The 72089-nt window shown below is 40.5% G+C and overlaps 1 protein-coding gene and 2 long non-coding RNA genes across 10 annotated transcripts; all 3 read right to left on the bottom strand.

The window, feature by feature from the left end:
• Positions 1 to 34094: 34094 nt before the first annotated feature.
• LOC147612842 (uncharacterized) lies at positions 34095 to 38940 on the bottom strand. 7 transcript variants are annotated; one of them, XR_015263540.1, is made up of 5 exons: positions 38572 to 38940; positions 38310 to 38486; positions 34996 to 35311; positions 34711 to 34908; positions 34095 to 34249 (listed from the first exon to the last, which is right to left on the bottom strand). It is a non-coding gene; the product is annotated as an uncharacterized LOC147612842 (long non-coding RNA). The 7 variants fall into 7 exon arrangements; XR_015263541.1 differs by lacking the exon at positions 34095 to 34249 and adding an exon at positions 34315 to 34606; XR_015263544.1 differs by lacking the exon at positions 34095 to 34249 and having other exon boundaries at positions 34309 to 34908; positions 38310 to 38444.
• An 8052-nt stretch (positions 38941 to 46992) lies between these two features.
• On the bottom strand, positions 46993 to 49047 carry LOC147612841 (uncharacterized). Its single transcript, XR_015263537.1, has 3 exons — positions 48910 to 49047; positions 48469 to 48653; positions 46993 to 48390 (listed from the first exon to the last, which is right to left on the bottom strand). It is a non-coding gene; the product is annotated as an uncharacterized LOC147612841 (long non-coding RNA).
• Positions 48851 to 50863, bottom strand: LOC147612840 (ASC1-like protein). Of its 2 annotated transcripts, none has more exons than XM_086783496.1 (6): positions 50594 to 50863; positions 50059 to 50288; positions 49809 to 49964; positions 49408 to 49593; positions 49204 to 49314; positions 48851 to 49047 (listed from the first exon to the last, which is right to left on the bottom strand). In XM_086783496.1, coding segments are annotated over exons 1-6 (834 nt in total). In that variant the 5' UTR covers positions 50744 to 50863; the 3' UTR covers positions 48851 to 49046. The 2 variants fall into 2 exon arrangements, with proteins under 2 accessions (XP_086639622.1, XP_086639621.1); XM_086783495.1 differs by having other exon boundaries at positions 49130 to 49314; positions 50594 to 50861.
• Positions 50864 to 72089: the final 21226 nt, after the last annotated feature.

The following is a 72089-nucleotide window of genomic DNA, read 5'->3' as shown; positions in this document are numbered from 1 at the left end:
CATCCACAAGAGTGTGAGTCTCCGTGCTTGGGCACTTGAGCAAGCTTGACCTCTGATTTGTACAGTTCATAGTCTCCATATAGGGAACCAAGAACATGAAGAAGCCTTTTTATACACCTACATAATAAATAATGTAAGATTCCTCCCCAGCCTCTCAAGATGTCCAACATCTTTCCCTGTAATCAAATCCCTCTTCAGAAATATAAAAGATCTTGTTTCTACCAGGCCTAGAGAGAGAAAATCTTCTAGAGAGTGGTAATTTAGTTTTTAAATATTTTTGGATAGAAAAATATCTCTTCTTATTAAAATAAGTTTCCCTAAAATAGAAGTTCAAAAAGATTTTCAGAAGGTGCATTAGAAATTAAGTATAATCTGTTCAAGAGGCATTATCCTAGGGGTCAAGATTTTTTTAAAATTTTAAATTAAGGTTCCTATGGACCAATAAGATTCATCCAAATGTAGGGAGGAGATAAATAGAAGAATAAAAGGAAAATCTCCCAAAAATGAGTAAATACTCACATAAGATGAAGAGTTGACTAAGGACAAGGTTAGTAGTTAAAAAAGAGAGATATTTAGATGAAATGATGCATTTTTGACACCTCAGTATGGGGGAATTCCCCTCATGAAGGAGGCGCCTATTTCACATGTGTGGGAGAGTTTTAAACTCCCAAATAATGAGATATTTTTATCTCTCCTCTCTCCTGTTTCAACTAGATCCAAAAAGTGGACTAAACTGACCCAAAAATGGTCAAAAATTGACCAAACTGATCTGGAAAATTCTGGAATCAGTTGGCTTGGTTAGAAGCTCACTTTTTCCTATAAATAGAAGCCTTCCCCTTTGTTGAAACTCAATAGTGTTTTGCACTGTCACCCTGCCTCTCCCAAGTGCCAAAAACTGTGAAATTTACTCATAATTCATTAGTTTTTGACCTTCCCTCTTCTAAAAGATTGGCGGCCACTCTTGCTTCAAACAAGAGTAGAACCCTCAAACCATCAAGCCAAAGGAAAGCTCTCAAATTATCCATGTAAGTTGGAGATTCTTCTCTTTTCTATTTCTTTTATGGTTTTTAATGATTTTTGTCTTCTCTAAAATGAAATGATGTTATGCCGCCTCATTGAAAAAAGGCATTCCCCTCTCTTCTTTAGTAAATCCAGCCATTCTTTATCCTAGATGATTGATTATTGGATACTCATAAAATATATCAAATATTAAAACTACTACTTGAATTAAATTAAAAATTAAAGCATATAACAATACATAAGACAAGAGAAAGAAAAACATCACCATCAACACAAGGCAACACAAGACTGGGTGCAATCTTCCCCCCCCCTTGTGCGTGGCCTTCCCCCACACAAGGGTATTTAATTAGCTTTTTAAAAAATAGGCCATAGTCCCCAAAATATACAAAATGTGCTTTTAGAGAGCACGGCACTCTTCTTTTACAAAAATAGAGTGTCTAATATTGGGACTAGGGTAAAGCCATAGGCTTTAATAAATTCCACATTATAAATGTATCTTTCCTAAATTTCAAAATGGAAAAATCATTTGCTAAGGTTGCAAGCTACTATGCTGCCAAAAATTAAATATGATGAACATAAGAAACATTCTCCTCGACATTATTTATCAATCCTCGTAATCTTCTTGACCTGAAAATATAAGCCCAATTAATAATTAAATGAATCCCACAAATATTAAATAGGCACAAACCATAACCAACTCATGACTACCAGGCGTAAGTACTTTCAGGAATCACCCTGCCAATACAAACCTAACTGAAATAATCATAGACGGTCCCAAGCATACGTCATATACTGCACGTATTAATATTTATAGTGATGTCACCCACGATATTAACCTAGCCGGCATGACGCAAGAGTAACCTAGGCGTCCCCAAATTACTCGAGGAAAAAATAATATTCTTAAAGAGAACTTAAAATATATTCTCATTACATCCCTCTTGCTTGAGTTTGCAATTGCCCTCAATTGCAGGTTTGCTGGGTTTGAAAAGAACGAAGGATCTCAGGATAAGCTCGAAAAAATTTCTCGGGCATCCATTTTGCATCTTTTTGAGGATGGTTTTTGAATGTCAAAAGATATTTGATTAACATGGATCATAATAGTCCCCCCTATGGACAGTTGAATCCCCCCTATGGGAAATCAACTGTCCTCAGTTGCACAATCAATGAGTGGATGGCTTCATGGCACAAGTGGAGGACAAGATCATCACATCAAACAATTTCTGAAAATAAAACCAAACAAGTGAACGCATGTGTAATGTATCTAAGTGTCCCATACCACAGAGGTACCTTCCACATACAAACACTCGCTGGTGAAAGATAGAAGACATAGATACGTCTGGTGTAGCCATGTAAAACCAATCTAATGTCCCATACCATAGATTAATTCCACACGACACTACCGTAAAAACAGAAGTTTGAGACGGAGTAGCTAATTCCCTCTGAAACTTTCATTCTGACATAACTTTTCTCTATCCTCAAAATTAGACTACAAGTCTTATTCCAAAAATGAATTAGGTCGAAATGGAAATTCTTATCAACTTAAGATTGAAAAATAATCACTTACATTACTGTCAATAACTTGATGAATTTTGGGGATTTGTTCTTGATCTTAATCTTGTAATTGTCTAACTAAATTCTCGAGATTTGTTTTTGATCTTAATCTTGATGAATTCTTGAGATTTGTTTTTGATCTTAATCTTAATCTTGTAATTGTCTAACTAAATTCAAAAATTATAATTTTTGAATAGGTTTATAATTCTTGAATTTGTGAATCTTACTTGTAAACAATGAAATCTAAAGGGGATCTTGATCTTAAGCTTAATCTTAAACTTGAAATCAGAACTTGAAAAAAAAAAGACATCTTGTGCCCTAGTTGATAGCAAGAACTTGATATACTAGTAATGAATCTTGGCTTAGATTAAAAATACTTGAATGGACGAAAATTGAGAGATTAATCATAATTGCAATTCTTGAATAAATCTTGTTCTTAAGGGGTTTAAATCTTGTGGTTGAATATTCTTCTTGATCAAACACTGAAAGAACTTCCAAGAATAAGGTTTATGCTTTCCATGCTTCATTGCATTCCACGACAAAGACGCACTAGCTAGCTTGATTTTATCTTAATCAAAAAAAAAATCTCCCACAAAATAGCCATCAAGTTGGATTAACCAAGGTAAAATAACATGTGCACATCTTTCTTGATTTTATCTCGTTCAAAAAACTTCTCTCCCACAAAATAGTCTCATCAAGTTGGATTATCTAGGCTAAGACAACCCATGCATCTTTCTTGCCACCATCAAAATTTTTGGAAAGAAAAATCCTTACGATTAATTTTCTTTTAATGTCTAACATCATGGGCTCTAAGAGTAGCTTTCAGTGTTATATGGATAACATCCTCAAATTCTATTTCAAGGATACCTCTTCTCCTTTTTCTAAGAGAAATAGTTTCCTCTAACTCCCTCCATTATGAAAAAAGAAAATAATATGAAAAAGAAGAAGAAAATGATATTCAAAGTGCAAAAGTAGTAAATATTACTAGTATGAGTTTATCTCCAATTTGCAAAAAGTCAAATCTTTGCTTGAGTTCATCAAGTGGGATTCAAGTAGTTTTGTCGAGTAAGAGCCAAGAGACAGTGATACCAAGAGCAGAAACACACGTCAAACGAAAACCAAGCTACTGATTTTGTTGAAGTACCCTTGACTTGACCCCAACAAAAAACTTTGAAGCTATACATATGGGAGCAATACTGCAAGCCACCCCGCCATCTGCAGATAAACCCTGCATACCTTCCTATCCGTAGACAATGGGCTTGGGACCCATTCTAAAAGGAATAGATAGCAAACCCCAAGCTACAATAAAACTTTACATGGTTTGCCCCACCGACGTCCCAGAGCCCATATACAAAGGCCACCATGACAACCAATATGCATACCTTCACCATACAATAAAGTCCCCAAACCAGTAATTGTGACCACATTCCACTTCTTCAACTTGATTATCATGCTTCTAGAGGCCTTCTCGGATTGGAACCACTACTATGAGGGAAAATATGACCTAGCCTTTGATCTCAACAAAGGCCTGACCTTGAAGCAGTTATCTTTTAAGAGCAACAAGGAGAAGATTTTAGCCTTCCATCTTGGTGTGTCTTATGTATTGTTGTGTGAGTGTGTGTGTGCTGACAAGAGCTTGAGCTCTCTCACCTCCCCCAATCTTTTCAGTAATGGCAATGTCAAAGTCGCTACCATAGGTGTTCCTGATACTCTTAAAAGAAGAACTCTCAATGGCATATATGTTATAAACATTGAGTCTTCTACTTAGAGCATCAACTACCATGTCTTTTTTACAAGGTTGGTATTAAATAATGGGTTGAAAACTCTGAATAAAGACTGCCAATTTAATGTGCCTATCTGAAATAAGAGGTTGTGACAACAAATGCTTAATACTTTGTTGGTCAATATTTATGACAAATGCAGTACCCAATGAGAGAATGCTTCTAAATTTTGAGTGCCACATGTACTACTACTATTAGTTCTTTATCATAGGTATTATACTTACTTTCGGCCAGCAGTCTAAGTATTGCACCTATGCCATAAGCTCTAGCGATAGCAACCAAGATAAAGAAAGATCTCGTAAAATTAGGAAATTAAAAATTAAGAACATGTGTGAGTGTGTGTTTCATTGCATTAAATGTTCTTCCTTACCTATCATTCCATATGTAATGTTTTGACTTTTTCAAAAGGTCAAATTACATGGTTTCTATCTTCCTAGGATTGACTTGGATGCCATCAGCAAAGACAATGTGATCTAAGTATTTAATTTCCTTTCGAAAAAGCCTACTTTTTGTGGGATTGAGATAGAGGTCATTTTCCTTAAGAAGATTGAATACTCTTGCTAAATACCAAAAAAGATCATCAAAAAAGATAATAAAAAAGATAACAAAAATGTTTTAAAATTTTAAGAAGATTCTATTCATCATTCTACTAAAGGTCAATGGAGAATTAGTAGTCCAAACGGCATCACCAAAAACTCATAGTGACCAAATTGCATAAGAAAAGTACTTTTATACACATAATCCTTGGCCATTTTTACTACATGATAACCAAAATTGAGGTCGATTTTGCTAAGATGCTAGAACCTCTCAACTCATCTAAAAGTTCACCAATTCTAGGAATCATATACCTATTCTTTATGGTGATCTTGTTGAGAGCTTTGTAGTTTATGGTGATCTTGTTGAGAGCTTTGTAGTTTATGGACATACAATAAGTGTTGTTCTTCTTTTTCATGAGAAGAGTACATGCTCTGTATGTTGAACTACTAGGTTGAATTAGTTTTCTCCCTCTATTTTCTCTAAATCTCCTTCTATGACATTAGTTCTATATAGTTCCCTACAAGGAGATTACTACTAGATATGATGTCAATCCTATGGTCTTCAAGTATAGATTAAGGAGAGGAAAGCAAGATGGTAGGTCTTCAAGAAAACAATAAGAGAATTGTTAGAGGAAGAAATCATATAAGGTATATTAAGGAGACCTGTAAGTTTATTTACCAAGACGAGGTATGTCTTTTCCCTCTTCCTCATTGCACTTTTTGCTTGTGTAGGACTAAAGAGCACATAATTCTTAGGCAATCCTTTCAACAAATCTTTTAATCATCATGTATGAAATGCAAAGAATGTATGTCATAATCAATATAAAGATTATGCTTATGATGCCACGGCATACCCAAAATCACATCCACTCCCCATATGTAAAGATGTAATAGGAAACATTCTTTCCTCACAATATTATGAAATAAACACAAGCGAATTTTATATTTCCTTAGTGTAATTGTATTTTTTATTTTGGAATGCAACCTTAACTTTGTAATGTGAAGGTGTAGATTTAAGACTCAGTGCATTGTCTAGTTGTTTTGAAATAAAATCATGTGTGTTTCTATCATCATCTAAGATCACAATTTCTTTGTCTAGTTGTCTTGAAATAAAATCGTATGTACTTTCATCATCATGTAAGATCACAAATTACTTTATTGTTCACTTTACCTTGCACTTTCAAAAGTGTGTGGAGAGTGAACTTTCCTTGTTGTTGTGATCATTAGATTTCTTACCTTCTTGGTTGGATTTCTCTCCCTCGCCATTACCATGGATAGTCGTCTTCGTCTTCAAGTAACCATAGTTCATCATAGTCATCTCCATCATAGTCGTCTTCACCTTCAAGTAACCATAGTTCATCATAGTCGTCTCCATCATCTTCATCGGATCATGTTCATTCAAGCTACTTATGGTTTGTTCTTTTGAGGACAAGCTAGAGAAATATGTCCAACTGATTGCACTTGTAGTAAACAATATGAACATTGGCTTACTCTTTGTTTGTAGTGGTAGAGATATATGACTTCTTAGGTTGGTTATTGCCTTTAGATCCTCCATTGATGATCTCCTTGATTCCTATCAGAAAACTTTGAAAAAAGAAGAGACATTCCTTTGAAACTTATATGAGTGCACATCACGTGAAGGTTCAAACTCCTTTGGAATACCATTTTCTCGTTCACAATTCAAAGCAAGGGATATGGTAGAAGAAAGTGAATGGCGGACAAAAAGTGTTCACCTCGACCTTGATCTTTGGGTTAAGACCAGCTTTAAATTTCCTCTTTTAATATTTGTTATCCACTCGTTATATGGTCTCTACTAGCTGAATAAAAGTATTCTATAATTTGTCTATATACATCTGCACAGTTTCTCTCTAAGATTATTCCACAGTGTTCTCACTCTAGCCTTATGTTATGGAGATAGGAAGATAGGAAATTCTTCTTGATACAACCCTGAAAGAACTTCCAAGAATAAGGTTTATGCTTTCCATGCTTCATTGCATTCCACCACAAAGGAGCAGTAGCTAGCTTGATTTTAGCTCGTTCAAGAAATTTCTCTCCCACAAAATAGCTATCAAGTTGGATTAGCTAGGCTAAAATAACACGTGCATCTTTCTTGATTTTATCTCGCTCAAAAAAATTCTCTCCCACAAAATAGCATCAAGTTGGATTAGCCAGGTTAAGACAACTCGTGTATCTTTCTTGCCACCATCAAAAATTTTGGAAAGCAAAATCCTTACAACTAACTTTCTTCTCTTGTCTAACATCATGGGCTCTAAGAAGGGCTTTCATTGTTATATGGATGTCATCCTCAAATTCTACTTCAAGGATACCTCTTCTCCTTTTTCTAAGAGAAATAGTTTCGTTTAACTCCCTCCCTCTTCTCCCTTTCTTCATTCAACTGAGTTTAAAGTGACTAGATTTTTTCAAGGATAGAAGGGGGTTGCGGCTTCATTATGACAACAGAAAACAATATGAAAAAGAAGAAGCAAATGATATTAAAAAGGCAAAAGCAGTAATATTACTTATTGGTTTGTCTCTAATTTGCAAAAAGTCAAATCTTTGCTTGAGTTCATAAAGTGGGATTCAAGTAGTTTTGTTGAGTGAGAGCCTAGAGACAAAGTGATACCAAGAGTGGAAACACACCTCAAACGAAAACCAATCTACTGATTTTGTTGAAGCACCCTTGACTTGACCCTAAAAAGTTTTTTGAAGCAATGCAATTTTTTACCTTTTGTGAAATTTTTAAAAATATATTTTCTCTGAAATTTGGGGCCTCCCTTTCTGCCAAATTTTAAGAAAAATTTAAATTTTTAAAGGCTTTTGTTGATGCTTTTAAGATCACAATTTCTTTGTCTTGTTGTCTTGAAATAAAATCATGTGTGCTTCCATCATCATGCAAGATCACAATTACTTCATTGTGCACTTTACCTTCCACTTTCAAAAGTGTGTGGGGAGTAAACTTTGCTTGTTGTGATCCTTAGATTGCTTACCTTCTTGGTCGTATTTCTCTCCCTTGTTATTACCATATTTGTCTTTGTCTTCAAGTAAATAGTCTTCGTCATAATCATCTCCATCGTCTTCACATCGAATCTTGTTCATTAAAGCTACTTGTGGTTTGTTATTTTGAGGACAATTTGGTGAAATATTGTTAACCACATTGGTTAACATCATTTTCAAGCATGGTTACACTTCTTGTAACTCATTATTATGTAATTGCTCTAAGAACTTCATGAAAAAGATATATGGGACTACCGAGCTTACGACTTGTGTAATGTTGATATCATAAGAATGAACCTAGGTGTACATAGAGCTAGGAAGTCTGTTTTGGGCCCCCAATTGTAAATGGGAAGCCGGCCATTGTAAAAAGTGAGCTCATGTATATAAGTGATTTATAAAATATGAAAAGAGACAATCCCATTACCACAATTTAGTTTTGCCTTATCTCTCCCTCTCCCTCTCTCACTCTGAGTTATGTGTGTGTGTGTGTGTGTGTGTGTGTGTGTGAGAGAGAGAGAGAGAGAGAGGCCTCTTCATGGATTTTAAGATCAAGATCCTTGGGATCCTCTTCTGACACACCTTTGTGTGTTGATGAACTTCGGCCAACAACAACGTGTTTCATATGATTGCATCCTAGGGTGGTGTCCTTTTATGAGAGAAACAAAAATGATCCATGATTAGGACACAGATCATATCTATATTCGAGAAAAAGTCCAAACAGTCATCAATATAAACCTCCACACCTAGAAAGTCCATCCCATGAGTGGCCAACCCTTCGCAGAGGACTTGGTAACAACAACAACGCGGTCCACTGCAGTCCTCCACTTATGCCAAACATGCCACAAAATGATTGATGAGGAAAGGGATAGCATGGAATTTTCACCCCTCCTAGAGGCGGAAGACTTTGAGAATTGGATGCATATCCTTGTTGCCTTGGACATGCTCCCAAGATGCATAGGAATCCAGTCGTTAGGGTAAATTTGAACATATTTTGGGCCTTTTGCTACTAATGAAAGTAATTAGCATGGACCAATAGGAATAGAGGATTGTGCACATTTGGTCTCCTTTGAATATAGGGAGGGAGACTAGGCAATAGGGAGGGGGACTAGGCTCTCAACACTAATAATTACACTTGTACCTTTCAAAAAGTAGGGGGGTTAGGGTAGGTGTGGTCCCACCATTCTTGTGGCTCAAAAAATCTTTAAAATTTTAAAATTAAACATATTTTGGGCCTTTTGCTAATGAAAGTAATTAGCAACTAACCAATAGGAATAGAGGATTGTGCACATTTGGTCTCCTTTGAATATAGGGAGGGAGACTAGGCAGTACGGAGGGGGACTAGGCTTTTAGCACACTAATAATTACACTTGTACTTTTCAAAAAGTAGGGGGGTTAGGGTAGGTGTGGTCCCATCATTCTCATGGCTCAAAAAATCCTTAAAATTTTAAAATTTTTGAGATTCCCCAAAACAGTCATTTTCCCTCCCAAAAACCCATCTCAAATTTCATTATGTTCAAAAATTTCATTTTCAAGTCCACTTTCCCTCTTGAACGTCCAATTTAAACTCTCGTTAACCTTCCTCCCTTCTTCTTCCATCTCTTCAATATCCATCAAGCTCGAAACCCTAATCTACATAGCATCTTCACTTTCTCTTTCTGTATCTCATTCACCCAACCATAATCTCACTACTATAGCTTCACAACTGATATACCCCCCTTTTACATAGCCTTAGTCTCTTAATACCCCCCCTCAATACCAACTACGAAAAAAATTGGAATAGGTGGTATTGGACATAAGATGCCTTTATAACATTAGGCGTACAAGGTTAGGAAAATAGGTGTGGTTACATTGAGATTTAAAACAATTTCTCAGTGGAGTTAGAGGCTGATACAAAAGTAGCCTCTGACTCTTTGTTAGGACATTTGGAACTGATATGTCCCATTTGTTTACACTTGTTACATTTCATTTTGTTGGGATATTTGATCCAACAATTATTTGCCAAATGACCCACCTTTTTGCAATGGACACATCTTACTTTGATCACTTGATGTGGCAAAGCTTGTTCGATATTCGATGAAGTTGTTGCATTTGAAGATTCAACTCCTCCCTTTGGCCTCTTTTCTTCATCAAGACAAGATTGAATGACTCCTTCAAGGGTGGGATTAGGTATGTTCTTCAGGGTGGTGACTAAAGTGGGGTACACCTTCTTGATTGCTTTTAGCAAAACAGCCACCCACTGCATCATCTTCATCCATTCTCGCATTCATTGATGCAAGTTGAGCCATAAGGCCCTTCAAGTGAGAGATGAAGGCTCCAATGTCGTCTCCTCTTTGAGTTCCGAGTAGAAAAATACAATTTTAAGTGAGATCTTGGAATTCTTACCAACGAGCTCCATAGAGCTTGTCAAGCTCATCCCATTTCTCCTTTGCAGTCTCAAAAGTTGGTCCACATGGTGAATAAGAGCCTCATCAGATGAAGCATGATGATGGCTTGTGCCCTCTTATCATCTTCAATATCTTCAATCAATAACCTTAGTGCCAGAGATGAATGGCCAAAAACCTTTGGACATCATCTTGTACTTGACAAGGACTTGCCAAGTGTGGAAGCCCTCTCCTGAGAACTTCTCTTAATTTGGGTGTTGTCCTTTGACATTGGGTATTGAAGGAGATTACTAGAGAGTAATGGGCTGATTTATGAAGAAGAAAAAACCAAAAAATTGTGATGTTTTGGCTTAAGTAGAAAGAGAAAGGCTTATGAGAGTGCAACAACCCTTAATGAAGTTAAGGATGTTGCATAAAAAAAAGGAGATTAAGATGATGAAGTTTATGGTTTAGCACTTAGGGTTTGTGCCCAACCACTAATTCTGATGGAGATTAGCTTCATTAGTGTCAAAGAATACTTTGTTTTGGTGATTAAGATCACCATTAGTGTTTAGCAACACTATTAGTGCTTAAGAGCACATTTCTAGCATCTAATGACACTTGCATTGGTGATTAGATTCACCACATGAGTGTTTAAGAACACTCTTTCTAGCATCTAATGACACTTGCATTGGTGATTAGATTCACCACATGAGTGTTTAAGAACACTCTTAGTGTTTAGAAACACTTTGGAATGGCTCCCCTTTGCTAGATTAGTAGCCTCATTAGTGTTAATCAATACTATTAGTGCTTATAAGCACACTTTGAGAAGCTTTGTGCACTTGAAGATGTTGATGAAGCTTGATGACAATGAGGCTTATGAATACCCCATGGTGTATGCCCACAACATGAGAGAATCTGGAGCAAAACACTTCAAGAAGCACTTAAGAGATTTGAAGCTAAGAGGAGAGGATTAGTGCAAAAAGGACACTTGATTTTGAAGCTTTAATGGAAGCTTCAATGGCTATCAAGTGAGCAGCCTGGTTTTTTGACTGTAGCGCACGCGTGGAGCAGCCATTGGGGCTGAGATTTGAGCTGTAGATACTTGAGGCTATAGGCTTCAAAAACCCTAAGCCCACATAGCCTATAATCGCCTACAGACGGCAAATGGCTGTATGACAGCACAGCTGTGCAGAAAAACAGTGCCGATTTGCTCAGTGTGCAATGCCGTAGCTGAGAGAGGAGTAATCCGTCAATTGATTAAACAAAACTGAGTGCCCAGACCTCCTCTACACTTTCTTAGATGAGAGCTTGCCGAGTTCTTGCCTCCACGAGATGCTAGAGCTCCTCCACTGGCAGGAGGTTCAGCTCCACAAAAAAAAGGGAATAAAATTGACCTAATCTTGCCAAGCTTTGATACCATGTTAGATTTTCGTGGTGCTCATGCTAGATCAAATATGTGGAGGAGAGAGACTCACAAAATACAAGAAAAGATCTTGCTTATTAAGTTGCTCAAAATACAACTAAGCTTCATGCTCATAAAATGCCTTCTAGCTCCACCTTTAAATAGGTGAGCTAGTGGACCATAAGTCCATTCACACACACACCCTTCTCCCCTTTTACATAACCTCAGTCTCTTAATAGGAGAGTGGGTTTAAACCTTCACACGAAAACATAATTTCCCTTCAAAAAAAGGGAAGGGTTTTGAGAAATTTAGTTATATGCCCTTCCAATCTCTTCATAAAAAAAGCTAGTTAAACAAAAACCCTTCAAAAGAAAAAGTAGGGGTGCCCTTCAAATTCTAGGCCTACCTATAGGCTTAGCCATGCGCTTTGCCCAGCTGCCACCTTAAAAAACACTACAACATGTGTACACGGCACGAGACATCCATCTTCACCAACAAACTCAATTCCCATGCAATTGTAAGTATCATAGGGAAGGAAGGAGGCATGTGATATTACGATAGCTACATATTTCATGTTTAATGATCTTATTTTTGGGTTGCAGATATTTTTCCTTCCAAATTGACAGAGAAGCAACCATTACAAAGCCTTACTTGAACATTTCAAGCACTCCATGCAAACATTGGTGAGGCACTGTTTCTTGTAAAACCTGTGCAGACCTTATTGAGGAAAAGATCTTCTTTTATCGGCACTCCTATGTGGTGCTAATGCATGATGTGGTGGGTTTGGTAAGCTAGAGATCATCACATCTCCTCCCCTCACTTCTATTGAATGGCCAACCCCTGATGCATGGACGTCCGGTTATGATCATGAAATAAAATATTCTTTGTGACATACAAGGATCTTTGAAGTTTGCAAAGTCATCTTGATCTGTGGGTTTCAGCTAGGTATGCCCAATGCATCTTTTTGGTAAGATGTTCAATCAATTTACTTTCTCTCCAAACACCTACCATGTTTGTGTGTAAGAAAGTACTAGGTGATGACATGGTTGCCTTGCTTGGAGAGAAGTGGAACATTGTAGGAGGGCAGCATAATGATGATACACTCAAGTGCAATACAGTAGAGTCCAGTGTTGCATTTCGGTATCTTAAAGCTCGTGCTACCTTATACATCCACTTTTATTACGAACGGTGGATGAAGAAAAACAGTAGTTGGGTTCCATTGCAAGTGGATGAACAAGTTGTCTTGCCTCTTGACATATGCATTAGGTTACCCAATGGTGTGGTAGAAATTGTAAGTGCAAGCAAGCATTGGAGCCTCCTAAATATTAGGGAGCACCTTAATATCGTGGTGGAAAGTGAGGATATAAGTAGGGCACAGTTCAAAAGATGAAGAATAGAAAGATTCGAATGAGAATGGAGTCGAAGACGTTGGTAGATGTTGATTGGGAATTTGATGGTATAAGCATGACTTAATAAGAAAGCTTTGGAGTTTGTTTATGAAGTCCGTTTAGAATTATAATATTTTCCTTTGACTCTTGGGCTCCACTCAAACTAATTTTGTAAATTTACTTATGTAATTCATTAATGAAATTTTTTGTCTTGTGATTGCTATGCCTTTAGAGTTTTTTATAAAGTCCTTTTAGAGTTCTAATATTTTTCTTTTAGAGATGTACTCGAGTCATAAAATGACATTTGAAGGAAATTGTGGCACAATATCTCAAAACCATAGCCAGCCCATTACAAAACATGTTCCTACCTTGATAAATTTAAGGTCTAAATATCAAATGTGTTTAGAGTACAAAATATGATAAAATGAAAAGAGCATTTCTCAATCTTTACAAAAAAGATGACAAAATTAGAAGAAAATTTACAAATATTTACAATGATAAATAGGGAGAAATGAAGCTTTCTATTTTTTCTCCTCTAGTTTTGTCTCCATCCCCTCTGGATTTGTCTCCATGTCCTTTTCCTTTGTCTCCATGTCCTTCTTTTCCTTTGTCTCCATGCCGTTCTTTTCCTTTGACTGCTTCTGGTTATTCTTTCCAGCAAACTTGAGTTCCTTCTTAGCTTTCTTGCCAACACCCTTCTGGCACCTACTTAAGGACCCTCATGTGGCTTCTTAACACAAACCACTTTTCTTTGAGGTACTTCTTGGTTTAGTACCTCTTTTAGGAGTGCCTTGTTGTTGAGGAGCACCCGTGGTTTCTTTATGTAGAGTTCCTTGCTTAAACATAAAATGCTTTAGTGATTGTGCATGCATTTTCTTCTTCTTCTTAGATGGAGAGGCTTGACTTGGGATGGAGAGTTTGGATCTTTAGGAGTAACTGAATTATTTAAAATAATATAGATTTCTCTTGCATGAACACTCCACATCCAAAGCTCAGCTCAGGAGTTCCAAGAGTCTGCCAAATTAAGAAAATTTCTCAGATTTAAGAACGTGGAACTATAGAATATAAGTTGAAAATTGGGTAAAGATTTAAAGAAAAATAGTGGGTTTAGTTTGACATAACCTACACTGCTATCAATCTCGGTATGCTTAGACAAAAGAAATTTCCACACATTGGCAATAACATGCCATCCACATGAGGTAGAATACTTCTGTAAAGCAATTGGTTGATTTAGAAACTTATACTATGTCTCCTTTTTCAAATTTGGATATTCGTCTTCAATAGCTCTCTTACATGCCCTATTAAAAATTAAATTATATCTAGTTATATACAAAAAAGCAAGGATAAATAAAGTATGAAAATTAGTAAGAAGAAGAACAATATTCAAATTATTAAGAGAACTACTTACAATTTAATCTGCCCATGCATGGCAATCAGGCTATTTATAAAAATAACACTTCTTCTCAGAATATTGATAACACAAGCACTCTAGTTTCCACTGGAAAAAAGTAAAAGAAATATTTAAGAAAGTGAATATCCTTAAAAGAAACACATATGTCATATAGTAAACACATAAGAAGCATTTGTTGTTAAAGACGAACCTCTCTACATATGACAAAACAACAAAACAATTGTTGCTATTTTTCATTGGGCTTGAAATAGGATGCAAGCTCAGAGGTCTTCTTCTTCATATCTATCAGTGCTGGCAAAAATAAGGGATCACAAATGTATATCTCATTGGCTTGATTTGGAAGCAATTCCTTCATAAGTGCCTTGCAAGAGTTTATAAACAAAAGGAAAAATAAACAAAATAGAGAATATTCATACATTAAACACATGAGAACATTGTATTCATACCTTAAACACATGAGAACAACATTGTCATTGATCTTCCTATCCTTCTCTACTACAAGCATGTAAATGTCCCCGAGGTACTCTTCCTCCATTGTGCCAACATTGCGAATAAGTTGCCCTGTTATTTGGGAAAGCCTCTCAGAATTGGCTTTCTCCAACTGCACTAGGGTCTCTAAGCTATCATGCACATGTGAGATATTCTCCTTTTCCTTCTCCTCCTCCTCCTCAAAACTCTTGTTGACTGGCTTCAATTTCCTAAACCAACTTTCTTTTCTTTTTGGGAGGACTAGGGGAAGTGACTTCTTCTACTTTTACATTCTCTGCTTTTTATTTCCTTTTCAATGTTGGGGGAATTGTGAGGATCTCAAAGGCTTTCCTATCCCTCCTTGGCAAGGGATGAAGAAATTTGTCAAACGTGTTCCTCACCCTGCTTACAAGTGTCATGTCTCTGTCCCCATCAAAGTGACTCTTCTTGCATGGGCAACACATATGAAGCTATCATTCATAAAGTCTATAAGGAAGTCTTCACAAGCTTCTTATATACATGCCACTGCACTGCTTTGCCATCTATAGTGTCTCTGCCCTTTGATACTGTCACTTACCTTTCTTACAATTCTTAGAAATGGTGCCCTAGGGATGAGAAGATGCATAGACTCTTGTTCTTGCCTTATCGCCTCAAACAATCTCCTTTGTTTTTGAAGGAAAGTTCTAGCCTTGGATATATTAGTTCTTCCCTTTACTGGTTGTTTCTTCTCTAATGGTTTCTTAGATGTTGTTTCCCCTGAGCTTGAGTTTGAGGTTCTGGATCTTGCTATTTTGGAAGGGAGGGATCAGGGGGTACACCATCCTCACGGTCTACTTCATATACGAGCCATGCCATGAAAAACCAATTTAAGACGATGATCTATATCGCACCATCACTACAGAATGAGTGACCGAGTGAGGAGGAAAAACCAACTACTTATCGTCCACGAAGTGATAGTGCAAAACCAATTTAAGACGATGGTCTATATCATGCTGGTAGCAGCAACAAGGGGCTCATTGTTATGCTCAGTGTCTATCGCCCACCGAGCGATAGAGGAAAAACCATCTATCGTCATCCACAGAGCGATAAGCTAAATTCAACAATGCGGAAAGATGGTGCTCGCACCGTCAATGGAACCCAACAAAAAAATGAATATTTTCTCCTTTTTATAGAGTGTGATATCATCATGAGACAAAGATGATGTAAGCCCTACATGTGGCAATTCGATGTATAGTTTGATGATGTCAGCCCTATACATGGAGTTTAGATGTAAACTTTGATGATGTAAGCCCTACACATGGCCATTTGGTGTACACTTTGATGAGACGTTAACCCTACACGTGGCGATTTGGCGTACACTTTGATGACATAAGCCCTACACGTTGGTCATACACTGATGACATAAGCCCTACATGTTGGTCATACACTGATGACATCATCCCTAAAAATGTCTATATATGCTCATGCCCTATTGAAATTTCATATTTTTTCCATTCACTGTGCGACTCTTTAGGTCCCCCTTCCCTCGCACCATGGAAGTCAATTCACCGCACGATCCCCCTTCCCTCGTGCCATGGGAAGTCAATTCAACACAGGATAACTGTTTTCGGTTCCTTTCGGTCCCCCTTCTCTCGTGGGAAGTCAATTCACTCTTTCAGTCCCCCTTCCCTCAATTCAACACACGATAACCATTTTTGGTTCCTTTCGGTCCCCCTTCCCTCGTGCTGTGTAGTCAATTCACCGCACGATAACCTATTTAAGTTGCCTTTCGGTCCCCCTTCCCTCGTACCGTGGAAGTCAATTCAAGCATGTAGTAGCAAAACAAGGGGCTCATTGTTATGATCCTCTAGAAGATTTAGATACATTTGAAGAGATAAGAGACGAGCCTAGTGCCAATTAAAATCTATTCGATTTGTTAAGGAGAGTTGGGCACGATGAATGTCTTCCAGATATTGAGACAATATTCAATGCGCCCTTTAGTTTGAAACATATTATTAAGGACTTGGCAAACTCTATTTTAGAGGAAGAGTGGGAGGCATATAGTACATTGGTAAGTACAGAAATTATAAATGAGGAATCATCACATTCCAGCTTTGCCCTCTCCTCATCTGAAAAGAAAAGCATGTCAAGAAGGTGGGATACCTATTGAGAAGATAAGAGGATAAAGACTTATATTGACAGCTACCCTCTGCACAAGAAAAAGTGCAAGGTACTTTGGGTTTATTGCTTATCTATTTCTTCACAGACAAAGAGGAGTACACAAAGGATGGAAGTTCAGAAGGGTCAAAAGGTTTCATAAAGCACCATTTGTCACAGAGATTGAATCTAAAGATGAGGTTATGGGTCTAGTTTCTGGTGATGAGGAGTGCCTTCTAAGCACATGGTTTGATGTGGCAGAGTTTAAGGCATCCACTATTATTGATGAGGGATCATCTATGCATGGAGAGCGCTTAAAATCAAACTTCGTCATCCCTGGGCTACCCTCCTTTCTTATAAATGGCAAGAATTGTATCCTTCTCTCCCACGTACAAAAGCTTTATAATTTAAGGGAGGATTATTGCCTCGCAACTATAGCAGATGGTTATGAAGCTGCCAAAGGTATACTCGATGTGGAGAATAAACATAAAGAGGAGTTTCTAAAGTTGGACATCGAGGTGACAGAGAACTTCCTTGAATCCCCTAGAGCCATGTCATTGTGCTTTGACAAAGCCAAGGAGGCTGAATCTTCTCTTCCCACAGGGCTAGAATTTCAAAGTCTTCAAGAGGAGTTGGGAATTACTGAAATGGGAAGAGAGCCCTTGCCTGAGCTTGATCAAGGAAATGAAGACGATGACATCAACTTTTAGTATTCATCCAAGTTGAAAGAGGATGAGAACAAGAAGGTAATTTATTTGTTCTTGAGTGAGTGAGTTTATGTGAAAGCCAAGTTCTTTGTCAATGCAGATAGAGCTTGATGATGCTGATGGTTTCCTTGGACGTGGAGGTGCTACCCGTGCAAGAGTTGGGCCAAGATGCTGTCTCTTGCACACTACATCCCATATATTGACAAAGAAATATTTATTGTCTACCACAGCAAATATTCTAGTGATGCTGAAATTCCACTTCTTATGCTCAAGGCACTATCTAGATATATGGGATATTGTTTTATCCCTTATAATACACATAAGGTCATGTTATAGAGAAGTGTTATGCCATTTGTATCTTTGGATACAGTATAGGATTTTGGCCTTCCAAAATTGGATACTTCCTCTGCTATGCTAACTATGCTCTAGGTGTTAGACTAAAAGATGTAAATGCACTCAAGGATTATAGTCGTTGTAAAAGAAGTTTTTGCGCTATATAGAGGAAAAATGCCTACTGAAGAGGAAGATAAAGAAGTAGAGAAGAGACTCAAGAGAAATTAATTATCTTTTGTAAATATTTTGTTATATCTTTTATGTAATGAAATGATGCGATTAAGTTCTAATTGCAAGTCTGTATTAAGCAAAAATGTTTATAACTTTTTTCAAAATATTGTCTACTTGTTATGGCATGTTCTTATTAGTTTGGTATATAAAATTTTGTTACACTAAATCCAGATTCTTCCTTCTCGTCTTCTTGAAGATCTCCATGCCGCATGACGTGTTGGTCCTGTGCCAGCTTTTCGCTTCAGTGATCTCCACATTTCGGCTTGATTTTGTGTTGCCTTTGCTAAATCACTCATATGGGCCTTTTCCATGGAGAGTTTTTGCCCAAAAGTATATCTATAAAACCAGTTGAACATTTCCTTGAGGTAGGAGTCTTCCCTCCTCCATGTCGGGTGTTTTTGAAATATACTCCTCTAGCTCAATAGTGAGATTTTTCCATTCCTTGGGTGCTCCATATGTCAAGAGAACCATACTCATTCATGAAGTATGCACCATGAGCATACAAAATGTGCTACAAAAGAAAACAAGACCAATTCAAAAGCTATTACCCATAATCATTTCAAATTGATGAGATGAGTAGAAAGAAACTCTACATGTTTGCCATGTTTACCATGAAGTATGCAACCATGAGCATACAAAATGTGTTGTAGAAGAAAACAAGACCAATTTAGAAGCTATTACCCATAATCATTTCAAATTGATGAGTACCATGTAATGTGTAATGTTGGTATCACCCCATGTATCAACCATGGCCTTTGTAAAATTTTGAAGCTCTTCTTGAAATTTTTGGCGTTCCTCTGCAGTCCAAGGTAATCTCTCCCCCCAAGCTCTCACACTTGTCCACCAACCTTCTACTCTAAGAAACATGGCCGCACACTCCGACTCATCCTATGAGGTCCTCCCCCATACACCCCAGAAGAAGAAGTGCCTACATGGGGGCCATTTTGAGGAGTACAGAAAGCACCCCACCCAGCTATCTCACCTGGGTGTGAGAACCTAATGCGCCAGGTCAATAGCCATACCGTCCATAGCCTCATGAGTGAGAAGAACAACCATAAGGTGGAGCACAAGCTCCTATGCTACACAAGGCCGTGCTATAGAGCAATCATGGATCCTGCAAACAATAGTGGCCCGCCTAGAAAAGATAGGGCTTGGCGTCCTGTTGCCCACCTTGGAACCCTGGGGCTTGGACCTCCTCAATTGCTTATATATAAACCTATGATTCCAATGAGGCTACAGGGCAGGTGTTGGACAACAAGGGCCACCCCCATACAATCCACCTTAGTCTATACCTTGTTTGGGAGGTGCTCCATCTCCCGCACATGGAGCAACCATACATTCGAGTAACCAATGTAATGCGCCATGTTCGCAGCACTTACCAGGGATCCACTACAAAGGATAGGGTTGCGTGGCAGAATATATCCTAGCAGGAGATTGTCATGCCAGCTCGCACCCTATACTTCCTCCTCACCACCCTCCCGTTGGACCGATCACTTCAATCGATGCCACCTCTCTACCCTCACCCATGTCCACCAAGGAGTACAGGTGAACTAGGCCAAGTATTTACATAAGAAGCTCCATGCCGGTCTACGCAAACCCATAGGGCAAGCTTGTGGCAGCCTTGCTCCTCTCACCAAAGTTTTATACCACGCTGCAGACTGGACAAAACTTCCTGCCTCGTCCTACTTGAGGCTTGTGCCAACTCTATTCCCACACCTCTACCTCCACCCCGCCTATCCCCAACCTCTCCATCCCCCAAACGCCATCACCCTAATACCTAGCAACAAAAGCCTACCCATCACCAAGCCATTAGTGGCACAAACACAGAGGCCCAGGATTCTAAAGCCTACTCAAGAGCCGTAGAAGAGAAGAAGCTATGGTGCACAACCCAATTCTTCAAGCAAAACCTCTATGAAACCCCCCTCCTCATGTGTCCTCTCCAACCCCTCCCTTCTCCAAAGAAGGCACTTCCTCCCCCATCTCCTCCTCCTAGTGGAACACCATGGAAACTTTGCGATGGGCCCATGTAGGCAACTTCCACTCCAAGGAAGCTTACGTATCTACACCACCCACAGCGTGGTGCCCAATTATGCCCAAGGCTTTTCCAGCCTCACTCGAGAGCTTATGAACCAAATGAGAGATTACATGCACAGGCAACAGGAGTAGGTCACGGGGCTACACAGCAACAAATGCTGATTCTGAAAGCCAACCAACAGTAGTAGACCCAAGAGGAGCTCCTGTTAACCACATATTGGTTAACACATTCTTGTGACAACTATGTCCGCACACTTATGTAATGGGCACCCGTGCTATATTGTAAATCTCATCATTTGATGAGGGAAACGCCCTAAAGACACTCCCAAGTATTAAGCTTCAAAGGACAGACAAGAGGATCTTGGTCAAATGGCCAAACCATAGAGAAAGGCCTCGTAACTATGTTTTGGGCGCCCTAGCTCACTTACTGTCAGGGCAGCCTAGTGGGAAAAGGCTTGGAACTATAAAAGCCAATTTCTCTTATTTGTAACTCATTCTCCCATTTTTGCAATAGAAGTGGAGTATTCTCTCTTTCCCTCTTGCAACTCTAATCTAGCATGTGTGGTGTGCTTATTAGGGTTTGGGTTTGGGAGTGATAATCACTTGTTTCTCCCACTTGCAGAGAGAGAGAGAGAGATTAGGCTAACCAACGCGCTCCTCTTCCACGAAGATCCCACATGATCTTCATGAGAGATCTTGCATCACCCGTTGGATTAGTGCAACAACCTCGATGTGATGAGTGCGGGAGGACGTCGGTGAGACGAGCGGTTACGGTGGAGCTCTGAGCCATGCTCGAGCTTGGCAGATAGGCAACTTCATACAACATGGTTAGGGTAGGCTTTCCTTAGCATTTTTGGCACCATTGCCAAGGAGCACCATCTGCTACTTGTCTACACCATCTTTGATTCGAATCCGATGGAGGCCCCATAGCCTGACGCCAACAAGTAGGCTCTTTGGCATGCAATTTTTTTACTTTTTGTTGTATTTTGATGTTTTGTTTGGTTTTTTTTTTATATTTTTGTTAAGATTCATGTATAGCTTTGTGTTTAAAGTAGGATGAACACGTGTTTGAGTCAAAAACCTTGTGATTTAGGTGATTAGAGAGCCTAATCAAGAGGGGTTTTGCTTAAACCTAGACTCTTTTTGTTAATTTTTAGCTTAATCTTATTTTTATTTCTTAATTCTTTTGCGTAAGTAGGTTAGCATTACTAGATAAAACACTAATCAAATAAAAAACCAAAAAAACCATAAACTCTCTCTTAATTTTCACTAATTATCACTAACCCACTAGTTAGTGTGATTAGTGAACTTAAAGATAGCAAAAACTAAAAAATTGAGCCTAATTTCTTGCAATTAGACTAATTGGAGTGGCATTAGTGTTCTAAACACTTGCCTTGACTCAAATATATGCTTAGTTCACTCTGATTAGGCCCCCTAATTAGCAAGAATTAGCACTAATTTTGTCTCTTTTATCTAATTTTTCCTCTTTTGAGTGGATTCATTAGTGACCTAATTAGTGAAGTTATTTTGGGCTTATCACATCTTTGGATTAGCATAAACATTGCTAATCCACCTATCAAATCCTCATACTTAAACTCCTTACCAATTAGGAGTAATTTGAGGGCAAAGAAAAGGGTTAAGGAGTGATTAACAATGAGATTAAGAGAATTAATCTTTAGTTAAGCTAGAGTGCCTTTAAATTAGTCGAAATCCACTAATTTAGAGATAGCCTCTAAATTTAGCCCTTTTCCACCTACTAGCATTAATGAGGGGGTCTTAGTTGTCTCCCACTCACTTTCCTCCAATTTGAAATTCTAATTCTAATTCTAAATTTCAAATTCAAATTCCAACTTGCCAGGGCAGTTCCACATTTGCTATGGTCGTTCCAACCTAAAGCCACAGGCGTTCACTTGTGAGCGTGCAGCCATACCAAAAAAACTTTTTTTTTAATTAAAAAATTCAACGATCGTTCCACACTTGCCGTGGCCAATCCAACCTAAAGCCACAGGCGTGAGCGTACGACCGTACCAAAAAAAAACTTTTAAATTTTTTTTTAAAAAATTGAATGGCCGTTTCACACTTGCTATGATCATTCCAACCTAAAGCCACTGGCGTTCGCTTGTGAGTGTACAGTTGTACCAACAAAAAAACTTTTAAAAAAAAATCCAACGATCGACACTTGCCATAGTCGTTCCAACAACCTAAAGCCACGGGCGTTCACTTATGAGAACATACGACCGTACCCCAAAAAAAAAATCAAACGACCGTTCCATACTTGCCACGACTCTTCTAACCTAAAGCCACGGGCATTCGCTTGTGAGCGTACGGCCATACCAAACCCCCAAATTTTTTATTTTTAAATTTTTTTTAAAAAAATAAAAAATTTCCAAATTTCTAAATCTTTAGAGGTGTTTTTGGTCTACCTCCCTGACTCAATACGGTCATCTTTACATGCATAAAACACTTCAAAAGACCGTTTTTTACCTTAAGGACGTGTTACGCGTAAGACAAAACTGAGCTAAAACTCCTATTTTGGGCCTGTGCCGTGCGCACCATCATTGAAGCTTCTTCAAGCTTCTCCGCACACCATGGATACCTTTCAATCATGGTCGCATGCCCCCAATGCCTCCTTTCTGTTCAGCAGCACCCCTACCTCAATTGCTCATTCACATGTGGTCGCCATGCCACACATGCTTGGCTGGGAGGGTGAAACAATCTTTGAAGAGCCCTCACCTAGTGGGGGCCCCTTTATACATGCACCCCAACGTGAATAGATACCCCAAGCACATTTATGTACCCTCTTCTCTATCCACACCACGGATCTATTCCCACCCCCCACCCTTGCAACACCTCCCCTTATGCCACAACTTGACATTCCAAGCTTAGCACAAGCTCTAGGAAGGGGAGTGTCACAACACTTCCACCCACAAGCATCACATACAAAACCTATGTGGGCAAAAATTTTCAAACTTCTGCCAAAATTCCACGGAGTTGGAGACCTCATATTCCACATCGATGAGGTCTTTAACCAAATCTATCAGGCATTTGAAATCTTCGCCAATGATGCAACCAAAGTCCATCTACTTGGACTCAGCCTTGAAGGCAAGGCTGTGCAATGGTTCCAATCCTTGGACCCTTTGCACAAAAGTGCTTTCAAAGCGGTGAGAGAGGCCTTCATTCTCGGATTTGCACCCTACGGGCCCAAATGGAGCCAATTGGAACAAAAACCAGAGGAAACATTATGCGACTACATTGCACACATCAAGTACCTTGATTCGCATTGCAAAGAGAAGGAAAAATTGAGTGATAAGCAATTAATGGACCAGTTCCAATTGGAACAAAACTAGAGGAAACATTACGTGACTACATCGCACACATCAAGTACCTTGATTCGCATTGCAAAAAGAGAGGGAAAAATTGAGTGATAAGCAATTAATGGACTGTTTCCTCTTGGGCTTGCACAATCCAAGGCTTCACGCGACTACACGTAGGTCAAGGACCCCTCCACCTTTGATCAGGCCTACAAATGGGCGATCTTTCTCAATGACAACATGCAAGAAAGCTATTCCATGCAATTGGCCACCGTGCCAATAACAACCCAAAGCTCATTTTTAATGTTACCTTCCTCTCCTCCCAGGCCCCAAGCCTTGCTGATGGCACCACCCCAAACCAACTACTCACATAACGTGCCATCATGCCCCTCTCCAGTACCAATCTTTCCATCCTAACCATTGTCTCTCCAGGCAAACCCATTGCTTATGGAAAGATCCCAACTAGGTCCATTGCTAAACCTGTGGAGCCCATGCGATCTACCATCCCCGAGACACCCCTAACATCTGACCTCCCTCTATCGGTGCCTCACATGGACCCTAAACCATTTGTACACACTATAGGTGCACCCGGTAGGGAAACCACCTCTTTTGTGTTTCCTCTGCCACCATAAACCCCATAGAGTGGTGGACTCTACCCTCAAAAAAGAAACATCTGCCAATGCAACCACAATGTCATGGCTGTGGAATTGACCATTACTATAAGGATTGCCCTTTGTAATCAGTTTCTAATTCCACAGTCAAAGGCATGCCATCCCTCAATGTGTTGAGCATTCAGCATGGGAAGATATCCACTATCCCATTGAATGTTGTCACATGGTTGCAGTTCAAGCTAAAGAAAGCCACATCCCAAAAGAAACAATGCTCTAAGAACGTTGGGCCATAGTGATGACCGATCAGGTTAGCGATGATCGTGCCGAACTGCCACTCCCCCTGCAACCCAACAACAACTCACCAAACAGGAAAAACGGCTGGGCAAATATCCCAATGTCATCCTTGTGAGAAGCAACGTCTTCAGGGGACCCAAGCGGCGCTGGTAGAGAAATAGCAGGCTCAACTTGAACCACCATCTATTTTCGTGACCTTTGACCCCGTGCTTGAGTGCGCGCCATCCCCCATTAAACTTGAACTTCTGCACTATGTCAGGCAGGAGCCCCCGCAACCGCTGTAGACTGAGTAAGATCCATTTTCCAACATGATGTTGACAAATGACGATTTCCCCCCCATGCGCCTCCTCATCCTCCTATGCCTATTCAACAAATGGCCAAGCTCACACGTCCACATCAAACAACTCAATGCGAATAGTGACACAGAGTCTGACAGAGACTCACGAGGTTCGCACACCAAATTTGTTGTTTGAGGTATTTTATCCTCCTACTGCAACTACTTCTCGAACTCCACACCTGTCAAATAAAGACCAAAATGAACTTTTATATACTATTGCTGGTTCACCCTATGTTCAAGGCCCCGCCCCTCAAGAAGCCCCTACTCCATCAACGCGACATGGCCGACCTCTCTGCCTTCCTTTTCTCCCAAATCCAAATGCCCATTGGAACCTTGTTAAAAGGTAGTCCAAATTTATGGAATGACCTTCGGGATTGGATGGAACACAAACTAGAGCTTATGTGGATGATGAAGATCTAGATTGCTCGGATGAATTTAAGCCCCATCATCCAAACTTACTCCATCACCACCACCCACGACCCAAAGGTGCACCAACAATTCGCGTCAATGCACTGGGACAATACTTTGAAGGTGGTGACACAAGTGCAACATTGCCCCTTTCCTATAATGGACATGTGGTCAAAGGCATCCTAGATGGAGGTGCTGGTGGTGTAAGCATCCTCACACAAACATGTTGGGAAAATTGGAGCCAACCACACCTTGATCCCACCAAATTGGTGATCACAGTTGCAGACGAGAACTATACAAAACCCATGGGCCTAGTGCATGACCTCAAGGTCAAAGTATGTGACATGACATTCCACCTCACATTTGTGGTCATGTACTTTCGTAATGCCACCTATGATTTTATCTTAGGTTGACCCTTCCATGAGACAAACCCAACTAATCCATGAATGGGATTTGCATCATGTCTACCTCCGCAAATAGTCTCAAATGCTTAAGGTAAATTTATATACCTAGCACTCACATCCTATGGCCAAATCTCCTGTTTGCTGCTGAAGACTCTAAACTACCACCAAGTCTAATGATCTCTTAGTTTGTGAGGCTTGTCATCAAGCCCTTGATTCGAGGCTTATCATCAAGCCCTTGATGATGCGTGGGTGCCATGCACGGTCGCTTATCAATAGTGATGAAGTCGACCACGATTGGCTTCAATAGTGGATGAAGTCGACCACGATTGGCTTCAAGTACTTACTACACTTGAAACCCTCCCAGGTTGCAAACTCAGTACACACAATTTGTGCTCCCAAATGGCCAGATCATTCATGAACCCTACAAGGTCATTGCCTTGCTTAACACCCTGAGTATAAGTGTAGCTCCACACAACCTCAAACAACCACTCTTCCAGTCTGGATAGATTTCCCCTTTGGTAGAAACATGCAAAGAAAACATGCCTTGTTGTCTCCCATAGCTAGCCATAATCTTTTGCCATGGGAAACGTAGATCTCTTTGGGCAAACCCTCTCTTAAAACTACCCATGCCAAATTTCAATTGCCTAGTAGACAACGCATACAAAGCCTTGGGTCTTTTACACAAACTATACATACTGTCTAACCCATTGGCTTGTAAGTTCTATGTGGTTCCCATAGGTGATACAAAAGAAGTAGCCATCCTCGGAGGAAGCTGGGTCTAGAATGTTACAATTACAATCAACTCCACTGATAACGCAACTACCCTCAAGCTTCCGAGGGCGCAACGTAACAATGCTCCTCTAGAACAAGGAGTGCATCGACTCTGATCTTCTTCTCCCACCAACTGCTTCCACAAAGGGTACTCCCTCACCCCCCACAATAACTAGTAAGTCTTCCACTGCCCCTGAACTACCTCTAGAACTCAACCCACCACAAATATGGATTGGACTTCTGACCAAGAATGGTCTACAATGGTAGCAAGTCCACATCCATCATATGGTACAGCCCAATCTCATATTCTTGGAGGCATTGAAAGCTCTTGTAAAACCCACACTAACAAAAGAAAACACATGTATTCAAATTTCACATGAAATGCGTTTTATGAGTATTGGGTCTTTCATTCCTAAAATATCTATTGGAAATAACCAGTTGGAGTGCAGATTTCATGTTATAGATGCAGCAGCACTCCAAGGCTGGATTATCATTGGAAAGGAGTGGATTGATGCCACTTACTACCAAATAAATTGGCATGAAGAAATGGCCACCATGGAAATCAATGGCAAAAAGGCCGCCGTCCTCTTGTGTCCCCAAGAGGAAATCATACACACACCCTCACCCCCTACTGCCCTTCCACCTCATGCCCCCTCCTCATCACTGGCAGTCTCCCCTATTCCCCCACACCAAGCCTGACTTAAGCTGACTGAAGCTGATCAATCGACCACTATCAACACCACCCACCAATGACAAACAAGCCTCTTCGTCGACATTGCCTCTCAACTCTACATCCTCGACCACCCACACTACAAGCACCCCGACCTCATATCTTTATTATGACAATCAACGATGGGTGCCAAAGAATCTTCATGCCGCTCAAGGATTCTACGATGGCTACACAGAATTATGAATCCCCATACGGCCATCTCTAAAACCCAAGCGCAAAAAGGCAACTAAGCCAACACACACCAACCCTAAGATAGAGCTTCAATGTTGGCTAGTCCTCGACCACCTGTTATGAGCACAAGGCTACTATGAAGGCAACACTTGCCTCTGGCTACCCAACCATGTTGCTTGTGCTCATCCACCACAACTCCCCAAGAAGCCACAACAAAAGGTCCCACAACCTCGAGTTTGGCAACCCCAAGCACAATGAAGCCAACAACGTTGGGTGCCTACCAATGTTCTCAAAGCACAAGGCTTCCATGAAGGCAACACACACATGGGGCTCCTCAAGCCACAACCTCTTCTCCGCGTGTCGACAACCACCTCATAGCTCAAAGCCTTGTCAACAAAAAATCCGGAAGCCTCGCCAACCAAGAACCTTCATCACTCGTCAGTGTTGGGTGCCCAAATTTCTCTTAGAAGCCCAAGGCTTCCATGATGACAATTCCATCATTTGGCTCCCAAGCAATACCCCCCAGCACTTTGCCCAAACCACACCACCACGCCAGTACCTGTCCAATCAACAAAGATGGTTTAGCGACCAACAGGCAGGCAAGTCCCCTCCTCCTCAACAAAATCCTCTGGACTTGCCCACACGCAACCCATGGGCACTCCAAATCTCAATTCTCCCAACCCTTTTAACCCATGAAGCTCATCCACGACACTCCACCCCGCCTCGTGACTTCGTCTCACCAAACCAAGGGGCAATGCTACAACTGGCCGAGCTTATCCAATCACTCAAAGATACACTCAAAGGTCAGCTCACAAATCTAGCCAAATGGTCTCCTCAGTACAAAACCCTCTTTGCTAACCAAAAAAAAGAGAGAGAGAGTCTCTAGGTAATTAGGAACTAGGTGATTATGACCACGGGCACACCTTTTGCCCTCGCCCATGCACAACACCTATAAATCTCACTGGGCTCTATCCTATGCGCACACACCATATAAAGTTTCATCATCGTCGACATCCATCTAGGTACATCTCTAGATGGGGGGACCATGGTGCTCAGTACAAGGAAGTTGCGGAGGGCACCCTGCGCCAAAAGGATGTACAACTCAAGCTGCCAAGGCCCGAACTCTTTAACCTCCACCCACCCCTTATGGACCAATACCCAGCACCATCAAATGAAAAGTTGATGCGCTGATGGTGGACACACCTCCCCAACTTGCCACCCCTCCCCAAAACCTTACCCAAATCCTTAACCTCAACTATCAAGCCATCCGCCTAAACCTCCTCCAGCACAACATTTTCCTCAATGAACCCATTTCCCCTGCCAACTTTTTCTACATCCTCACCAAGCTCCCATCCGCCTCTATCTCCTTTCTTGCCACCCTCTTCTTCCCGGGCCAAATCTCTTACTCTAAACTAGCCACCCTCTTCGACTTCCTTGTCCACCCCCTTCAAGCTAACCTCCTCAACTGGGTCCACCTTCTCCAGGTGCGGGCACCCTACCACTAATGAAACCATTGGCCTCGCCATCCCTGGCAGCTCTGCCCATACTCGTACCCTCCCTCCCTCTCGCACACCGTCGAAGCCCTTCACTTCCTTCATCACCCGGGGTGGGAGATCATCTGCGTTGCCATAGCTACAAGTCCCTCTGCCGCTATGAGCCCCCCCCTTACACCCACCAGCAGGGACTCCTCATCCTCTACCATAGGTACCACCTCCAACTCCAAGTAATCCATGCCACTCAGATCATCCAATTTGATGATTCCCATGTGGCCTTCCCCCTCGGTGACTACTCCCCCAAGAAGCTAAATATGCCCACCATTTCTTCTATTCAAAGTGCCCAGATAATAACTCCTCGAACGACGAAAATACGACGGTGATAACGAAGGCACTGACCCAAGGCATCCCCTCAACCATCAACCAGCACCCTCGTCTCTTCCTTATCAACCTCCACCCCCTCCCCCATCTCAACCCAGCACCAGCTCCAACCCTCCCCCACCCCCACCACCACCACCAAGAACCACCACCCTTTCCCTCTTCCCCTCACCATCATCTACATCCCCCACTCCTCCTCCATCACCAACAACCTCTTCACCCCTCACCCTCCACTTCCATTTGGGCCTCCCCCTCAACCTGAAAGATCTACCATTTAGGCCCCCCCCCCCTCAACCTGAAAGATCTACCCTCAACATCAGCAAGGCCCCCACCTTTCTTTACCACCACCCTCACCACCACGGTACCCTCTCCATCAACAAATCCTCCACCCCCATCGTAATCACTTCCCAACCTCCCTTCCCCCACACCTCTGGAGGAGGAAGGTGAGATCCTCCTACCACCACCACAGTAGAATGAAGAAATCAACCCACCTCTCCACCCCCTCAACTGGCATTACCCCCTGGATCGAACGGAGTTTGAGACGGAGTTTGAGCAGGCCATCAACATCCTTCTTAGTCGTCGACAACTCCAAGAATCCCCCATCAGAGCAGGGTTACAGACTACCTCGACATCCATGTCCTTCAGCCTTATTTGGACACCAAGCATAGCACATGGAAGCGCTAACACCCCCATCGACAACAAATGATGGCGGTTACTAGCGACCTTCCTCCACTGCTCGCCCCATCACCTCCAAACTCATGGGAGAGCAGCCTCCCTCTGGCGCCTGCCTTTTCTTCTCAAGCCATACATCTAGGAGCACTATTGTAAGGCACCATGCCACCTAAGGATCAGCTCCGCCTACTTGCCCATCCACCGTCGCCGACGCTGGGGCTTGGGACCTCTTCAAGATGGAGTAGATGGCAAACCCCAAGCTTCACTACAACTTTCCATGGTTTGCCCCACCCACATCCCTTCCAAAATCAATATTTTTACCCAAAAATCCTTTTTTAAAAGCTCAAAAATTCCCTAAAATAATAAAACAAAATCCAAAAAACTACCAATAAATTTTTAAAATTTTCCCAGAGCTTTTGCAAGAAATTGACCATGTTTTTGACCACTTTCTCTCTCTCTCTCTCTCTCTCTCTCTCTCTCTCTCTCTCTCTCTCTCTCTCTCTCTCTCTCTCTCTCTCTCTCTCTCTCTCTCTCTCTCTCTCTCTCTCCAGGGAATTACTCTCCAGAGAGCAGAGACACTCAGAGCTCGCAGGAGATAGAGGACACCTGGCTTTCGGACACCACGCCTATACCAGAGCGAGATGACAGAGATCAAAGCTCAGTTTCACAGAGAGGGTGCGGAGCGACTAGCTCGCTTCAAAGCAGACCCAGGTTGTGGACACCCCCTTCATTGATGTATACCATTTTATACCCCCAATATGGTATAGGATGGAGCTAGCTAGGTTGCATATCATGATTGTATACTCCATGCATATAGCTTTGCATTCTCCTAGTCCCCTCCCCCACTATACTCCATGCATATAGCTTTGCATTCTCCTAGTCCCCTCCCCCACTCATTGTACTTATTGCACACCCAGATTCAGCTTTTGAGTTCAGTACTTTTTCATTTTGTTGGGATGACAGAGGATACCCCATACAGGTACACCAATTTGTCTCATAGGCCGAGTTCGGTCTTTTGGAAGACGTTAATAAAATCTTTCTTTCTTTATCTCTCTCTCTCTCCTCTCTCTCTCTCTCTCTCTCTCTCTCTCTCTCTCTCTCTCTCTCTCTCTCTCTCTCTCTCTCTCGTGGCTATGGTGGTAGGCTTGTATTGGTTGATGCATGCTTGCTTGATTGTGATGTGTTCATGTAGGTGATGTTTCTTGTCTTGCCTTCTCTTCTCCCTCTTCTTGTATTCCTTTTAAGATCACTCTTGCATACACAAAGGCATTGAGTAGAGGTAGAGCTTTCCATAGCTCCCTTCTCTTTTCTCTCTACCTACTCCTAGAAAGCTTCATTTGAGCAACACGAGTGGAGGTGGAGTGAGCCCCTAGTGGCCTCACATCGGGGAGTTAATCCTCATTAGGGTTGGCTGATTTCTAGTCTCTCTAAACCAATCCTTGCATGGTCTTGTTTCTCTTCTTCTCTCCCTCTCTTGTGCAAGGTAGCATGTTGATTTGGTTAACAAATATGTCATGATTGCACTTGTAGTAAACAACATGAACATTGGTTTAATCTTTATTTATAGTGGTAGAGCATATGACTTCTTAGATTAGTTATCGCCTTTAGATCCTCCATTGACGACGATCACCTTGATTCCTATCAAAAGACTTTGAAAAAATAAGAGACATTCCTTTGCAACTTATGCGGGTGCACATCACGTGAAGGTCCAAACTTCTTTGGAATACCATTTTCTCTTTCACAGTTCAAAGCAAGGGATATGGTAGAAGAAAGTGAATGTGGACGAAATGTATTCACCTCAACCTTGATCTTTGGGTTAAGACCAACTATAAATTTCCCCTTTCAATCTTTCTTATTCACTCGTTCTATGGTCTCTGGCCGAATAAGAGTCTTCTAGAATTTGTCTGTATACATCTGCACAATTTCTCTCTCAAGATGTCCAAGATTATTCCATGTTTGTCTCACTTTAACCTTATGTTATGGAGCTAGGATGATAGGAAATTATTCTTGATCAAACACTGAAAGAACTTTCAAGAATAAGGTTTATGTTTTCCATGCTTCGTTGCATTCCACTACAAAGAAGTACTAGTTACCTTGATTTTATGTCCTTCAAAAAAATTCTCTCCCAAAAAATAGCCCCATCAAGTTGGATTAGCCAGGCTAAAATAACACGTGCACATCTTTCTTGATTTTATCTCGCTCAAAAAATTTCTCTCCCACAAAATAGTCATCAAGTTGGATTAGCTAGGTTAAAACAACACGCGGATATTTCTTGCCACCAAAAGTTTTGGAAAGCAAAATCCTTACGATTAATTTTCTTCTGCTGTCTAACATCATGGGCTCTAAGAGTAGCTTTCACTATTATATGGATGTCATCCTCAAATTCTACTTCAAGGATACTCTTCTCCTTTTTTAAAGTGCAATAGTTTCCTCTAACTCCCTCCTCTTCTCCCTTTCCCAGTGACTACATTTGTTCAAGGATAGAAGGGGGTTGCAGATTCAAAAGAAAAGAATATAAAAAAGAAGAAAATGATATTAAAAGTGTAAAAGTAGAAAATATTACTTATTGGTTTGTCTCCAATTTGCAAAAAGTCAAATCTTTGCTTGAGTTCATGAAGTGGGATTCAAGTACTTTTGTCAAGTGAGAGCCCAGCGACAATGATACCAAGAGCGGAAACACACCTCAAATGAAAACCGAACTACTAATTTTGTTGAAGCGCCCTTGTCTTGACCCCCAAAAAAATAATTGAAGCAATGTTATTTTCTAAAAATTTTAAAAATAATTTTTCTCTAAAATTCAAGGCCTCCCTTTGTGCCAAATTTTAAGCAAAATGTGAATTTGTTTAAGGCTTTTGTTGATGCTTTTAAAAGCCTTGTACTAAAGCTCTAATAGCCTTTAAGTAGAGGCTTTACAAAGCTTTTAGCTAAGACTTAATCCATACTATATAGTAAAAAGTCTTAACGTTAAGCCTTTGTACTATATAGCTTTAATTTTTTAAAGCTTATCTTTGGAGAAAAACTGCCACACAGGATTTTAGCAATGGATGAATTGCCACCAATTGTCAGTGTGGCGATATAATGAAAATCGCAACAACTCCTTCTGATAATGGAATTTGGACCTTCACTAATTGCTAATCATATCCATGGAGACTGATCTTGATGAGGTTAAGGTTTTTTTTAAAAACCACTTTTGAAGAAAAGGGTGGTTTTGGGCTCATACCTTTGACTAATAACCACTAGAGGTTCTTTACCCACTCAATAATAGACCTTTGCCTTTGCTTCCTTAGAATTTAGCTTTGCATTAAGTAGTTCTTACTCTTCAGAGTGGTCCCAAGCTGTGATACCATTGTCAAGATCTTTGTACCACTTGATAAAATTACCACATGCTCATATCAACAAACATAAGCGTGGACCATCCATCACCATCAACACAAGATTGGGTTGAATCTCCCCCTTATGCGTGTAGCTCCTTCATGACACGAGTATTTTTTATATGTATTCAAAAATTAGCCCTTGGAACTAAAAATATTATCTCATACAAAATTGGACTTGCATTTTTTAAAAATAGCATTTGCACATAAAGTGTGTAAAACTAATAAACCTTATTCATATGTACTAATACAAATAGTGTCACCTAAGTGCAAGGAAAATAAATAATATGTATAAATAATGGTGCATGAATCATATCCATCACACCACCATCAAAATACAATCCAATAAGTGTCCCGCAACATATACTTTTGACCATCATCACAATGCACACCTGTTCAACATCGTCTATGCATCTCTTCACCTACTCCCTCGCAAAGGGGTGCATATTTTTTGTGAGCTTCCTATGGTAAGATTTTTTGCTATTTTGGTGAGCTTATTTATCACCAAAATACAATTACAATATTTTCTATTATTGTGAGCTTTTGATTAATTATAGTGAGTTTTTTGTCATATATTTGTATCTATACATATCCTAGATTATCAATTATGTAACAATAGTATTAATATAGCTATAAATATCCATATGAAATACTATTGATCATTGTGATTGGAGCAATCATATTTCAATTCACTTCATCGCCACACCACACCATAGGCACAAATTCTATGATAAATTGCTCATCACAACAAAGCCATGTCATAGCCTAGGCACGCACTCTATGATAAATTTGCCATCAATGATAGGCAAGCATAGAAAATGTTGTTTTACAAAATCTTATCACATATATTATCATAAAATATCGACAAAATGACATCATCAACTTAAAACATGTCAGCAAATATGTCGATAACGGATTCCCCTTCCATGGTGAAGGTTAAAACCTGCAACAAAAGAAACTCAATTCATACAAGGAAAAAAAAACTAACACACATATAGCATTATAATTTTGCCAACCTACAAAACACCAAACATCACTAAACACAGCAAAGTCTCTCAAATAGCCACATTACATCACCGGTACATACTCAAAGTATCATATCCACATCACACCATAACCACAAATTCTATGATAAATTTCTCATCACAACATAGTCGCATCTGTCAGATCATGGGGGAAAATTTTCTATGAGATCATGGGTCGTAAAAGCTATCCCTATCCTCAATCCCCTTAATAGAAGATTCCACCACTCTACTTATATTTTCCCTTAAGCTTCTCTTAGATGCCGACCCCACCTCAACTGATTTATGTGACAATGCTCTTAACAATTAAAAAAACTTCAAAAACATTAAAACTTAAAAAACTTCTAGATACATGCCATTTTACTAATGCAATTCAAAGTACCTTTATAGAATATTGCTTCATCCCTTGCATTCTCTCCTATTGGGTATTCCAACCACCAAGGGAAATATTGCATCTTCCATGCCACGGTCCTGAATCCATTTTGGATACATGCTTGTCTCCCCATCTATATTGAGTCATTCCTCTATCACTTCAGGAAGACTTTCAAGAGTGGTCCCATCATGGACCTTAAACAACCACCTTATACATACAAAATTAGAATCAATCAGAATCGAAAGCAAAAAAAATTATATAGCACGGTATTGCTCAGAATATGTGATAATTCACCTATATAGGACACGCTTGGATGACTCCTCAAGCTATAGTTGATACTTTTCACCTTCTTTGTTCTTGAATTTCCTCCATAGCTCTACGAAGGCCTTGTCTATGTGCTTCTTTCTCTGTCTACTACCAAACCCAAAGGTCAAAGCCTTCTGGAAATCCATTTTCAATGTCTTCTTTTAGTTTCTTACAATGGTCATACACAAAGCACCAATAGACCTCCTTGCGCATATGGATCCAAAATTTCTCTGCACTACTATACCGAAAAGCAATACTGTCTTTTTGCTTTGTGGTGGCCATAGAGTGTAATATCTCCTTTTTTCTACCCAACCACAAAAATAAACATTAGATGGTAAATAGAACACAATAACCATTTACACATGCATGTTTTGAAAGATACCTTTCGAGAGGGATTCTTGTGCTGAGACTAAGGAGTGCAGCTTATCCTTTGTCAATCCAACCAACTCCTCCTCTTGTTTCCAATTGTAGTTAAACAAGATTGAGAAAAAGCCTGGCCCATTGCTTGGATTTGAAATTACAAGCATCTTACATAGAAATAAAACATTAATTTGTGTCTGCATGATCACACAAAGACTATTAAAGGAGGCAATTATCACCTGTCCGAATTCTGCCTCAATAATCTGACACAGAACCAACTGACTTAGAAGCCTTAACTAAAGCACAAAACCTCTCCAAATGTCCTTTGACACTCATAGGCCCTCATGCACTTCTAAACTTAAAGGGATCTCATATTACAGGCACTCTGCTTACTACTGACACACAGTTGCCTCCACACTTTTATACCCTCAAGACACTCAAACCAAGCATGGATCCATACTATTGGGACACTCAGCTGTGACAACTGCTAACTCACAGCTACCATAGAAACCACTCAGACACCTCTACCTTTCTTACTGCTAATAGTGACAGCCCCCAGACTGCCAGACCAGTCTCACAAGCACTTCTCCCAAAAAGCACCAACAAGCTAGGGCAAGCCTCCTATATCATCGGCTATCATTCTCATGTCCAGCATAGCTCGTAGTGGCCTCTACGGTGTACAAGAAAACCAAAATTATATTTGGAAACCTCTCAGGCATGAAAGACCTCATGAATGTAACAACAATAAAAATCATCACTTACTCCGAAGATTCTTTCTAGGAGGAGATGGAACCATTCTTAGATGCTTGCTGTCTAGCTGCATGTGGATACCACCAACTCTTTCCAAATCAAAGTTGAAATGGTTTCTTTTATGCAACGGCATTGATAATTCTTACAATTCCAGTTCAATCTTCTGAGACTAAAATTTGGAAGCTTCATATTGTTTGTTTGATACAAATAGTTTTTCACTTGGATGTGGAGTTTACGTTTTAGTGACTATCTCTTGTCCCAACCAACGTGTGGAGGCACTTTTCCAACTCATTTCCAACACCACTTTACATTGCCTAAAATGTTGCGGATGTATGTTGTCTCCCTTGGTTTCAGCCTACCCTCAGGGGCTTGGAACCCTTCAGAGGTGTGGACCTGATTCTACTGTCATAGACATAACTAAGTTACGTAAGCTTTATGATTCTTGGGCTCACTTTAAAGTGATTTTAGAGTTTCAGTAGTGGTCGCTTTTATTGTTGACTTCAAACTGAAATAAGGTAATCATAAGATTACCTACCCTCCTTCATTAGGCCCATGTCCCTTTATCAATCAAGGCTAACACATAGTGAACACATCTAACCTCTCACAGTTTCACATTAGTATGACATGCATCCATGTCGGGGATGATGCATGTGACACAATGTCATCTTTCAGCTCTTTGGCAACGTTTCTTGCATGTGGGTTAGAAGTTTTTTTGTGAGCATGTAGGGATCTTTAAGGAGATCTGAATTATTGTAGTTGAATTGATCCCGATAATTAAAACATAAGAAATGAACTTTATGGAAAAGAGTCTTTCCTACTGAGTTTACCCTTCATATGAAATCAACAATGCATGTCTTCAAACTATTTCAACAATCGACAATCGACAATCGAACTACAGATACAAGCCTTGTATTGAATTCTTCAAGCCTCGGGGTCCTTATAGGGTAGTTGTCTTGTTTTGAAATTGTTGCCTCCATTTTTGAGCTTGCACTTTGAACTTGTGCAATTCCTCAACCTACTACTTAGAACTTGGATTGTGAGTGTGTGTGTGTGTGTGTGTGTGTGTGTGTGTGTGTGTGTGTGTGTGTGTGTGTGTGTGTGTGTGTGTGTGTGTGTGTGAGAGAGAGAGAGAAAGAGAGAGAGAAGATATGTATGAGAGACACACACAGAGTGTGTGTGTGTGTGAGAGAGAGAGAGAGAGAGTGAGTGAGACTATAATATTTGTATACATGTGTGTGTGGGGGGGGCCTTGGTAGTTATTAAAAAAATGGCGAGGCATGGCAATAGCATTGGCGCCTCCCTTTTTTTTTAAAAAAAAACAAATATATCCTCCCTTCGTTCTTTCTCTCCCTTTTCTTTCGCTTCCTCTCTTTCTCTCTTCCTTCCTTACATGCCAAAAATAATTAGATAAAAAGAAGCCATGTTCTCATATTAACTTTAGCAGCGGGCCAACAATTTTCATGGGATTTTATCCCTTATGCAAGAAAACCTATGCAGCCGTGGACTCATTATAGGTCTGCTGGCCAAGGTTCTGCTAACTACCCATACTAATGCTAACACATAGTACTACCGTAACTTGCTTTCTATGATTGCTTCTCTTGTGCCTCCTTTGCTTTCTCTCTTGCAATGTTTGGGATCACCTTCCTTCAACATGACCTTTGACGGGATAGTGTGACAACCTAAACTACATGCTTGCTCTGGTGGCGCTTTCGTTGATGCACCGCCGCTGTGTTTACCAGACTCTGACAGCTATCCATAACAAGACGCCCGAACTACATGACCTTAAAATGCTATTGGCAGCCTGAATTACACGCTTGCTTTGTTGGCACCTCCTTTCAATTTCCCAGTTTTTGTCTCTACGCGCGCATTCATGCAAAACCATACGTGAATCTTCCCCAAGCAAAAAGGAATCTTTTAGGTATCTATCTTGTCCCTTCTCCGAACCCTATCGTGTTATATATCAATGGATAGCTTTTGAAGATTAGAATCTAAATATGTGAGGTCCGACAAATTTGGAGTTCGTTTGCAAAAATTTTATCCCGGTGTCCCTTTTTGGAGGGAATATTCCGGTCAAACTTCCTTACAAGGCCCAAAAATGACCTCAAAAAATTCCTAATGAGGCTTTTGTTTGGGGGTTTTGTTCGGGCTTTTTCTTCACAAAACTAATGCAAAATCAAATTGCAGATACATACCCTCCCTTGCAAAATCAGCTGAACCGATTTTTGTCTCAACGCGCACGCTGATGGTCTCCCCTTTGCGTTGATGTCCTCCCCAGTGTGCTGATTGCATTCCCTATTTGACTTAGCACACGCACTGATGCCTTTGAGCTGCGATGCTCCCTCAGAACAATTTGCGTGAATGTTATCTCCCTACCATCACTTAAAGAAAATTTATTGAGTGATCCTCCATTCTCGTGATATATATGTATGACAATAAGCAAATTTATCTCCCTACCATCACTGTTTGGGGTCTCCGCCGCCGCCGCTGATGGTCTCCCCATTGCACTCAAAATACTTCAAGGTTGAAGAAGCAACTACACTTCAACGCACATTCATGAAGGAAGACCCCACTTTTTCAAGAAAGCATGGTATGAAAAAAAAGAACAGATGAAACAGCAAGATAGGGTACTGGCCACTCCCTCCTCGATTTTTGACTCAGCACGCGTGTTGATGCAAAATCAAGCTGGGCAATCTCCCCTTTGCCCTGATGGCCTCCCCATTGCACTAATGGCATGCGTGTTGATGACTTTGAGCCTGAACTCGAAGAGACGAAGCTCAGAGGGTAAAGGAGAGAGCAAAAAACCCTAGCTCAAACTAGATAAAGTGTTAAATGTTAAAATATTAAAATGTTAAATGTTGAAATATTAAAATGTTAAAATGCTAAAATGTTAAAGTGTTAAAATGTCAAATATTAAATGTGAAAATGTTAAATGAGAAACAAAAAGCTAAATGCTAAATGTTACAATATTAGAAAATAAGCAGTAAAATGTTAAATATTAAATGTTAAAATATTGAAAAAAAATGTCTAGATGAGATATATGTTGAAATATTAGAAAACAATGAGCGCCGTCTAGGCTTGTTAGAACTATTAAAGTTTTTCATTTAATATAACAATCATGGTTAGAACATATGCACACATTATAGAAGAACGAGAGAATTATGATAGAATATTTGGTGGTTATGATTTTTAATTGCTTTTGATAGTTTGACAAGCTTGTTTATGATTTATCTCCTCCAATATTTAATAAGAATACAGATCGTATAGTGAATTAGGTGGTCATACATAGGAATATTATATTACTAGATTATGTAAATTTTTTTACCTTTATGCATTTTGCAAAGTTTCTTACATAGATTTATATATATATATATATAACAAACAAAAAAACAACATAAATGGAGAATGCTAATTCTTGGATATAAGCAACAATTTGAATCTTATTTTTGCATGGATTTTCTTCTATCCTTGTTTGTTCTCCATTGAGACTTTGATAAATGCAAATGGAAACTACTGCTATCTGTGTGGAGATGTCCTGAAAGAGATGGAAATACCACTAGAGTCAGGAAAGATTTTGCCAAGATTTTCTTAAGCAACAGGTTTCATCTGTGTATTGCTTCAAGAGCTTCAATGTAATAATTCAATGTGGTATCAAAAGGGTTTCAAAGGCATTAACAGGTTAGAAAGATGTGCTAGAAAATTATGTTTTTTTTGCTTGATAGCTCCTTGTCTAGAGAGTATGTTGTTGATTTAGATTTGAAAATAGAGAGTTCCTCTATACCAACAGTAGAGTTGAGTGATAGTAGCAATTTTGAAAATGAAGAACTGCAAGCAGAGATGGGAGGTCCATCAACCATGTACATGTCAGTGAGTGAAAATAATATAAGAGATGATGTTAGCAAGGATTTCCCTCAATGTCCTCTAAATATCCTGGGGGATAAAGGTAAGCAAGCTCAAATTCACAGGCCTGATGAAAAAAGCATTATCCCTATTTTGCTAAAGCAAAAGGCAGCTACCCTGCTTAGGCAGTACATAACCAACTTTCCTACAAGTCAAAGGGTTTAGCAGTTACATAGGTTTTTTATGAAAATTTGGTTTTTGAGTTTTCCCCTCCTGATGAGAGAGTAGACAATAAAATGGATGCACTGCAACACAAGTATGATGGGGATGTTTGGACAAAGCCACATACTACTAACATGGCTCTACCAACATCAAGGTGAGAATAAGCCATTGCATTGGACACCTTGAATGTCGTAGGGTAGTCTGTTCTTATTACTTGAACCATGGAATATACAATAACGCTTTCTTCAAAGGATTTTTTACTGAAAGAGTTGATCGAGGTACTAGAACAGCAGAAGGAAACAATGAGCTTACATGTACCCATTGCAAAGAAAAAGTCTATTGTATAGACACTTGTGATTGCTTTGTATACTATGTGATGCCTGATGATCGATCATATACAAGGTTGATGGTGCATGTTGGAGAGCATAAGCATCCTGTTCAACCAGGTCTTCTTAAGTCTTCATTGGATGACATAGAGACATTGGTATATGGCATTGATAGAATGGATAGGCAAGCATATCCCAAGAAGATCCAAATGACAATTGCAAAAGAGCAACTTCCGTAGGTATTCTTTAGAGACAAGGATGTAAAGGACTTTGACATGGTGGGTGATAAGGAGTTGGCTGATGCATTTGATGCAATGGTACAACTTGTCCAAGAGCAAAGGTATTCTACTAACCTATAGTTTTAATATATTCATGTGACTCATTACATGGATGAACAATTTTTTACTATTGCAGGTTCAGAAGAATATTGTCCAACACCAAGAAAAAATTATGGGAAGTGGCTTTGATGCAATTATGTTCCTTCAAAGACGTATGGCTTATCCTTTTATTCATGGTGTATATTTCCGAGCCAAGGACAAGATGACAAACGATGCTTTTTTTTTAGAGGCTTCACTTCTAGTGTGGACTTGTGGTAAATAGAATGCGTCAAGATGGCAATGGAGACATAAATGTGCTTGGGTCATGTTTGATCACACCCATAGAATCCCAGATTGGAATACCATGGGAGCTCATGTTCAAGTCCCAAGGTTGGTACATTTTTCCTTTAATTTTGGAGTGGATGTTAATATTAATTCATTGCAACTATAATATCATCTATTTATTTTTAACATCAATAGTGCTAGAATGATGATGACAATTGCTACATACGAGATGAAAGAGGAGGATACAACAAGCCAAATTCTATTTTGGGATATGACAAACAACACCGTGGAGAAACATGGATCCCCAAAAGCTAACTTTTACGGCTTTATGGCTAAGGAAGCTCAAGTAAATTGGTTAGCAGTCAAAGCTGTCTTTAATAATGGGCATACAATGAATGAAATGTCAGTGTGGGAGAGATCATACCTCTTCCAGTCGAAGCAGAGCTTGAATGAGCACACCAAGAAGTATATCACACCACTATATAGGCAAGAACACAAAACAATGTGCAACAAATGGATCCTTTGTGAAAACAAAGAAGAGGCTTCCAAGGTCAGCAAACGAGGAACTTCGCAATGCATGGAGAAATGGTATGGCCTTGGACGAGTACATTCTAGCATTGGACTCTTGGCTTGCAAGGCACGAATTGCCCATTGGGGAAACTTCATGAGTGCGGTAAGCCAACACCAAAAAAAATTCCATAGTCATACCATAAGGCAATAGTTCACTTATGATTTGGTCTTTCTGCATAGGTGGTTCTATCATGTTGCCACCTACAACTGTCCTCTCAAGTCAGCTCTCACCTCCAAAAGCTCTAATCACTCACTTAAAAGCCCATCCTGACACCACAGCTAACAACTAGCTTACCAAATCCACTCTCAATTGACACAGAACCGCTTGTTTCTGCCTCCAAATGGCTTCCCTTGTCCCCAATCATAATCATGTCCTCTAGACCTCCAAAATGTCCTCCTCTGACATCTGACCTTATATCCACTACCCTAGAACTCTCTGGACACTCTACTGACCCTCTTCTAACCCTCCTCTAACTGAACTAGCTGAGTTTTACCTCAGCAATTTGACCCAGACCTAGACCCAGCTGACTGAGAATCTATCTGACACACAGAAACCACTCCAAATGTCCTCTAACACCCATAGCCCTCAGGCACCTCTAAACTTGAAGGGATCTCACATTACAGGCACCCTGCTACCTCTGAACTAATTATCCTCGACCAACTAACTAAATTGACACAGCTGAAGCAGACTTCCGTCCTCTGTGTCATCTGACACCTCTAGATGCTTAGACCACTCTCACACACAAGGATCCAACCTTATAAGCACTCATCAGCTGACAACAGCAGACTCATGGCTACCATAGAAACACCATCAGAACAACCTTTCTAACTCCTGACTGCTAAAACGGCCCCCAGACTATCAAACCAGGCTCACAAGTACTTCACACCCACTCAGATAGATCAGGGCAAGCCCTCTATACCCACAACTGAGAGTTATGCTGCTTAACTGACACAGAAATGCTCAAATTCTGCCTCTGAATGTCTCCACTAGTTCCAAGTTAGTAATAGATCCTCCAGGATCCTCAGTTGTTCTCTATCATCAGTTGACCTGACATACACAACCCCAAGACCTTCCTGGACATTGAACTGATCATGTATCTCTTCAACTAATTCTGACTCAGAAGAAAACTAATTTTGACTCAACTAAGGGTCCAAGAGGTTAGATCCATGTTTGGTATAAGTATTATGTGGGACTAGAAGTGTCAACTTACACAGAGAAGAGATAACTTGAGTCAACAGTTTGGTCATCCTTGAGAGGATAGTCATTTCGGAGGCAACTAGGTGTCAATTGCAATCAGCACAGAGCCTGAAGTGTGATATCGCTTCAAGGTTAAAGGTACCTGAGGGCCTATGGAAGTCTGAGGACATTTGGAGAAGCTTTCTGTGTCAGAGATAGGGCTTCTGCGTCAGTCGGTTCAGCTTCAGGTGGAGTGAAGGGTAGAGAAGGGTAGGAAGAAGGTCAGCAGAGGGACCTGGAAGGTCCTGGGGTTGAGAATATAAGGTCGGATGATGCTGGAGGACATTAGAAGATCCTGGATGATAATTTTCTGTCTAAGGACTAGTGGAGGCATTCGAAGTCAGAATCTGAAGGTTTTTGTGTCAATTGGAGTGGTATCTCGTCAGCTGGATGTCAGCTGTATGTCAGCTGTAGTTAGAAGAGACTCTGAAGGGTTTTGTGTCAATTGGAGTGGTATCTCGTCAGCTGGATGTCAGCTGTAGTTAGAAGAGACTTTGAAATGGAAGATGAGAGGTGATGGAGGTTAGAGCTAACGTGGGAGGATAGCTAAAGGAGGCAGCTATACCAAATTGGGAGGTTGGGAGGGTGTTGAAGTGTCCAACTGACACAGCTGGAGGTAAGAGGACAGTTGCAGGTCTGATTGGTACCCTTGGAGCTGGGATTTCAATGTCTCCCACTTCTGATCCCATTGTGTTCTCTTCTTGTGTGCCTGTTAGGTGGCATAGGAGAGGCCATCATCCAACCACCACACAGCATGAATGAGAAAATAGCTTTAAAAAAGATCACCAAAATAGCAAAAAAGCTCACTGTAGAAAGCTCACCAAAAAATATGCCCTCGCAAAGAAAATCACGTCCATGTTGCACCAAGCTGTGAATAAACCGAATTACACACGCACGCAGTGCCGCACAAAGCTATGAATAAATCAAATTACACACCAAGATAATGTCGTACAAAGCTTTGAATAAATCACACATTAATAATGATTTAGGCCCAAACATACAACTGACAACTGTGGTGTTTCACACGATATCACCCGCATCACTTAGTCTGACTCCACTCGTATATATGTCATGCATCCAAAAATGGCAAAATTACCCATGCATCATTGACATGACACAATGACTTCTCGAGCATCCCAATGGTCATGAAAAACAGTGTGCTAACATAAGAAGTAGCCCAACAGCAACAAATAGAACCAGTGACAATATCAGCTCCAAAAGAGATGGATTCATCAAATGATGAAGAACAAAAGCCTCCAATATTACAAAAGGAGCCATATCCTAACTGGATTTTGGATTGTCGACAATCACAAAAGAGCAAGTAGCATAGAAGAAAAATCTATTTCTAGTACTGTTTTCTGATTGGACAGGAGCTTGTGATAGCAAAAAAATCTATTTCTGGTTATTGTTTTCTTATTGGGTTTGGAATTACATCATGGATCAACAAGAAGTAATCTATAGTGCCACTTCCTTCTACAGAGGTTGATTTGCTTCATGTGATAATTGAGAAGAGATTTAGGAGACATTGGTGTTGCTCAAAAAGGAGTGAGTGTTGCTATGTAACAATCATAGTTGCATGGCGATTGCCAAGAACCTGATGTTTCATGTTCACACGAAGCACATTAAGATATAGTATCATTATGTACTACATGAGCTTATCATGGATGTTGGGGTGGAGCTTATCTATTGCCCAATTACAAAGAATTGTGTAGATATTTTCACAAAGACTCTTAGGAGAGATTTACTGAAGTGCCATCTTTATCGACTCGGTGTTAGACCAAAGAGATAGTTCACCTTACAAGTGGACATTGAGAGGGGCTATTGAAAAAACGTTTACTCAATGCTCCACCCTCGTGTTGTTATTGCTAGTAACATATGTGCTCTATTTTGTATGCCCCCTATATGAGAAGTAATCGTTGTGGTGAGCACCCTAGCAACAATTCCTAGTTTAGACAGTAGATGGTGGTAGCCAAATGTGGCCTGATGGTTAGGAGACAGTTTATGTAGACTTAGCACTCTACCAAATAAGATGTATGCTTGTGAGTGCTATATGACCACATTAGTAAGTATTGAAAGGCAAACTCAAAGAACATGCATTGTTCTCGAATTGTGGAACCCTTTTCAAGATCCAAACAATCTCAGATGGTCGTGGGAGTTACAAAGTCCCTATTGGATGTTGTAATCTAATACGGTCCTAGTTGGATGATATGCCATGTTGGTCATCTTGGACCAAGTAGTGGGTTGGACAACATGGACAACCTGCATCCATGTTTACCATGGGCATTATGTAATTGCCGATAATTTAGAACCCTTTGTTCACCATCGAGTTCGTTATGTTCAAGCGCTCTTGTAAGCAAGACATCCTCCGTCCAAAGTCTGTTCAGATTTCCATCAAAGCTCCTTACCCATAGCACATGGGTGGGCGAACAGCTATCACTCTATAATCAAAGTTTGAAAGCATAATGTTGTTTACAATCCACTTCTTTCTACAACTCAATACTTTGTATCGTGAAGATCCTACTTCTGCTATTCTTTTTTATTACACATATAGAGCTTGTACTTGGAGATACTGACTTGGTTTATCCTCACTAGTAGTTATATGTAATGCAACACTTATTGTCTCATAGACCCTTTGTGTCTTTCATAGATGTCAATCTTTCTCTCCCCTAGTACTTGCAGATACTGACTTGGTTTATCCTCACTAGTAGTTATATGTAATGCAACACTTATTGTCTCATAGACCCTTTGGGTCTTTCATAGATGTCAATCTTTCTCTCCCCTAATATGACATAGGGTACAAGGATAAGCTTTTTGAAACATGAGCAAATATATTCAAGGCTACAAGGAGGTAACCATGCATTGTTAAAACGAGCAAAGGGTGTAAAGCTCACCAAAATCCACACCTAGCATAGAAGAAAGCTAGGTAGTCGTCAAAGTGATGGAAGAGCCCTCATCAAATATTTCGAAATCCTAAAACTATTAAGCCTTCGAAAGTTGTAATTGTTGTATCTCACGACACCACGACTTCACAAGCTATAACTAGTAGGTGGATTTTTTTTATCGTTTGGTATCCCGACACCACTACCTAAAAAGGGACATCTCAACGTCAATGTGGACCATGGTTACAAGGAAACAAAAATGAAAATAGAAAAGCATAATTTGAGACTAAAAACAGAGAACCGAATAGGGGCCTACAATGAGATAAAAAAGAAAACCAATTAATTAACGAAAGACTAGCAATATTATTGAACCTTTAACTAATCTAATGTTCCACCACATTACATTAAGATTATAAGGCGAAAGGAGTTGGTGTCGGTTGATATCCATCTTCTTTTTTCGGCTTGGTGGTGGTTGAACAGCAACCCGACCAGATCCAATATCGAAGTCGGTCGCAAAGCCATCTGATGAGAGCGAAATGGGATTCAATCTCCCACATCTATAGCACTGCGTCCTGTAGATCGCAAAGCCATCTAATGAGAGCGAAACAGGCTTCAATCTCCCATGTCTGTAGCGCTGCCTCTTGTAGGTCGCAAAGCCATCTGATGAGAGCGAAACGGGCAAGTGATAGCGAGATGTACTGCAAGTGCAGAGGTGATAGGCTTGCAAGCTCCATAGGAATTTTCTTTGGTATATTTAAAAAATATATGTGGTGACAAAATTTTGATCGGCCTTGTCTCTGTGGAGCTATGATTTTTTTTCATTAGCCGGAGCCATTAGTACGCTAAGCTAATATGCAAACTACGAGGGAGGACGACACAAGAAATTAGGAATATATATGATTCAAGGCAGTGGAGATGGTCAGGAGGAGGAGCGATAGCCTTGAAATTGGTGATTTTGGAAGGAAAAAGTTTTTCTCGATTTCCCACCATTCTCCCGTATGGGGAACATTTCGCCAACAAATACATGTTTCAAGCTGCAAGCAAAGTAGAAAAAGTGTTTCATACCTCCATTCCCCTAACTATGCCATGGAACCGTACTTTATGGAACTAAAAGAATAAATACTTGATTTTAAAAAATGCATGTTACTATAATTACATTCATTATATTGTATAAGCATCCATACATAAAGAGGCGAGGCATTGCACACACACCACTTTTTTTTTAAGCCATATGCCATCAATACAAGCCATGATTATAAGTGATCTACCATTCTTAAAATAAGAATTTAAAATCAACTTTTTGTCAAAAGTACTAGAAAGTTTTTAAAAAAAGGGCCATGAACTTTCCATGCATATGATTCTACTAACAGATCCCAAACTCAACGATTTTATGCCCCCATCACTCGGTTGGCACGGGGCAGCTTGGCAGACCCTCATCAACAGCTTCTGAGGTCAGATCCCAAACCCTAGACTCAACCTCCCAAAGCAATTCCTTTTTCCAAATTTACAAATCCGTTTTGCCAACTTCCTTTGCCTTACCTAATTGTCCACAGATACGAGTACGACAAGGCATGATCAGCAATCAAGACCTTCATCATTTTTATGATATGCTTGTAGTGACCTCATAAGTCATTCTAACCTCGAGCAGACGTCGGTAATGCTCTCCCACATTAGCAAGCGGTCCACATAACTAACCCAAGCTCCCATTAGAAGAAACTGATTTAGACTAACCCATGCTCTCCCTTGTTACAAGGCTTCATGGCATCTCATATAGGCAACCCCTCCACTAAAAGCATGACACTTTTTGCGGACCTAACACGACATTGAATTCTTTCTGCTACATATCATGCCATTATGTATAGCATAATATGTCTCACGATGGTAAAATCTCCACCTTATCGTGCAACTATACCTTACTGTACAGTGTATACTTTGACCCATTCTAACCTCTTTGTATCAAGATCCTAGCCAAAACAGAGTCAAGAGCCTCCATGTGAACAAGCATAGTTCGTCATTGAAGTCACTGCAACCTGCATCATCTACACCCCACCACCCTCCTGAAATCAGCAGCATCCCTACCCAACACAATGCATATTGCCTAACTACAGTCTTCATGATCACATCTGGTAAGAGTGGTATTCACTAATAACCATTTGTGTTCTTTCATAGTCCCTCCACATATCCCATCGCATGATGACCACAAAGCTAAACAATTGAATAGTTGAATTTATAAAGAAAATCACCAGAAACGACATCCCCCGACATCGCCAGTGAGCAAACACAATGGTCCACCTTAGTTCCCACTCTTTCTCCCCTTCCACCTTGTGACTTAGCTAATTCTCCCTTTCTGGCTCCACCTGATCACCTCCTTCCGTTTGTCCCCTTTCTGGACACCTCTTTTTACTAACACGTGAGGAAAGACCGTGTGTTCAACCATTCTAGCATACCTCAGATATGGTACTAAAAGGGATTAATAATCACCCCTGGACTTAACCTCTCCACTTTGCCGACTCCAACCATGAAGATTATTGGACTGAGCTTGAGTGCTGCTTGACTGTGTATGTGGCCTACCTTCCTTCTCCACAGATGATCCTTTTCAACTGTAGCCATGCACACAGAAAACCTCAAAGCCTTTCTTGCACCTCAGAAATTTCCAAGTGTCACAAATTTAACCTCACCTCCAAGCATACATGGGCACCAAGTTCTCAGATTCAATAGCAAAGCTATAATCCTTATATGTGTACATCAAGAAATCATCAGTTTGAAAGAGAGAATCTGAATGGGGAGAGAAAATCTTCAAACTGCACAAATGCTTGTGGATGCGACAATACATCCGTTTGGGGTCTAGTTCATGGTAAGCAACCTGTGTGCAAACATCCAAGTCACACGAATTATACAGTCACAAAGCAATATAATTCAATGGTATCGTCAGAAACCTATTCAATTTACGATGTAAAGTAATATAAGATGATAATCCAATCCCAACCAAATAAACTGTTGTAACTCCTCACATAGACTCAAAAGGTGCCCTCTTGAAAGTGTGTGATACGTGGAAAGACATTTCCAAAATTAGAGTTTCTCATTTAAAAAATGGCATTAGAACTAATAAAGGATGTTACTTCAAAGGCTAACATGCTAGCATGTCCTGAAAACCATGTAGCCTTCTTCAAGCATGGAGCACAACCCACTTAGAATGTTCTTGCAGACTGTCATTTGCAGCAATATGCTTTACTCACCCTTCTCCTCACCTTCTGAATCTGCCAATAATGCAACAATCGATCAAGAAAAGGACCTTCACAGGTAACATGCCACAAAAATCCTATTAAAAAGGATGCTTACCTGATCGCACATCTTCTCCAAGTTTACCCCTATCTTGGATTTGTTTCACAAGCATTCTAAAAATAAGTACCCACCAATAGATGTGAAGGACGAGAAGGCTGATAAGCAATGAATTGAAAACATAGTAATAGATAGGTCCTTCTTTCTCATGCTGCTTCTTATCCAAGGTTTGAAGGACCTCATAACTGCAGGAACAATAGTTTCAAGATGTTCATTACATGTGAGCACTCCCACACCAATCACCATAGCAAATGCAAACCTGCAAAACAAGTGGCTACCTTGTGCTCCATATAACCCAGAAAGGAAAGTAGATAAGCCGTAGTAGGACCCATGAGACAGCAAAAAGAATGAAGGCTAAACTTGGTATTAAGTTGGAGCCACCATACTTTGTCATCTTTCCAATCTCTAGAAAGACATCACTTGCATCATGGAGAGACAGCACAACTGAGCCAACACGAGCAAACCTGCCCTTGAGAAATGAAAAAGAAATCAGCTTGCTTTTTTCAGATAAATGTCAGATACCTTCATCTTTAAAGGGATACGCTTGATCCCCAGCCATAAAGCACAGGAGAAGGGCATAGCCATAAATAGAACAAGCACAGCAACTTGAAGCTAGCAAACTGAAACAGACCATAAATACTAGACACATGAATGCAAGGCCAAAGCTCATGAAGCGTACTTGGCCAAGTAGGAGAAGACAATAAGAGCAACTGTAGCAACATGATGAGACATGCTAACACCAAAATCTGATCGCCGTGTCTCCCAGAACATGAGTGCAAAGATACTGTATGTGTAAAAACCACCTGTATACATGTACAACGTCCTGAGCTTTGTCCTGCCAAAACAGCGTGAACAGCTTCAGCTCTTTCTCTAAAACAGAACTTGCAGACAGCTCTATAGACTTAGCCACAAGACTCTAAAATGCTTACTTTACTTTCTGATCTGGCCACACCTGGTCTCCTGGCCCAATCCAGAATTTTCTTGTGTCCGTAAACCAAGGCTCATCGTAAGTAACTGCCAACGCCAGGATCTCTCCTGACAAATAGTACATACATTTCCATGCAGACTCCTTAAACTTGATATGCTTCTTCTGGCGTTCTTCAAGTTCTGCCTGGCTTAGGTGCTTTGCAGAACCCAATACAAACTTCTGTCCAAGACTCTGCAGTGCATATCAAAAACTTCATCAACACAAGAGGATTCACACACATGGTGCTGACTGAGACATGAAGAGGCCACTATCCGCTACACCACCCATGATTGCCAACACAGAAGGCGCTCTTTGGATGAGGCACTAGACATCACGCATGCTTGCCATTGAAGCGGACAAAGGTTCACAAGCCTTGAGGTCGAAAGCGATGAAGGGTCATGGTGGTGTATTAGCAGAGGAACAGAGCAGGATTCAAATCGAACACGATAATGAAAAGGATCGTTCCTATGAAATATATGCGAGTGAAGGGAGCCAACCTCGAGGACGACCCGATCCAGGAAGAAACGCGCTGCTGGGAACAGCAGCGCGAAAGCCGGTATCAAGATGAAGTCGTGGAAGCGAGGCTCCTTCTCCTCCTCCCAGCCCCCTCCTAACGCCGCTGCCCTCAGCCAAGCCGCCACCGCCATCCTACTCTAGAAGCGATGCGCAGCAGGATCTGACGATATGTTGTGCGCGTTAGTTGTAGCCTAGTTTTTCCTCCATGTTTTCAGTTCTTAGATGCGTTTATTATCTCAGAGATGAGGACATCACCCAGCCAAATAAAGACCAGGTTACCAAAATGCCATGGCCAACATATCTTACTGAAAAGATCCTTAGGATTCTGGTTGGATTGAAAATTTCAAATAAAATTACCATAACTCAAGCACAACTTTATCCAACACGAGAACACAATCTCATGACCCTCGAGCTATGGGAATTGTTAGGTCAACTGACACTCACAGCTCATCCCCTTGAAAGAATTCTCTTTATACAAAACTTGAACATGCCATGTTTAACATACAATGTATATTGAAACTAACCCCCTTACTTGTAAGTTTTTTGTGGTTGAGTATGTGTTGGAAGCATATTTGATCTTGGGGCATAAATGGATTGTTGCTGCCCAAGCACCACTATGCTTTGCCAGCGAACGATCAAGTCATCATGATGGTCAATGACAAAAGATTGACAATACCATATTGCAAGGAAGATAATCCAACTTGAATGGATTTCTATGATGCTGCACGCAAAAGGTTATAAGCCTCTTCCATGAAATCCCCTCTACACAATAACCTGCCATCTGCCTCAACAACCGACTCTGTTAGAGTATCTACTCCTTCAACCCCATCCTCACCTATGAAGTTCGATGCCAAAACCTCACAATTAACAGCTATTCCAAAATAAGTTTCCACAACTCAACCATCTATCTTTAACAACAAGGAACTTAAAGGAAAAGCCCCGGAGCCTATGCATCTTCATCGACAAACCTCACCAAAGGAGACAACCACATGCTCGAAGGCCTCGTCACTCGACAACCACTCCACAAGAGACTCTAGCCTCATCATCGTCAACAATGCCCATGAGTCTCAAACCTGTAGCCTCAGCACCAACCAAAGTCAAGGAGGGCCCTAAACCTTCCACATTAACCCAAAAGAAAACTCCACCAAGACAACCACAATCAAGGTATCTTAATAGTATCAAGAGGTGGGTGGAAAAGCAGCTACTTGTGGCTCAAGGCTACTATGAAGGTGCCAATCAAATTTGGGTGCCTCGACAGTCAAAGCCTCTTCCTCAACGCAGCACTCAGAGGCCAAAGAAAAAGACAAATACTCCACAACACCATCTACCACAGAAGGCTATGCGAGTTCCTCAAAGAACTCCACCAAGTCAACAAGTGTGGGTACCAAAAACATTACTCCAAGCACAAGGGAACTACCAAAGTAATACCAAAGCTTGGATTCCCAAGCGCATTACAAAGTCTCCTAAGCTTGCACAAAGAAGGACCAAGCACATCGGCCACCACCAGTTTATAATGCTCATCAAAGATGGGTGCTTATGCATGTGCTTTCAACAACAAGGATACTATGATGATAATCCCATCATATGGTTGCCGAAATCAAACAACGTGAAGAAAGCCTTACCACTAACTCAACCACTCTCGTACATTCACCACCTACAGAAGAGCTTGTGTGTTCAAACAACCCCAATGGTAACCAACTAGCAGTCTTACTTACCACCTCGACAACAACAACGGAGACTTATGAGCAAATCAGAGACAAACTCACAATGCTCTTGTCACCCCTCTAGATGTGAAGCATAAGTGCACAAGAACCTGTTGCTCGCACGTCATGCCCTAGCTAACCCATAGAATCATTTCAAATAAAAGCCATCAAGGTCAAAACCTACAACTTCACGGGGTCACAACCTGCAATTTCACAGAATTACCCTTTCATGGCCTGCACTTTCACAGAATTCCATTTCACGAAATTACCCTTTCACGGCCAAAAAACCTACAATCTCACGAGTTCAGGTCTCTCACACGAGTTAACAGTCTCACGACTTAAGAACCTGCACTTTCACGATTTAGGCCATATCACGGATTAAGCCATCTCACGTATTAACACTTTTTCAATGATCTTCAATAGCCATTATATATTTGTTAAGCTTATAGCTTACTATTATTTTGGCTAAATTAATATAACAGCTGCTCCATGAGTACATATCCATACTCATGCACTAGAGAACATTTGCACCACAGCCTCACCACCATCGACAACTTCCAGGTACATCTCTGGATGGGGGGACCATGGTGGGCGAAAGCTTGGTCAATGAAGCAACCCATCGCCTGGAATTTTCCTTCAAATTTCAAACCTCTCCAAACGACAAAACCATCTTCACAAATCAATGATCTTCAATCCTTAGTAAAGATATCTATATTAGCCTTGCAAGTCGACGTAATTCTTTCAATCCTCACCAACAAGTGGTACTTCAACATAGAGCAATTCAATAAGAGTCAACATATGACTCAATTCTTATACTTCATGTATATCTGCTTCATAAGAGGACTTAAATATATATTAAAAAATTAAAAGCACATGGGTAGAAGAAAGTAGGAACAGGTCCTACTCAACAACATTTGACAAGAATCGTGCCACATAAAGGGACATCATCGAAGGCCAATTTCTTCAAATGATAAATGTCGCTTCAATGAATCAAATGAGGAACTAAGAATCACCATCTTGTTCTGATGATTAAGTCTACGTTCCTCTGGATCCTTCCCTCTCTTCTCTCACATTATTAACATCTCTTACATTCCTAGTAACACAAATCACATGTAACATTGCTTATGATTGTCAAAAACAAAGTGAGCAAAAAGCCCAAAAAAAAACATGCTCACACAAATAAAAAATGCAATCATTCGAAACCCCCCCGATTAGGAATTCCCAGTAAACCACTAACCTTTTCATTCACTAACTAACCTTCCTCATTCCTTCAGGAGGGACAAAGATCATTGAACATCACTTAACATCAAAGCCATCGACAAAGCTTGTCCATTCTCCCCAAACAAAGGTCTTTAATGTGATCAAGAGGACACGATCAATATCAGGGGGGGTGTTAACCCAGTTCTAGGGTTAACAAGAACTACCACCATTATCTTACATCAAGGAGTCATGATACATACCCCAAAGGGTCATACATTCAAGATATGAAGCAATAGTGTCCAAAGCTACAACTTGGACAGGCGCCCATAATGGTGTGACGGAGTATTTATGGCGATTCCTGCTTTAAGAGCGTGTGGTAGCAAGTTAGAATGAAGTCCTAAGTGATGTACTTTATGGATATATTATGAGAGTAGTCATTGTAATAGCATTAGGCCTCTTATGAGCCTAAAGTGCCCAGCTGGCCATAGTTTTTGTGAGTGTAAACACTTATGGCCATGTATATAAGTGAATATCTCTCATAATACAACATACTCTCCCATTGTACAATTGAGTCTTTCTCTTTTGCTAATCTCTCTCCCTAATGCATGCTAGTGAGTGTGTGTGAGTGAAGTGAGGTGAGAGGAGGGACAAGTACCCGTAGTGCAACACGGCGGTGTGACAACGTTCACGGGAGGCGCAGTGGAATTGCTTCACAAGGAGTTGTAGAGCTTGGAGACTTCAAGGGTTACGAGTTTAGCCATTGGAAAGATCCTCACAACAGTTTGCGATTCACCAAGTAATCTCTTGTTGGATGTGTTTCAAGGGGGGTTAGGGTGAGCCATAACAGTTTTTGAGAAAGAAGTGTCATTTTGGACCTCTAGCAACTTCACTAAGCTCGGCCAAGCTCAGAAGATCAAAGGTTTTAGCTTGGGAAATGGTAGCCACGATTGTGAGGTCCTTTAAATGGTTCTCTATTACATGTCTTATATCCCTCTCCTTCTTATAGGTCATCTTTTTGGCAACCCCCTTGCTTAAGGCTTTGGGTCTCAGTTGACTCAGGTTGCTCTCATGCTTGTGCCATCTTAGTGTGTATCCTTGCTTTACTAAAGCTTGGAAAAGCATGGATTCACTTTTGCATCATCAACCTTGGTATGTGAGCTCTACCATGGCTTTTCCAAACTCTAGCTTCACTTTTCGATGGAGCATATCAAATTGCTAGCAATTCCACCCAACCATGCACACATTAAATTTCCTTCCCCAAATAGAAACAACACAAGGGGTAGAAAGTAATAAGGAAGAAGTGAGACAAACATTGCAGTCCTTCTATTATCATGGACCGCACAAGGTGGTAGACCACCCTACTTAATGTACTTTAACACCTAAAGTACTTGACAACTTATAAACCATATGTAAATGATGTGCCATAGATCACATGTTTATATATTGCACGAGAAGAGTTGCCTCATCTCGTAAACTACCTTGCAATACTCAACACTACCTATGGAATTCTATCTATTTTGCTCTACTTATGCAAAATAGATCGAATGGACAATTGTCTCCATGGTCCCACTAGATGTGCTCACCCGCTTGCAAGCCAAGCTAGAAGAAAAAGCCTATAACAGATAACTCTACATAATGGGTGGAGGAAAATGTCTAGGACAGAAAACAAAATTAGCCGCGCAAAGCTTTTACTTTTCAAAATTTTGATGGCAAGAAAGATGCTCACAAAATACTTGCTTGGATTAGTCAAGTTGATGATTAATTTTCAGGGGATAAATTCTCTAAGAAGGATAAAATCAAGTGTTTTACTAATAATTCGGTGGAAAATGCAGCATTATGGTGAAACGTGGTTAGAACCAACAAAGACAAACTAAAATCTTGGAAGAGATTTCAGAAGCTCATCAAGATAGACAATGATGGTCTATCTTCAAACAGCTTGAGAAAGATAATATATCCGCTTATGTGGATAGATTTTAGCAAACCTTGTTATAAATACAGGTAATTGAGAAAGTTCACACCAAGGATCAAAGAAGGAATTTTATAGTAGGTTTGAAACCCACAATTCGATCAAAAGTGAACATGTTTTGACCGCACTCTCTTAGCTTGACTGTTTCCTTAGTTTTGAATTGTGAAAAGGAAAATGCCTTTCCCAAGGAAGCAATGATACCTCAAACCTCGACGTCAAAGTTCTTGAAGCCTAAAACCTTTCCAAAATCATTTGATAAACCCCTCAATGGAAATAACATATGTATTGACACCAAATTGATAATTCACAATAAGCTAATAAAGATAAATCAAAGAAGTGTTACAGGTGCAACGAGATTAGACATATCGCATCTAATTATCCAACAGAAGTCAAAGTATTTTTCACTTGGAATAAATATGATCGATGATGACGATGAAGAATACCCCTACTATAATGAGTATTCCGACTCCTATGGTAACTGTTAACCACATATTGGTAACACATTCCTACGACAACTATGTTCGCATACTTATGTAATAGGCGTCAGTACTATATATTGTAAATCCCATCATTTGATGAGGAAAACACCTTAAAGACGCTCACAAGTATTGAGCTTTGAAGGTTGGTCAGTTGGCCAATCCATAGAGAAAAGCCTTGTAACTATGTTTTGGACGCCTTGGGTCACTTTCTCCCGGGCAGCCTAGTGGGAAAAGGCCTGGAACTATAAGAGCGAATTTCTCTTCTTTGTAACTCATTCTCCCATTTGTTCAATAGAAGTGGAGTGTTTTCTCTCTCCCTCTCTCTTGCAACTCTAATCTAGCATGTGTTAGATCTGCGGTTAGAGGGGTAGATACACGAGTGGGCACAGGGTGTTTATTCAAGTCAGGGTGCATGTAGGGAGGTGCACCAGTAGATGAGGGCACTTCAAAAATCGTTTCGCCTTCATGGCCAAACATGTTTGGCATGGGGGCCACATGGGAATGTGCAATGGTGGCCAAGGGGGTGCCGAATGGAATGGGAGCTGTGGGGCATGCAACCATGACCGAAAGGTGTCCATGATGTGCAGGGAAGCCTAGAGAGGCTTCAATGGTGCACATACGGGCCTAAAATAAAGGTTTTGGCTCACTTTTGTCTCGCGTGAACGCACCCTTAAGGTAAAAATGGTCTTTTGAGGGGTTTTATGCACGTAAAAACGACTCTGGTATGTCAAGGAGGGATTTAAATATTTGGAATTCTAAATTTTTTAATTTTTACATTTTTTTAAATAATTTTTTTCTCGAGAATGGTATATCCGTACGCTTAGGCTAGTATAGCCGTGGCTTAGGTACAATATGGTCGAGGCTTATGTACAATATGGTCGTGGCACTTTGGAATGGAATGGCCACGGCACTTGGAATGGAACAGCCACCACGACACTTTGGAATGGAACGGCCACGGCACTTGGAAATGGAACAGCCACGGCACTTGGGAATGGAACGGCCACAGAACTTTGGAATGGCATGTACCACCTCCCTCTACATCCTAACTCGACATTTCAAGCTTAGCACAAGCTCTAGGAAGGGGAGTGTCATACCACTTGTACCCATAAATATCACATACACAACCTATGTGGGTGAAAATTTTCAAACTTCAGCCAAAATTCCATGGAATTGGAGACCTCATATACCACATCAAGGTCTTTAACCAAATTTGTCAGGCATTTGAAAATTTAGACGATGCAACCAAAGTCCATCTTCTTGGACTCAGCCTTGAAGGCAAGGCCGTGCAATGGTTCCAATCCTTGGACCCTCGGCATAAAGGTACTTTCAAAGCAGTGTGAGAGGCCTTCATTCTTGGCTTTGCACCCTATGGGCCCCAATGGAAACCCAACATCCAATTGTTCCAATTGGAACAAAAACTAGAGGAAACCTTACATGACTACATTGCACACATTAAGAACCTTGATTCATGTTGTGAAGCAAGGGAAAAATTGAGTGATAAGCAATTAATGGACCGTTTCCTCCTGGGGTTACACAATCCAAGGCTACACGACCACATGTTGGTCAAGGACCTCCCTCCACCTTTAATCAGGCTTGAAAATGGGCGATCTTTCTCGATGACAACATGTGAGAAAGTTATTCCATGCAATTAGCCCCACTGCGCCAATGACAACCCAAAGCTCATTTGTAACATTACCTACCTCTTCTCACGGGCCCCAAGCCTTACTACTGGCACCACCCCAAACTAACCACTCACACACAGCGCCACCAAGACCTTCTCTGGTACCAATCTTTCCATTCCTTTCTAGGTAAACCCTATTTCTCATGGAAAGACCCCAACTAGGTCCATTGCTAAACCTATGGAGCCCATGCGCTCTGCCAGCCCCAAGGCACCCCTAACACCTCATCTCCCTTTGTCGATGCCTCACATGGACCCTAAACCACTTGTGCACACTATAGGTGCACCCAAACCACCTCTTCTGTGTTTCCTCTGCTAAAGACCCCATAGAGTGGTTGAATGCCCTCAAAAGAAATGCTTGCCAGTGATGCCATAATGTCATGGCTGTGGCATTGAACATTACTATAAAGATTGCCCTTTGCAATCGACTTCTCACTCCACAGTCGAAGGCATGCCATCCCTCAACGTGTTGAGCATTCAACATGGGAAGATTTTGACTGTCCCATTGAATGTCATCACACGGTTGCAAGCTAAGCTAAAGAAGGCCATATCCCAAAAGAAACAATGCTCTAAGCATGTTGGCCATGGAGAAGATCGGGTTAGCATCTGCACTAGCTCAACAAAGACCACATTATCCTCCTCTAGGAATGATGATTGTGCCGAACTGCCACTCCCCCATACAGCCCAACAAAAACTCACCAAACGGGAAAAATGGCTGGCCACCACTTACATCCTTGAGAAGCAACATCTTTAGGAGGCCCAAGCATTGGTAGAGCAATGGAAGGCTCAACTTGAACCGTGACCCGTTTTTGTCACCTTTGACCTGCACATCATCTCCCATTGAACTTGAACTTCCAAAACTAGTAAGGCAGGAGCCCTCGCAACTGCTCTAGGCTGAGGAAGATCCGTTTGCCAACATGATGTTAACAAACGAAGATTTTTCCCCTTATGTGCCAACTCATCATCTAATGCTTATTCCACAAACAGCCAAGCCTAAATCCCACGTTCACATCGAACAACTCAATGTGAAGAATGACATAGAGTTCGATAGTGACTTACGAGGTCCGCACACCAAATTTGCTGAGGTATTTTATCCTCCTACTGCAACCAACTCTCGACCTCCACACTTGTCAAATAAGGACCAAATACTATTTCTGGTCCACCCTATGATCAAGGCCCTGCCCCTCAAGAAGCTCCTACTCATCAACGAGACTTGGCCGGCCTCTCTGCCTTCCTTTCCTCCCAAATCCAAATGCCCATTGGAACATGGAATGACCTTCGGGATTAGATGGAACACAAACTACAGGCTTTTGTGGAGGAGGGCACTCCCTCAAATTCCTCGGATGAATCTGAGCCCATCATCCAAGCTTACTCCATCACCATAACCCAAAACCCAAAGGCACACCCACACTTCGTGTAAATGCGCTGGGTCACTACTTTGAGGGTGATGACACCAACGAAGCTTTGCACATTTCCTATAATGGACATGTGGTCAAAGGCATCCTAGATGGAGGTGCCGGTGTAAGCATCCTCACACAAACCTGTTGGCAAAACTGGGGCCAGCCATGCCTTGATCATACCACATTGGTGATCAAGCTTGCGGATGGGAAATCTGCAAAACCCCTAGGCATAACACATGACCTCAAGATCAAAGTCTGTGACATGGCATACCACCTCACATTCGTAGTCATAGACTTTTGTAATGTTGCCTATGATGCCATCTTGGGTCAACCCTTCATGTGACAAACCCTATTGATCCACGATTGGGACATGCATCATGTCTACCTTCGCAAAGGGTCTTAAACGCTTAAGGTCAATTTATATACTTGGCACTCACATCCCATGGCCAAATCTCCCCTTGCCAAAAACTCTATGACCACCACTAGGAGCAATGATCTCTTGGTTTGCAATGCTTATCATCAAGCCCTTGATGATGTGTAGGTGCCATGCACAACTGCTTCTGTTAATAGTGAGACGAAGTTGACCATGACTGGCTGAAACTTCTTGCTACAATTGATACCATCCCCAATCGCAAACTCAGCACATGATTCATGCTCCCTAATGGCAAGACCATTCATGAACCCTACAAAGACATTGCCTCGCGCTTTACACCTTGAGTGTAAGTGTAGCTCCTCCACAACCTGAAACAACCACCCTTAGGGTCTAGATAGATTTTCCCTTGGCAGAAATATGCAACGAAAATGTGCCTTGCTGTCACCCACAACTAGCCACAATCTTTTGCCATGGGGAAACATGGGTCTCTTTGGGCAAACCATCTCTTAAAACTTCCCATGCCAAAGTTCAATTTCCAGGTGAACAACGCATACAAAGCCTTGGGTCCTTTACACAAACTATACATACTATCTCTAACCCATTGGCTTGTAAGTTCTACGTGGTTCCCACAGGTGAGATCAATGAAGCAGTCATCCTTGGAGGAAGCTGGGTCCAGAACGTTACAAGTACAATCAACCCAACTGACAACATAGCTACCCTCAAGCTCCCCCACGCAAGGTAAGCATGATCCTTTGGGATGGGGAGTGTCTTGAATCTGATCCTTTGCCCCAACCAAGTGCTTCGATAAAGGGTATTCTCACTCCCCCCCACACTAACTCTGGTAAGCCTTCCACTACCCCTGAACTACCGCCATAACTCAACCCACCAAGGATATGGATTGGAATCCCGACTTAGATTGGTCTACAACGGTGGCAAGCCCACATATATCCTATGGTCCGCAAAATTTCTATTGGAAATAACCATTTGGAGTGCAGATTTCATGTTGTCAATGCATGAGCACTCCAAGGCCATATAATAATTGGAAAATGCCACTCACTGCCAAATCAATTGGCGCAAAGAAACGGCCACCATGGAAATCAATAGCAACAAGGCCACAATCCTCTTGTGTCCCTAAGAGGAAATCATACACACACCCTCGCCCCTCACTGCCCTTCCCCCTCACACCCTATCCTCATCACCAACAGTCTCCCCTATGCCCACACCCCATGCCTCACCAAACCCACTGTCGACACCATCCACCAATGATAACAATCACGCCTCATTGTCGACATTGCCCCTCAACTCTACAACCTTGATCACCCACACTACAAGCACCCGACCTCATATCTTTATCATGACAATCAATGGTGGGTGTCCAAGAATCTTCTTTTGCTGATCAGGGATTCTACGATGGCTACACAAAATCATGGATTTCCAAATGGCCATCTCTAAAACCCAAGCGCCCAAAAAGCTAACTAAGCTAACAAAAACCAACCCTATGCCCAAGCTTCAACGTTGGCTTGTCCCCGACCACTTGTTTACGAGCACAAGGCTACCATGAATGCAACACTCGCCTATGGCTACCTAAGCATGCCGCCTGTGCTCATTCCACATAGCAACTCCCTAGGAAGCTGCGACAAAAGGTCCCATAGCCAGGAGTTAGGCAACCCTAAGCACAACGCAGCCAACAATGCTGGGTGCCTACCAATGTGCTCAACGCACAAGGCTTCCATGACGGAACACACAAGTGTGGCTCCCCAAGACACAATCAAAAGCATCTCATCCACATCAACAACCACATCATAGCTCAAAGCCTCATCGACAAAAATCCAATAAGTCTCGATAACCATGGACCTTCATCACCCGACAGCGTTGGATGCCCAAACGTCTCTTAGAAGCCCAAGGCTTCTGTGATGGCAATTCCATCATTTGGCTCCTAAGGCAAGTTGCCTAAACCACACCACCTAAGCCAGTACCTATCCAATCGATGTGAATCGGGATAGATGTGAATGAATGAGATGAGATGTGAAATGGATGTGATGTGATGTGATGTGAATCGGGATAGATGTGAATGGATGAGATGTGATGTGAATTGGGATAGATGTGAATGGATGAGATGTGATATGGATCGGGGTAGATATGAATGGATGAGATGTGAATGAATGTAATGTGATGAGATGTGGACATGGGTAGATGCGAATGGATGAGATGTGATAAGGATAAATGTGGATAGATGTGATGAGATGGAATATGATGTGATTGGATAAATGTGGATAGATGGATGAGATGGAATATGATGTGATTAGATAAATGTGGATAGATGTGATGAGATGGAATATGATGTGATTGGATGAGAATAGACGAAGGACCATGGGAATACATATGATTGGACGTGGATTAAGAAATGTAGATTGATTTGAAACAATGTGAAAAGATGAGAGTTCGTTATAGAAACTGTATTAATGACCTGTTTTATGTCAAGAATGCTGGGGAAGCATTTGGATTGTCTTGTGAAATGAGGTGGTGGAGACCTAAGTGATAAAGTTGCAATAGTTGACGGAGAGTCAATGGAGGACGTCTTGCGTAGTAGCAAGGTCTCGGCCGAGGTCTTGACCAGCCTCAGTTTAATTTAAATGGTGAGCTTCCGATACGGTGGATGAGGGACCAAGGAAGCGGCCTATGAGTGAAGTGCTAGGTGACCTGCGAAGGATCCTAGAGGGTGCTGACCATACGGTGCTCGGGCTCTGGGTCGCCGAAAATACCCACGCATGCCTCGAGGAAGAAAAATGGAACAAGGTGTTAGAGTTATTTTCTGAACTCGCACATGGATCTGGTTGATTGACCTTGCTAGTCCTCAATGGATGAGTCCATGGCTCTTTTATATGGATCTGTTGGTTGATCTTGCCGATCTTCAACGGAGAGTCCATCTGGATTTTTATAAGTGAATATATTTTCGGGTACTATGAGATAGGAACTATTGAAAAGGCCCCTAAGCGGATAGGTGGTGAGCGTTCTGGTTGCCAATGATACCATAGGTACACCGATGAAAGAATTCAACCGGATATTTTGGAGGATTATGATCAGTGATACTATGGTTTCATTAAAAGATTGTTTAAAGACAGCTAAATCTGTGAAAAAGGCAATTTCATATTGGGTGTGTAAGTGGTGTGACTATCTTGAAGTTTGCATGAAGCGCTGGCTAGGGGGCCTAGGAACTCTTTTCCCTGGTACCCGGGACAAAACATAACCAAATTCCTAACTGGATCCTATCACTACAGTGGTTGGGCGGTTGACTAACCCATGGGACTGGATGGGGTTAGAGGCTGGACCCCTAAAATGAGACTCAATTCTGTTATGGTACGATAGATGAAGTAAATCTTGGACAGTCCTTGTTCTATGGAAAAGAGCCAACGGCTGTGCCTCTCGATGAGGAAAAAAGCGTTGGTCTCTATGATTGAAGTGCAAGTCTTTTCCTTGATGTGACCATGTGACTTACGGGTTCGGTCGGATCAGTTTGGTTAGTGATGACCTTGACTACGTTAGAATAAAAATATCCTAGAGGAATCACCCGTGCTTTCTGGGTGAGGGAAGTTTTTTCGGGTTCGGTTTTGGAAGAACCGAGGGATTAGTCTCTTGTTTAGATATCCGTGGGCGAGGCCCCAAGTGAGAGGTTGTACCTTGCGCAAGAAGTTTACGCAAGAAGTGCTACTTTCGTTGCTAGCAACCCCGAATTCATTGCGCGGAGGGGACAGGGATCTTTCAGCTACTGGTATTAGAGCAAATTAGCTAAAGTGGAACAACCGAGAAGCCGCCAAAAATGTCAAAAATTTATGAAGTACCAATAAAAGATTGTAATTGTGTGATGAAATTCATACAAATTGATATTCAGGATGAAGATTCATAAATAGGTAATTGGGTCTTCAGATGGAAGTACCACAATTGTATGGAATCCTTAACTTGCTTTAGGCCTAGACATGATGGTATTTACCTTATAATTCTAAGGACTGTGACTACCCGTATATACCGAGGGTATAATTGCAGCTCTTTACTGGCAGTATATACGAGTAAATATAAGACCTTGAAATTATAAGCAAAAATGCTATCCAGATGATGAATTCAAATGCTAGTTGATATGATTTTAAAATTCTCGTTGAAATTTGATGAGTTGATTTGGATTCTGATTGAAAGATGATGATTCTTGAATTCTAGTTGACATAAGATAAGTTGAACAAAACCACAATGAGGATGAATGGGACGAACAATGATGTTAATAACTTGAATGGTGATAAAGACTTCAGCAAATCACTATGAGATTAGTGGATTGTGCTGATAGATTGCTGCTGTTAACACTTGACCCAGTGGATCAAGTTAAGGGATGACAAATTAAAAACTTGCATAACTGAAATTCCCATGGAGGAATGTTCAGATGGAATTTTCGGTCTAATGGACCATTATTGTTTTAAGGATATGAATGATATATTCTGAATGAATTGTTATGTGATAATGAGTTCTATATGTTCTTCTTGTAGAAGGGATCTTTATCCTAGGATTCTGTTGGGTTGACGAGACTATAAGGAACCCCAGAATCAGTTGGATCTTAAGGGGGAAAGAGTTGTCCTCCAGTTGCGAGATCAGGACATCTCGCGTTTTTTGAGTGGGGTAGTATGTAAGATTCCTCTCTCCAGCTTTTGAGGTGTAAAGGAGTAAGAACCTCACCTTCTGTTCTTGAAATTATTCCCCTCTTTGGAATAAAAGAAAGATCTTGTTTTACCCTGTTTTGACCTGGAGAGAGAAAATGTCTAGAGAGAGGTAATCCAAAATTGAGATATTTTTGGATATAAAAATCCTCCTAGTGTCTAAAATGGTTTCCCTTGAAATAGAAATTCAAAAAGAACTTTCTAATGTGCATTTGGAATTAATTGAAAATGTATATAAAGGACCTTAGCCTAAGGGTCAAGATTTTCTGAAAATTTTGGATTATGGTCCAATTAAGTTTCCTATGAGCCAATGAGATTAATCCAAGTGTTTGGATGAGATAAATCCAAAGAATAAAAGAAAATACCCAAAAATGAGTAAATGCTCACATAAGATGAAGAGTTGACTAAGTACAAGGTTTATTAGTTAAAAACTATGAGATATTACTTAAAAAAAATGAGGTATTTTGGAGGAATGATGAATTTTTGACACCTTGGTAAGGAAGGGGAGACCTTTAAGGTAGGTGCATATTTCACACATGTGGATGAGTTTTTAATTCAAAAAAATTGTGATATTTTTATCTCTCCTCTCTCCTGAATCAAACCAAATCAAAAAGGGAGCTAAACTCATCCAAATCTTGTCCAAATTCAGCCAAACTGAAGCTGGAAAATTCTAGAACTTAGTTGGACTCAATTAGTGGCCTCCCTCACTTATAAATAGACCCTCATTCTTTTTTATTCTCATCTTTGAGCTATACCATGCTAGTATTACATTAAAATACTCATATTTTCTATTATCCCTTAAAAATCCTCTACTTTTGGAGACAGTGGAGCTTCTCTCTCTCTTCAACCTTCCTTGGAGCTTTCCTCTCAACACACTAACCAATTGATTGGTTGGGGGCTTCTTCTAAGATAGAGAAGCAAGCAAAAACAAGAGGTAAAGTATAATTTTATGGTTTTTCTCTACTATTCTCAATGTTTTCACTTCTCAACCCCTCTCGAGCTTGAGAAGTTTCTAAATTATGTATTTATAATGCAAATCAAGCTTTTCTTAAGAGTTATAATAAATAATTAAGAAAAGTTTACATTTATGCTTAATTAGGATGTTTTTAATGTATATCTCTCTCTCCCCAAAAGAATGGTCATTCCTATGACCAATTCTCTATTCAAATGATGCTTCTCATTAAATTGGATTTAAGTTTAGAAGATAGTTATATTATCATAATTGTATTACTAAGTTTATTCTTTTCACAACTATTAAAAATGATGCTTCTCATTAAATTGGATTTAAGTTTAGAAGATAGTTATATTATCATAATTGTATTACTAAGTTTATTCTTTTCACAACTATTAAAAATTGTTAGTAATAGTAGCAGAGCTATGGTAAAATTTTTAAGAAACCGATACATAATTCATTCTTATGCATAACGTGAAAAAAAGACTTCCTACCATATTCTAGGATTGGTCATCCTATGCTAAAAGAATGGTTTTCATCACATTGAATGGAAAATAATTTTTAAGGTTTATGCATAATTAAATAATTAAGAAAAGAGAAAATTATGATAATTTTATTTAAATGATAAAAGAGGAATTCCCATGACATTTGGAATTCAATCATTTAAATGGGAAAAGTGGAATTCTTAGCATATTGAATTAATGGATTTTTTTTTAAATTCAAAGAGAAATTTTAGATGAATTTATTTTATGCATGAGAAATATTTAAATGATAAAAGAGAAATTCCCAAGACATTTGGAATTCAATCATTTAAATAGTAAAAGTGAAATTCAATCATTTAAATAGTAAAAGTGGAATTCTTGGCATATTGAATTAATGGATATTTTTATTTAAGAAAAGAGAAATTTTAGATAAATTTATTTGATGATAAAAGAGGAATGCCCATGACATTTAGAATTCAATCAATTAAATGTAAAAAGAGGAATTTCTAGGATATTTGAGATCCAAGAAATTAAATGAAAAAAAGAGGAATTTTTAGCAATTATGAGTATTTATCAAAAGTGGAATTTTGAGCATTATTGGGAAATATGGATAGAATTGATTTTTGTAAATCCCATGAATCTTTTACTCAAAAGAAAAATATTGAATATATTTCACTTGAGAAAATTAAGAAAGAATATGAAAATATCTGTTGAGAAAAAGAACCTTTACCTAGGCCAAGCAATTGGTAGAAAATTAGAAAAAGTCTCATCGTCGGTAGTATCGAAGTAGAAAAAGCTACTAAATAGGAATGAGATGTGATAGGATGTGAATGGATGTGATAAGATGTGAATGGGATGTGATAGGATGTGGTGCGATGTAAATGAATGTGGATGAGATGTGAAGTAAATGGATGTGGATGTGAATGATGAGATGAGAATGAGATGTGAGGTTATGTGAAAGGATGAGATGTAAAGTAAATGGATGTGGATGTTTATGTGAAAGAATGTGATGTGAATAAATGTGGATGTGAATGATGAGATGAGAATGAGATGTGAGGTTATGTGAAAGGATGAGATGTAAAGTAAATGGATATGGATGTGTATGTGAAAGAATGTGATGTAAATGAATGTGGATGTGAATGATGAGATGAGGATGAGATGTGAGGTTATGTGAAAGGATGTGGTGTGATGTAAATGGATGTGCATGTGGATGTGATAGGATGTGATGTGATATAAATGGATGTGGATATGGATGTGATGTGATGTAAATGGATGTGGATGTGGATGTGATAGGATGTGATGTGATGTAAATGGATGTGGATGTGGATGTGATAATATGTGATGTCATGTAAATGGATGTGGATGCGATAAGATGTGATATAATGTAAATGGATGTGAATGCAGATGTGGAATGAGATGTGATGTGATGTAAAGGGGATGTGAATGCAGATGTGGAATGAGATGTGATGTGATGTAAAGGGGATGTTTATGTGAATGGATGTGATGTGGATGTAAAGGGATGTGGGTGTGATGTGATGTAAAGGGATGTAGATGTGAATGTGATGAGATGTGAAGTGATAGGTGTGAATGTGAATGAATGGATGGATGTGAATAGTCGTGCATGTGAATGACTGGATGGATGTGGATGAATGAGATGGAATGTGTATGAATGAGATATGATGTGGATAGATGTGGATGTGATGTAATTTGGATAGAATGTATGTGATGGGATTGTGATGAGAATGAATATGACGGATATGAATGGATGGATGTGATGGATGTGATGTGATGGGATTTTGATGAGAATGAATATGACGGATATGAATGGATGTGATGTGATGGATGTGATATAAATGAATGTGATGAATGTGAATGGATGTGATGTGATGGATGTGAATGGATGTGATGTGATGTGAATCGGGATAGATGTGAATGAATGAGATGTGATGTGAAATGGATGTGATGTGAATCGGGATAGATGTGAATGGATGAGATGTGATGTGAATGTGAATGGATGAGATGTGATGTGAAATGGATGCGATGTGATGTGGATCGGGGTAGATCTGAATGGATGAGATGTGAATGAATGTAATGTGATGAGATGTGGACATGGGTAGATGCGAATGGATGAGATGTGATAAGGATAAATGTGGATAGATGTGATAAGGATAAATGTGGATAGATGTGATGAGATGGAATATGATGTGATTGGATGAGAATGGAATATGATGTGATTGGATGAGAATGGATGAAGGACTATGGGAATACATATGATTGGGCATGGATTAAGAAATGTAGATTGATTTGAAACAATGTGAAAAGACGAGAGTTTGTTATAGAAACTGTATTAATGACCTATTTTCAAATGACTGTTTTATGTCAAGAAAGCTGGGGAATCATTTGGACCATCTTATGAATGAGGTCGTGGAGACCTAAGTAATAAAGTTGCAATAGCTGACGGAGAGTCAATGGAGGACATCTCGCGTAGCAAGGTCGATAGAGGTCTTGACCAGCCTTGTTTTGATTTAAATGGCGAGCTTCCGGTACGGTGGATGAGGGACCAAGGAAGCGGCCTATGAGTGAAGCGCTAGGTGACCTGCGGAGGATCCTAGAGGGTGCTGACCATACGATGCTCAGGCTCTGGGTCGCTGAAGATACCCACGTGTGCGTCGAGGAAGAAAAATGGAACAAGGTGTTAGAGTTGTTTTCTGAACTCAGGCATGGATCTGGTTGATTGACCTTGCTAGTCCTCACAACGGATGACCCCATGGCTCTTTTATATGGATCTGTTGGTTGATCTTGCCGATCTTCAACGGAGAGTCCATCTCGATTTTTATAAATGAATATGTTTCCGGTTACTATGAGCTAGGAACTATTGAAAAGGCCTAACGGATGAGTCCATGGCTCTTTTATATGGATCTGTTGGTTGATCTTGCCGATCTTCAACGGATGAGTCCATGGCTCTTTTATATGGATCTATTGGTTGATCTTGCCGATCTTCAATGGAGAGTCCATCTGGATTTTTATAAATAAATATGTTTCCGGTTACTATGAGCTAGGAACTATTGAAAAAGGCCCCTGAGTGGACAAGTGGTGAGCATTCTAGTTGCTAATGATGCCATAGGTACAACAATGAAAGAATTCAACTGGATATTTTGGAGGATTATGATCAGTGATACTATGGTTTCATTAAAAGATTGTTTTAAAGACAATTGAATCAGTGAAAAAAGGCAATTTCATATTGGGTGTGTAAGTGGTGTGACTATCTTGGAGGATTATGATCAGTGATACTATGGTTTCATTAAAAGATTGTTTTAAAGACAATTGAATCAGTGAAAAAAGGCAATTTCATATTGGGTGTGTAAGTGGTGTGACTATCTTGGAGGATTATGATCAGTGATACTATGGTTTCATTAAAAGATTGTTTTAAAGACAATCAGTGAAAAAAGGCAATTTCATATTGGGTGTGTAAGTGATGTGACTATCTTGAAGTTTGCATGAAGCGCTGGTTAGGGGGCCTGGGAACTCTTTTCCTTGGTACCCCCCCAGGACAAAACATAACCAAATTCCTAAATGGATCCTATCACTACAGTGGTTAGCTAGATGGATCCTATCACTACAGTGGTTAGGCGGTTGGCTAACCCATGGGACTAGATAGGGTTAGGCTGGACTGATGGATCCCTAAAATGAGACTCAATTCTACATTAGGACTTGTTTGGGGTCTTCTTGGGCCCTTTAATTTGTCCCAAGCCTAATGACAGTCATTAAGGAATGGTGCAATGGGAGAAGGCCATGTCGAGAAAAATGTTGGGTTTCCCTGCCCCTAATATGTAGGGGTCAAACTTGAATCATACGTTTTTTTAAAAGAAATTGGGCTGAAAATGCAAAATCTTTCAATAAAATCAAATTTCCCACCTTTTTTTAATAAAGACAGCTCAAACTGGCATAAATGACCCCACCTCAAAAAGTGGACTAGGACCAGAAATGCCCCCCCATCATTATCCCTCATTTAAAGCTACTTTTTCCTCTCCCCACTCCCTCTTTCTCTCTCTAAAACTAGCAATTCGGTTTTGAGTCTCTCTCTAACTAAAAGAATCTTTTTTGGCCTCCTCCCTCCCCATTCTGCCTTCCCCTTCCCTCCTAAAGTTAGATCTATCTTTCTGTGCCTTCTTGGCTATGGAAAGCTTGGAAAACAGTCCACTTTTTCCCCCATCAAGTCCATCCTCTCTTGCTTGCACACATTCTTCACTCTCCTCTTGCTAGCTTATACACATTCTTGACTCCTCTTGCCAGCTTATATGCTCTGCTAGCATTAGGTTGCAGAGATCTTCTTGGCTATGGAAAGCTTGGAAAACAGTCCTTTTTTCCCCATCAAGTCCATCCTCTCTTGCTTGCACACATTCTTCACTCTCCTCTTGCTAGCTTATACACATTCTTGACTCCTCTTGCCAGCTTATATGCTCTGCTAGCATTAGGTTGCAGAGATCTTCTCACACACCTACAACTTCATAGCATTTAGCTTAGTCGGTTAGCCAAGCACAATGAGTCGCCGACCTCATTCAAGGGTGGAGTCCTTTAGCAGCAGCAACGAACAAGACGACACTGGCTTGTGGGTTACAAGCACCTTTGCAAAAGGAATGTGGGTGACGATGCGTCCAAGCACAAGGGGAGCCCACAAAGTCTCTCGCAGATACATAGGGTTAAAGTCATACCATTGGAAGGGTCGCATAGTGGATCTCAAGCAGGGGGCTGACGGAAGCAAGCAGGTGATGATCCAACACGTCTACAAGGCATCGCAACTCCGTGTTGACAATGCCAATCACAAATGCTTTCCTGCAAATTGTAAGTTTTATTTGTGCTTCTTGTTTTATGGGCTGCACTGAGACATGCTAATATCATTTCATGTTACGGAAGCTTGATTTTTTCAAGTGTGTTCTTGTAATGTTCTGTGCAGACATCTTTCCGTCGACATTTGTGGAATGGGAGCCTTTAGAGGCCCTTTCTGGAACCTTTGAGGCGCACCACTTTGAAATCGGCAAGCTACTATATACTGGTTGTTCGGCATCAGAGCTTTTAGAGCGCTCAGTTTTCTTCTTTCATGCAGAGTATATTGTACCCACGTCAAGAGATGGTTCTGGGACTCTACGGAGGCTCCCTACACCAAGTCTCACGGACCATGATTGGCCAAAGCCCGACAATACTTTGGTTGCACTAACCAGACGTCGGATTGAGATTGATGTGTGCAATGCAATGAAGTGCACCTATGGGTCACATCGTGCGACTCTCACGTTCTTCATGCCTTTACATTTGTTTGTGTTTTTGTTCAAGGAGGTTGATGTTCACCGCGGACTCCTACAATGTGGATTGCAAAGGGAGGCACAGTAATGAGTGCCTTTCTGCCACCTTCGCGGGATTTGAAGGTTATTCAACATCAGGGTGACATGATAAAGTGCATGGTGGTGTCGGAGAAGATGGTCGTTCGGTACCAGCTTGGAAAGCAACAACTCTCTATTATCTTTCCTTACAGACGTTGGAAGCTGACTGGAGGCGAATGGCAAGCACTCGATTTGGACATCAACGATGCAGAACATCTTGATGTACATGTTAGCACGCAAGCTGATGTGTGGGATATCGTAGTAAATGCTGATTGGAATATGGCGAACCTAAGGGAGTACTTAGGCCTTAGGTTTTCACTGAAAGGTGACTTTTCATTTGTGATTGATAACACACCTCTACGTAAGAGGAAAGAGGCATCTTACTTTTGTAAAAGCATTCCCTTCCCCAGATGTATCCATATCAAGCAAGCTATGTAACAGATTTTGAGAGATTGATTCAAAACAATTTTGGCTACTCGCAATTTGCGTTCAATTTTGTGCACTTATAAGTTTTGTCGTGTGTTTTTATTTTTTTGGAGGTTTTAAGTGAGTTTTTAAACATAAAAAAAGTTTTAAAGACCTCTTTATAAGTCACTTTTGGCCACTTTGAGTTCATCTCCTCACTCTCGGCATCTTTGCGGTCCCCTCGCCTTCTTCGCTACTCAAGCATGGCCACCCCCGCCCAAGCTCTCCTATCTCAATTGCACAAGCTTGACCTCGGTCACTTGATCGAGAAGCTTGCACCCATCTTTCAGACATCTATTGACATGGAAGGCACCGCCGAACTCCATAATGACGTGTTTGGGGCGTTCACTAGCTACATGGACACATACATGGCTGAATATTGTGTCAACTTTGAAGACGAGGAGGGAACTTGGGTGCCTGTGGATCTTATCAAGCATACCTACAAAGCGGACAAAAATTTCAGGTTCAGGCTTGCAAGATTCCTCAAAGGCCTTAGTAGCACATATCTAAGGGAGGAGGAAGAAGATAACCTGGTAGGTCTTGGAATGGGCAACATCGGCACAAGTTTTTTGAGGTGGGACATGACTCTTGCCCTCCTGATCTTGGAGGGAACAGAGAAAAGCAAGGGAAAGAGGAAGGCCACTCCTCCAAAGAAAGCCACACCTTATCTCTTGATCAAGGAAGCTAACCCAAAGGAGGAGATTGTC

Source organism: Cibotium barometz, chromosome 45 (assembly GCF_041138505.1).
Source record: "Cibotium barometz isolate CiBa-2024 chromosome 45, ASM4113850v1, whole genome shotgun sequence".
NCBI classification, from domain to species: Eukaryota; Viridiplantae; Streptophyta; class Polypodiopsida; order Cyatheales; family Cibotiaceae; genus Cibotium; species Cibotium barometz.
The sequence above is the reverse complement of the archived record's forward strand: the minus strand, read 5'-3'. Positions and strand labels throughout refer to the sequence as shown.

What these genes read in the sequence shown, in the direction of transcription:
- LOC147612840 (XM_086783495.1), bottom strand. Translation starts at nt 50,743, where the DNA reads ATGGCGGTGGCGGCTTGGCTGAGGGCAGCGGCGTTAGGAGGGGGCTGG. An exon ending in TGGCCAGATCAGAAAGTAAA is followed by an intron (nt 49,965 to 50,058) that starts GTAAGCATTTTA and finishes CTGTTTTGGCAG; the next exon opens with GACAAAGCTCAGGACGTTGT. An exon ending in GTCTTCTCCTACTTGGCCAA is followed by an intron (nt 49,594 to 49,808) that starts GTACGCTTCATG and finishes TCTCAAGGGCAG; the next exon opens with GTTTGCTCGTGTTGGCTCAG.